General features: G+C 47.4%; 1 pseudogene; it reads right to left on the bottom strand.

The window, feature by feature from the left end:
- Window positions 1–20,698: 20,698 nt before the first annotated feature.
- On the bottom strand, window positions 20,699–28,541 carry LOC142072413 (up-regulator of cell proliferation-like; annotated as a pseudogene).
- Between the last annotated feature and the right edge of the window lie 43,548 nt (window positions 28,542–72,089).

Genomic DNA, 72,089 nt, shown 5'->3' on the forward strand with positions numbered 1-72,089 from the left:
CCAGATGAGGGATTTCAAAACGTTCTGAAGAGTGCGCAGAAATGGGTAGAGCAGCTTCACACTGAAGCTATTTCCCCACCCATTCAAGAATACAAGAGTCACCAAAGAAGACGACATTTTGTATATGAGGCATGGGATAATCTCATAAGAGACCCCAAACAACAATTCAAAGCTGAATTCTTTAACCGGGTGCTAGACTGTGCGATACAATCAGTTGCAGAATGTTTCATGCAGCTCAAGGATCACAGCAGCATATTTGGGATGTTGTAGGATGTTCCCAAACTCCTCACTGTACCCGAAGAAGACCTAAACCAGCAATGCAGGGCACTAGAGACCCTGTTGACACATGATGACATGTGCGATATTGATGCAAGTGATATAGGTGATGAACTGAAAGCCCTTTTCAGATACATTCAACAGGATCAACTCCAAAGGCTGTTCTGGAATATGCGTGCACAAATAAGATGACCACCATCTTTCCAAATTATTTTGTTTCTCTGTGCATACTTCTAACACTTCCTGTAACAGCTGCCAGTGGAGAACACAGCTTCTCCAAGCTGAAATTAGTAAAAACACATCTATGCTCCACAATGACCCAGGAGAGGCTAGTCGGCCTTGCAACCATCTCAATAGAGTATGAGTTGGCCCAGACTGTGGACCTTCAGGAAGCAGAAGCAGTTCAAATCTCTGCAACCAAGAAGGCACGGAAGCACCACTTTGATTATTCAAACATCAAAATGCCAGTGTTAACTTTCAAATGCCTGAACAGCAAATGTAACTTTTCTTGTCTGCATAATAAAGTGTACTGACAATTTTTGAACAAGGCATTTAAAGTTGTTAGTTCTCCTTTATTGGGGTAGGTAGCAGAGCAGTACCATGGGCGGAGTAGAACAGAAAGAAGGCAGAATTGAGACCTTTCAAAGTTTTGGCCCAAGCAAGGGGGCATGGGGGTGTCATTTGAGCTCCCCACCTGATAGGGTGACCAGACAGCAAATGTGAAAAATCAGGACAGGGGGTGGGGGGTAATAGGAACCCATATAAGAAAAAGACCCAAAAGTCGGCACTGGCCCTATAAAGTTGGGACATCTGGTCACCCTAATGCCTGAGGTGCCAAAATGTTGTGGGCCGGCCCTGGCGGCAGGTGCAGTGTATTGAATAAAACAAACACATACAAAACAGGATGTGATTGAAGAGAATTAGTCATTAAATAACTTATTTCTCTTCTGTTTATCTTGATGGAGGTATTAAATCAGGAATCACAGACTCTGCAAGCCCCAAAGCTGTGGGAGAAAGGTGGCATAAATCCCGAGTTGGAATTAGACTTTCAACAAACCAGAGAGCCGGAGGAGACAGACCTTCCCCAAGACAATGTCCTCTTATCGCCCTTTGTTCTGTAGTGGCAGTGAACATGGTTAGAAGAGATTGGCACTGCCAGGTGTGAATGGGGCTTGTGAGAGTGAAGTATTTTCATTGTATTCTGCAGATAATATTGCTCAGATTCAAAAGGAGATGCCGAGTTAACTCGAGCTACACCTTATGCATTGCCCTAACTCGACTCCTGTCCACACAGAAAAACCCTAAAGATGTGGTGCTGATAACTCAAGTGAGCTGGCCCCTCGAGGCACAGGCTAAAGACTAAGTTAGCACAACTCACCAGCTGACATGATCTTTCTGTAGTATGGATGCAAGCTAGCTGCACTTGAGTGCTTCTAATTCTCCAATGCCTTCCCACTCTCCCCCCTGTGTCCCAAGAAAGGACAGACAAGTTCTCCCACCATCCACTGGGGAAGAATCCATACAGTGGCTCAGCTCACTGCTGTGCAAAGAGCCTTAGGATGAGCTCCTAAAAGTCTCAGTGCCCCACCTGAGTGAGTGCAGTGCCAGTCTGGACACAGCAGGACCTTTGTTTATTCACAGTGCGGCTCTTCTCATGTGAGAGAGGCTGATTCAAGCCCAGTAATTGAGTGTAGAAAACTCAAGTTAACTCTGCAGTGAAGACAAAGCCTCAGCTCTTTCGGCTGACAGGGATCTATTCTACCACAGTGGTTCTCAACTGGGGGAGTCTGTGGCCCTGTGGGTGACGGGTGTCACAAGCAGGCTTGAGAGGATCTGCCCAAATAAACCAGAGAGCATGGCTGGCCTTAGACTCGGAGGCTTCTCTATCAAGCCTTAAAACCCACAGATTGTGTTAATCACTTCTATTGATGGACCTGGCGATTCCACAGGCTACTGCCCACTACCTCCAACTGTAACACAAACTTTAACTGTGACATCAGCAACATTAACATGAGCTTTCTAGAAACGTGAAGATACATGATCTATTCTTTTCGTGTGGGGGAAGTATGAATTCAGAGTTAAGGTTTTGTGGTGCAGTTCAATCTAAAGGCATTTTTTTGTGTGTACTGTATTTCTTTATAGGGTTGCCTCTCGGTCCAAGTGCTTAGCAGTATTTGGGGCCTCTCCAGGTTGTTTCCATTAAGAGGAGAAATTGATTATAAATGTCCCATATTTCTTGGTACAATCTTGTTTGCTTAAGAAGAAGGTGCACACAGTTCTGTTTCCCTGAACACAGTAGAAATGCAAACTTGCTTGTAGTCAGTCCTGTGCCCTAACAAAGGGCTTTTTCTTGGCTTCCTCCACAGCCACATTACCAAGGCTTCTCTGGGTTTCTGCTGGCTTCCTTATTCCTTTCGATAGTTATCTGCAACATAAATCCATTCCCCAGCCCCTGCATTTTTGCAATCAGTCCTAGGGTTCTCCTCAGCCTGCTTGTCTCACCTACTACTCAGGCCTTGCCATGCTGGTCCATGCCTTGGGTGGTGGGTTCTGTTGTTTTTGCTCCCACTAAACCATGGGGTATTTAATTGCTCCCATATTTAGCCTAACTGAAAGGGTGCTTTGTCCACACCTGAACTTCAAAGGTGGCTATCAATGGACGGGATATATTTGACCTCCTCGTAGGAGGTGGAGAGAAGAAGAAACTGCAGTCGTAGGTGGGGAGGGAGAAAGAGCACAGATCCTAGCTCAGCTGCAAAGGCCTCCTTTGCCTTTCACAAAGATCATCAGTGACGGGGATCCCCAGTGATTGAACTAAGGATCTCTTGTACCATGGGCCAATCATCAGGGAGAGAACTCCTGACTAAGGATGCATGACATTAATGGGGGGGGCATTTACAGAGGTTATAGCTGCCCCCACCATTCCTTCTCTCCCATGTTCCTCCCAGATATTCCTGCTCCCCCAGTCCTTCCATAGCATAGGCCAGAAGGGCCTCTCCTTGCCCCCCCAGTAACCTCCCTTTGCAGCTGGGGAGGTGTCCCATCAGCACTGGCTCCTCAGAGCAGGACATCCCTGCCCGCAAGCTGCAGGAGAAGCTCTCGGAGAGCAGAACTGGCACCTGAGCTCTGGAAACCGCTTCAGGGACAAGTTTCCTCTCTCTCAATTTGACAAGGGGCAGGAAGAAGAGGCATAAATCCCTGGAGCTGTGTCGAGAGCTGGAGGAAAGGACTGTGTGTCCATTGCTGAAGGTGGGAGGGGAATGGATGGAGATGTGGTTCTCTGCTCTCTCACACGGAACGTGTCAGCCAGCACAGCTGAGCCATCGTGGGGTTCTGTTAATTTTCTGCTGTTAGATGCCTGCCCTAAATTACTGCCTCCCATCTGAATGAAGGCAAAGCAAGAGGGGCACTGTGCCCTCACCCTTGTCTGGAGTTAGGGGATGTCTTCACCACCAAGCGTGGCAACGCTTTAATGTGGCTGTGTAGTCGCAGCACCAGCGCTGGGAAAGAGCTCTCCCAGTGCCGCAAAAAACCCCACCCTGACCAGGGGAGTAGCTGCCAGTGCTGGGAGCATTTCCCCACCCCCGTGTCCCACCCAGCTACCAAGTGGCGGGAACTTTTACCAGCAGCGGAGGGTGGGGAACCCTGGTGGGCCAGCTTATATTCCATCTTAGTTCTGTTGAAGACTTGCCACTTTTAGGTCTGTAATCGAGTGACCAGAGAGATTGAAGTGTTCTCCAACCAGTTTTTGAATGTTATAATTCTTGACATCTGATTTGTGTCCATTTATTCTTTTACCTAGAGACTGTCCAGTTTGGCCAATGTACATGGCAGAGGGGCATTGCTGGCACATGATGGCACATATCACATTGGTAGATGTGCAGATAAACGAGCCTCTGATAGTGTGGCTGATGTGATTAGGCCCTATGATGGTGTCCCCTGAATAGATATGTGGACACAGTTGGCAACGGGCTTTGTTGCAAGGATAGGTTCCTGGGTTAGTGGTTCTGTGGTGTGGTGTGTGGTTGCTGGTAAGTATTTGCCTCAGGTTGGAGGGCTGTCTGTAGGCAAGGACTGGCCTGTCTCCCAAGATTTGTGAGAGTGATAGGTCGTCCCTCAGGATAGGTTGTAGATCCTTGCTGATGCGTTGGAGAGGTTTTAGTTGGGGGCTGAAGATGATGGCTAGTGGCGTTCTGTTATTTTCCTCATTGGGCCTGTCCTGTAGTAGGTGAATTCTGGGTACTCTTCTGTCTCTCTCAATTTGTTTCTTCGCTTCAGCAGGTGGGTACTGTAGTTGTAAGAATGCTTGATAGAGATCTTGTAGGTGTTTGTCCCTGTCTGAGGGGTTGGAGCAAATGCAGTTGTATCGTAGAGCTTGGCTATAGACAATGGATCGTGTGGTATGGTCTGGGTGAAAGCTGGAGGCATGTAGGTAGGAGCGGGCAGTAGGTTTCCGGTATAGGGTGGTGTTTATGTGACCATCGCTTATTAGCACCGTAGTGTCCAGGAAGTGGATCTCTTGTGTGGACTGGTCCAGGCTGAGGTTGATGGTGGGATGGAAATTGTTGAAATCATGGTGGAATTCCTCAAGGGCTACTTTTCCATGGGTCCAGATGATGAAGATGTCATCAATATAGCGCAAGTAGAGTAGGGGCAATAGGGGACGAGAGCTGAGGAAGCGTTGTTCTAAGTCAGCCATAAAAATGTTTGCATACTGAGGGGCCATGCGGGTACCCATAGCAGTGCCGCTGATCTGAAGGTATACATTGTCCCCAAATGTGAAATAGTTATGGGTGAGGACAAAGTCACAAAGTTCAGCCACCAGGTTGGCCATGACATTATTGGGGATAATGTTCCTGACGGCTTGTAGTCCATCTTTGTGTGGAATGTTGGTGTAGAGGGCTTCTACATCCATAGTGGCCAGGATGGTGCTTTCAGCAAGATCACCGATGGATTGTAGTTTCCTCAGGAAGTCAGTGGTGTCTCGAAGATAGCTGGGAGAGCTGGTAGCGTAGGGCCTGAGGAGGGAGTCTACATAGCCAGACAATCCTGCTGTCAGGGTGCCAATGCCTCAGATGATGGGGCATCCAGGATTTCCAGGTTTATGGATCTTGGGTAGCAAATAGAATAGCCCTGGTCACGGTTCCAGGGGTGTGTCTGTGCGGATTTGTTCTTGTGCTTTTTCAGGGAGTTTCTTGAGCAAATGGTGTAGTTTCTTTTGGTAACTCTCAGTGGGATCAGAGGATAATGGCTCGTAGAAAGTGGTGTTAGAGGGCTGCCGGGCAGCCTCTTGTTCATATTCTGACCTATTCATGATGACAACAGCACCTCCTTTGTCAGCCTTTTTGACTATGCTGTCAGAGTTGTTTCTGAGGCTGTGGATGGCATTGTGTTCTGCACAGCTGAGGTTATGGGGCAAGTGATGCTGCTTTTCAACAATTTCAGCCCATGCATGTCAGCGGAAGCACTCTATGTAGAAGTCCAGTATGTTGTTTCGACCTTCAGGAGGAGTCCACCTAGAATCCTTCTTTTTGTAGTGTTGGTAGGAAGGTCTCTGTGGATTAGTATGTTGTTCAGAGGTGTGTTGGATATATTCCTTGAGTCGGAGACATTGAAAATAGGATTCTAGGTCACCGCAGAACTGTATCATGTTCGTGGGGGTGGAGGGGCAGAAGGAGAGGCCCCGAGATAGGACAGATTCTTCTGCTGGGCTAAGAGTATAATTGGATAGATTAACAATATTGCTGGGTGGGTTAAGGGAACCATTGCTGTGGCCCCTTGTGGCATGTAGTAGTTTAGATAGTTTAGTGTCTTTTTTCTTTTGTAGAGAAGCAAAGTGTGTGTTGTAAATGGCTTGTCTAGTTTTTGTAAATTCCAGCCACGAGGAAGTTTGTGTGGAGGGTTGTTTTTTTATGAGAGTATCCAGTTCTGAGAGCTCATTCTTAATCTTTCCCTGTTTGCTGTAGACGATGTTGATCAGGTGCTTCCGCAGTTTCTTTGAGAGCGTGTGGCACAAGCTGTCAGCATAGTCTCTGTGGTATGTAGATTGTAATGGATTTTTTACCTTCAGTCGTTTTGGTATGATGTCCATCTGTCTGCATTTGGAAAGGAAGACGATGTCTGTCTGTATCTGTACAAGTTTTTTCATGAATTTCCGATCTTCCAGTTTTGGACAGTTAAGATATCGACCTTCATGTCTGTGATTGCGTGACCACAGAGATTGAAGTGTTCTCCGACTGGTTTATGAATGTTATAATTCTTGACATCTGATTTGTGTCCATTTATTCTTTTACGTAGAGACTGTCCAGTTTGACCAATGTACATGGCAGAGGGGCATTGCTGGCACATGATGGCATATATCACATTGGTGGATGTGCAGGTGAACGAGCCTCTGATAGTGTGGCTGATGTTATTAGGCCCTTTGATGGTGTTCCCTGAATAGATATGTGGTAGATTGCGTGACCAGAGATCAGATATCACCATCGGCCCTTTACATGCTCCTCCTCCCACTGTCCTCTCCCTGCTTTGCCCCTTCACCCCCACAAGTCCTGCTGCTCCTCCATATCACCCCCCCACACACACACACACACAGCAGGACATATCCCACTCCCAGCGCTGTGCGGAGAACCAGCTCCTGTTCGGAGCACTGCACTTATTAACAGTATGGCCGACAGACTCCTTCCTTCCCCCACTGCCTCTGGCTGGGCCAGCACCCTGGGAAAGCCCAAGACCCTCCGGCCCGGGCCACTGGCCAGGAGGAGGTGAGCCCTGCGTGTGTCAAAGCCCTGGGCAATGCATGCATGGGGAAGCCGCTAAGCTCTGGACTGGGGTGGGAAACAATTTCCAGCCTGTTCCCAACCTGACCCTGCAGGTTTCACAGCAGCCCCCGGACAGGGGTTTAGTGCCCTCTTTGCCCTGCGGTCCAGCCCCCAAGGAGCGTGGGGCTGCTCTGTCCCCTAGGCACCCTCCCCTGCTGAGCTACCTCTCTGGCCGGGTTCTCTGAAGCCTCTGCAATCAGGTTACCTGGGCCCTGGTGCACAGTGCATTCTTAAGGCTTAACCCCTTCCTTCCCACGCTGTAGCCGGGGGGGACAGAAGGCATCTAGGTTATGTTGGTGGCCAGCAGCAGCATGGAGGTCTTAGCTGCTTTATGATACTGTGTGGGCAGGAAGGGACAAGCTGCTTCCAGCCACGGTGGGGGGAACAAGATGAGATGAGCTCTGCAAAGACAAGGACCAGGTCATCACTTCCCCTCTACTCCTCCTCTGTGGCTGGAAGCAGCTCCTAGCCCTTCCCTCCTGCACAGTGCCAAAAGGCTGCTGGTGGCCACATGCCACATTTTGGTATAAGCCCTTGCAGAAATGGGGGGAGGCATGTGAGCCTGCGTGCCCCCATCCATGTGTTGCCTTGGTAAGATGTGGCACCAGGTACCAGGAGCGGCAGGTCTGACCCGGGGGCCCAGCAAGGCATGGAGGGCAAAGAGCACCAGGCAGGGAAAGGGCCAAGTCTGTCAGTCACACACACATACACCCGTGTGAGAGAGGTGTATGGGCGTGTGTGTGTGTCACCTCACCCTGCAGGTGTGGGAAGGTGTGTGGGGGGGTGTCACACACCCCTAAATGTGAACCCTAAAGCCTTAAAGATAAGAAGGTAAATAAAAAGAATCCAACTAGGCAGTATTTCTTTTTAATGGAGGCTCAGTCAACTTGATGCTAATTTGAATGTTTGTACTGCATAGTTCTGACTGATTGCCAGTGAACTCACGAGTAATTTCACGAGGTGTTCATATCCAGCATAGGGAAATATGGTCACCCTAATTATAAAACACACCACCATGTTGGGCTCTCTGCCCTATTTTCTGACAGTCTGCCCTGAGATTGGCACTCACAGTTGTGAGCCACTCCAGACAGCATGAAATTAGGAGAACCTGGTATAGGGGGAAGGGGGCACATAGCACCCCTAGCATGGAGGGAAGTTGGGAATGGGGAGCAGACAGAGCTGGCCTGAGAGTGAAGGGGGGCCCTGGTTTAGAGGGAGGGAGTAATGGGGGGCACACAGAGCTCCTGGTGGGGGGAAGATTAGGGAAGTCTGGTATGGAGGGGGTGAAGGAAAATGGGGCGGGGGTAGGGGAATGGGAGCACATTCAGAACCCCTGCTATTGGGGGAGGAATGGGGGGAGTGAGGAATGGGGTACACAAAGCCCCTGGTATGGGGGGAATGGGAGTCACACAGAGCTGCTGTCATTGGAGGGGAAAACGGGGGGGGGTGTAGTATGGGAGGAGGAGGGACTTTGGGGGGCACACAGAGCCCCTGAAATAGAGGGGCATGGGAGCGTGGCGTGCAGGAAGCTTGTGGGTGGGAATGGAGGGATGTGAGGATCCTCTGGGGTGTGAAATAAGTTCACCCGACAGTAGCAACCTAGTGTGTGACCCCCTTCGACACATACACTAAACCCAGAACATAAAGTTTGCAACATCAGCCTTATCCACAGGCCTGTGTCGGGGTACTGATATGGCAGGATGTACGAGGCTGCACAGGGGGACTGTTGAAAAAAAAATGAGAAAAGTGAATGAGGTGATGGGGCTGGCTGCCTAGACAGGGAAAGGTACTTGGACAGAGCAATGCTGGGGAAGGTCAGGGGGAGCTAGGGTAGCTCTGGCCTGACCAACTCCCAGGCTGAGGGCCTGATACAGGGCCTTGAGGAGGTATTAGGGCTGCGGAGGGGCAGCCGGGGAGGAAGAGGCAGCAGGTCCACCCCCCTTGCTGATGAGGAGTGGCCAGTTCAGACTGCAGTTTGCCCCTGAGGGAAGGGGCTAGGTGAAGAACGGCAGTGGGTCACTGAGGCGAGTGGTGGGATTAGGGGTAGCCAGTTTCCTGGAGGGGCAGCACCCAGAGAGTGGGGCACCGCCAGAGGGCAGTACCCCAGGAAAGTGCACCATGGTCTGGGAGGGATGCAGGGCCTAATGTGGTGGAGCTTGGAAAAGGGCAGGTAATTATGGGCAAGACACCACCTGCAGAGGGTGCTCCTGAGTGGCGAGAGCTAATTCCCTAGCCTGGCCAGCCTCGTATCTACCTCACAGTCTGTGTGAGAATCTAAAGAGATCCCATCCCCCAAGGAAGTGTCTGTGTTATGCAGTGGACGCTTATAGTAAGTCAGACATTTCAAGAAGTATTTTGGGGAGAGCCGCTGGCCGGTGTCCCTCTGGGTTTACAGGAAATTGGCAGAAGAGAAGAAGTCACATCCCTAAAGAGCGCACATCATCCCCCTCTCCTGTGACCCTTGGCACCATCACAGGCTCTATTTGTATCCAGTCGTGAACCAAGATGAAACTGAAAGGGTTTAAGCTCAGGTTCAGACTGTCCTTCATCAGAGAGTGTCACTGGCAGGGCAAGAGCAGCTGTTTCGGGACACTGATATCTTTCTGCTCTCCCCCTGCTCCCAGGGACGTGCTCCAAGCCAGGATGCTGGTATGGCAGGGCCAGGTCACTACTGAGCTGTGACTAAGTCTACAGAATTAACAGTTTTCAGAGTAACAGCCGTGTTAGTCTGTACTCGCAAAAAGAAAAGGAGTACTTGTGGCACCTTAGAGACTAACCAATTTATTTGAGCATGAGCTTTCGTGAGCTACAGCTCACTTCATCGGATGCATACCGTGGAAACTGCAGCAGACTTTATATATACACAGAGAATATGAAACAATACCTCCTCCCACCCCACTGTCCTCCTGGTAATAGCTTATCTAAAGTGATCATCAGGTGGGCCATTTCCAGCACAAATCCAGGTTTTCTCACCCTCCACCCCCCCACACAAATTCACTCTCCTGCTGGTGATAGCCCATCCAAAGTGACAACTCTTTACACAATGTGCATGATAAACAAGTTGGGCTATTTCCTGCACAAATCCAGGTTCTCTCACATCCCCCCCACCCCCATACACACACACAAACTCACTCTCCTGCTGGTAATTAACAGTGATGATCAGATTGTGTCTGGCAAAACTGAACTGAGTTGATCAGAGTGGGTTCAGTCCAGACCTAGGCCAATCACATAACTCCCTTTCCCCTCAGGCACAGCCCTGGATCAGTTATTAGCAATCAGGTTAGAGTTCCACTCTTGGGGAGGTGACTCATTTATTAGCCTAGTCAGTCACTAGGGTTGCCAATTTTAGTTAGATGTATTCCTGGAGGTAAACTCCTCATGTTACATATCTTTAATTCAAGATTAATCTTTAATTCCTGGAGACTCCAGGGCAACCCCAGAGGGTTGGCAACCCCAGAGGGTTGGCAACCCTACAGTCAATCTGTAATTATATGCTACTGACACACCTAAGAGATGTGGGGAGTGTTTGTTCCCCACATTTCTAGTCACATGCCATCATGCCATGCAGTAGAGAGTCCTCCTTAACTTGGGGTCTTGAAACAAATGACCTGTTCTTTTATCACTGAGATTAATAACAAAGGGGAAGAAGTTTCAGTCATGTGTGTTGCAGTCGTACCTAGTGACCAACCGAGATCGGGGCCCCATTGTACTGGAAACTATACAAATAGAGGATGGCAGACAGTGCTAGTCTGAGGAACAATTCTAAATAGACCAGACAAAGACAGGGTAGGGGGAAGCGATATAACTCACAGACAGAACCATCAATGGGATGGCAGCAGACCCCATGTTAGTGCCAGTGGGATGTGTGTTTTTTGGCAGTGGTGGTGCTGGGTTTAATTAGGAAGGGAGAAACTAAACAGAAAGACAAGAGAAGGGAGGATGCAGTGAGGAGGAAGGGAGGAAGGTCTGAGGGGCAGCAGTTTTGTGATATTACAGTCATTTTCTTTTTATCTCCATTATTATTTGAATCAGGTTCCGCACAGCCCGAGTGCCTCCCTCCCACATTCCCGGCTGCAGTGTACAGCCCAGTGAGCCTTAGCCCTGCTCTGGGGAGTGGGGTACACGAGTAGGACTTAGATTTGCTCTCTAGCTAACACCTATGCTATATATTTTTATTGGAGGTCGTTGGGCTTCTTCACAAGCAATATCACCACAAGCAGTAAGGTATAAACCCTTATAACTGTTACAAAATCTTCCTCTCCAGTCACCCACAAGGGAGAAAGCTTGGAAGCAAGTGCTGTGTTGGAGTTAAAATTTTGATCCCACCAGATCTTTTATACAAATATCCATCGTCAGAGAGTTACATATTAAATATAGACATTGCAGCTGTCACTTCTCTGTCTGCTGGGCTATGGGAGCCAAGAAACCCTTGGCAAACTTCCAGCCCTGTTAGACAGAAGAGAGCAGGACCAGCCGGTCAGATATAAACATTTATAAACAGCCTCAGAGTAACTGAGGATTAAGGTTCGTGTTGATGTGATTAGATCAGCCACTGACCTCGCTACTGTTGATCATGACATGCTGTGAACTCACCTGTGTATGTTATTAGTAGGTTTTCACACACTGTGGACCAAAGCAGGGGTGGTCAGGGCTGCTCGTGGGTGGCTCCATCCCTACCTTTGCTGAGAGAAAAGGAGTACTTGTGGCACCTTAGAGACTAACCAATTTATTTGAGCATAAGCTTTTGTGAGCTACAGCTCACTTCATCGGATGTGTACAGTGGAAAATACAGTGAGGATGTTTTTATACACACAGACCATGAGAAAATGGGTGTTTATCACTTCAAAAGGTTTTCTCTCCCCCCACCCCACTCTCCTGCTGGTAATAGCTTATCTAAAGTGATCACTCTCCTTACAATGTGTATGATAATCAAGGTGGGGCATTTCCAGCACAAATCCAGGGTTTAACAAGAACATCTGAGGAACGGGGGGCGGGGGGGGGGGAGGAGGAAGGAATAAACAAGGGGAAATAGGTTACTTTTTATGATGACTCAACCACTCCCAGTCTCTATTCAAGCCTAAGTTAATTGTATCCAATTTGCAAATTAATTCCAATTCAGCAGTCTCTCGTTGGAGTCTGTTTCTGAAGTTTTTCTGTTGTAATATCGCAACTTTCATGTCTGTAATCGCGTGACCAGAGAGATTGAAGTGTTCTCCGACTGGTTTATGAATGTTATAATTCTTGACATCTGATTTGTGTCCATTTATTCTTTTACGTAGAGACTGTCCAGTTTGACCAATGTACAGGACAAAGGGCCATTGCTGGCACATGATGGCATATATCACATTGGTGGATGTGCAGGTGAACGAGCCTCTGATAGTGTGGCTGATGTGATTAGGCCCTGTGATGGTGTCCCCTGAATAGATAGGTGGACACAGTTGGCAACGGGCTTTGTTGCAAGGATAGGTTCCCGGGTTAGTGGTTCTGTTGTGTGGTATGTGGTTGCTGGTGAGCATTCGCTTCAGGTTGGGAGGCTGTCTGTAGGCAAGGACTGGCCTGTCTCCCAAGATTTGTGAGAGTGATGGGTCGTCCCTCAGGATAGGTTGTAGATCCTTGATGATGCGTTGGAGAGGTTTTAGTAGGGGCTGAAGGTGACGGCTAGTTCAGCAGGTGGGTATTGTAGTTGTAAGAATGCTTGATAGTGAAGAAACAGATTGACAAGCCAGAAGAGTACCCAGAAGTCACCTACTACAGGACAGGCCTAACAAAGAAAATAACAGAACGCCACTAGCCATCACCTTCAGCCCCCAACTAAAACCTCTCCAACGCATTATCAAGGATCTACAACCTATCCTGAAGGAGCTCACAAAAGCTTATGCTCAAATTAATTGGTTAGTCTCTAAGGTGCCACAAGTACTCCTTTTCTTTTTGCAAATATAGACTAACACGGCTGCTACTCTGAAACATGCCTTAGAGTGATTTAGCTTAACAAAGAGAAGGTGAAGGGGTGACTTGATTACAGTCTATAAGTATCTAAATGGGGAACAAATATTTTCTCTAGCAGAGATGGTATAACTCGCTCCAATGGATGGAAGTTGAAGCTACACAAATTCAGACTGGGAATAAGTTGTACATTTTTGACAGTGAGGGTAATTAGCCACTGGAACAATTTACCAAGGGTCATGGTGGATTCTCTATCACTGATCATTTTTAATTCAAGTTTGGCCATTAAAAAAAAATCTGTTCTATGAATTATGGGGCAGTTCTCTGGCCTGTGTTATACAGAAGGTCAGACTAGACTAGACAATCACAATTGTCCCTTCTGGCCTTGGAATCAATGAATAAGCCCATCAGGAACTGATTAAATACTTAGGTTCCTGGGCAGGGTAAAGGGATGTACAGTAGGGAGAGGGCTGATGGGAGTTGTTGTGCCCTCATTAGCAAAGCCATCGTACTTGTAAAGTATCCTTTTCCCATGTCTATCTTTCACAGTTCTGTTAAAGTTCTCCACATCTCCTTGCTGATGAAGAATGTAAGCCATACTTACAGGATGGGGGACTCTATCCTGGGAAGGGTACCAATATCCCACCTTCATTAAATAAGTCATTATTGACTAGAGCCTAAGCTACTTACACAGTTTTACTTAGGGTACGTCTACACTTCAAGCTGGGGGTCTGATTCCCAGCTCAGGTAGAGATACACACACTAGCTCTGATCCAGGTTGGGCACTAAAAATAACATTGCTGCAGCAGTGTGAGTGGCAGGAGGGACTAGCTGCCAGAGGATGTGGCTAGCATCATGGATGGGTGTTTACACCTAGCCACTTGTGCCCCTACGACTACACTCTGGTTTTAGTGCACTAGAATGGGTTAGTGTCCTCGAGCTTGGAATCCTGAAAATGTAGCCAAGCCCCCACTAAAACTTACTGAGGCAACTGCCATTTGAAATCCTGAGTAAGGAGTTCAGGGTTTGAGCCATGTGTCTTTATTCTGTGCTCTGTCAGCATCTAGAGATCCCAACAAAGTGCCTGCTCTGCTTGATATACAGCAAGATCTCAGGCTGTCAGACATGTAAATCAATTTAAATTTAGTAAATGAGTCAGGAACAGGATATGGAGAGGAAGGTATTTTGGGCAGAGTGGACAAACAGCTTTTCCCAGGGTTTATGGGAAATCACTGCAAGAGAATCATAGAATATCAGAGTTGAAAGGAACCTCTGGAGGTCATCTAGTCCAACCCCCTGCCCAGAGCAGGACCAATCCCCAATTAAATCATCCCAGCCAGGGCTTTGTCAAGCCTGACCTTAAAAACTTCTAAGGAAGGAGATTCCACCACCTCCAAAGGGAACGCATTCCAGTGTTTCACCACCCTCCGAGTGAAAAAAGTTTTTCCTAATATCCAACCTAAACCTCCCCCACTGCAACTTGAGACCATTACTGCTTGTCCTGTCATCTGCTATCACTGAGAATAGTCTAGATCCATCCTCCTTGGATCCACCTTTCAGGTAGTTGAAAGCAGCTATCAAATCCCCCCTCATTCTTCTCTTCTGTAGACTAAACAATCCCAGATCCCTCAGCTTCTCCTCATAACTCATGTGTTCCAGACCCCTAATCATTTTTGTTGCCCTTCGCTGGACTCTCCAATTTTTCCACATCCTTCTTGTAGTGTGGGGCCCAAAACTGGACACAGTACTCCCGATGAGGCCTCACCAATGTCGAACAGAGGGGAACGATCATGTCCCTCGATCTGCTCGCTATGCCCCTACTTATACATCCCAAAATGCCATTGGCCTTCTTGGCAACAAGGGCACACTGTTGACTCATATCCAGCTTCTCGTACACTGTAACCCCTTGGCCCTTTTCCGTAGAACTGCTGCCTAGCCATTCGGTCCCTAGTCTGCAGTGGTGCATTGGATTCAGTCAGAAGGATGGGGGTCGATGCCAGCAGGAGGGGACGGCTCTCTTTCACTGGATGAGAATGTGGGAGGCTTGCAACCCATGAAACGAAAAGCTAAAAATAATGAGGTGTTTTATGAAAGGGCCCCCGCTGTTACCCCAGCATTATGACTGAGACTGGGGTATGAATGAAGCCCAGTTTGTCCTCCTTTACAGGGGGGATCCCAAGCGTGTGACAAATGCTCCAGACCTCTCCCCTGGAGCCCCACAGAGGGGGAGCTGCAGTGACTGGGGCCTCTTGTACCCAGCTCTTGCCCCACCCTGCGCAGCACCAGAGCCTCCCGCTTCCCCTGCCGGCTCTGGGGCTGGGCCCAGACCCCTCCCTGACCCTGCAGCCCAGGCTCCCAGCACAGCCACAGCCCTGCCCAGGGGTCTGCAAGCCCTGAGGAGCCCTTTATAGCCCCCCCCGGCACCCAGGCCAGCCCCTGATTGGCTGCTCCATTATCCTCTGTGCAAATTAGCTCCCACCCCTGAGGCTAATGAGGGCCCAGGTGGCTGTAAGGGGGGAGGGGAGCTTGGCATGTCCTGGGGTGACAGTTAAACCGACACAGCAGAGTCACCCTGTGGAGCTGGGGGTCACTAGGGAAGGGAGGGGGCAGTTCAGGGGGGCTGAGGTGCAGGAGGGGCTGCAGGGGTCAGGAGATGGGTTCAGGGGAACAGAGGGGGTTGGGGGTTCATACAGGGCTCATTAGGGGGACTGAGGAGGGGGCCAGGATGGGGGAGGGGCAGAGTCCAGGCATGGGGTAGATTTGGGGGGCAGAGTTGAGGGGATTGTTGAGGGGGGGGGAAGTTCAGGGGCAGTTTACAGGGGTCAGTGTTGGGGAGGGGGAGAAGTTCAGGCTGATCCCCTCCCTCCCCAAGGCAGGGCTATGGGGCACAAACTGGCTTTATTAGCAGGCAAGGACTTTCTCCTCCTCCCAGCCCCATGCGGTTTGGGGCTGGGGGCACAGAGGTTGGAGCAGGGGAGGGGTGTTATCAAGCCAAAGGGCGGGGGGTTGTTTGCTTCAGGGCAGGGAGCAGAATGGGGCGGGTGCCGTCCAAAGGGCAAGCGAAGGAGATGGAAGCAGGAGGCGGCAGGTGGCAGTTCAGGGGGCATGAGGGGGAAAAGGCTTTTTGGGGGTGACTGAAGGGCAGGAGGTGCAGGGCGAGGCAGGGTGTCAGGAGGCGGATTCAGGGGAGCAGAGAGGATTTGGGGGGGGTTAGTAGAAGACCCATGGGGAGATTTGTGGGGGGAGGGTGTGGGAAAGGTCAGATTACAGGAACTACTGCTGCTTCCCCCTGCCCCCCCCAATTAGCCCAGCTGGGCCCCTCTGCCCTGGGGTGGGGAACTCCCAGGGGCTGCTAGGGTGCCCAAATAGCAAGTTTGAAAAATCGGGACAGAGTGTGTGTGGGGTAATAGGCACCTATACAAGAAAAAGCCCTGAATATTGGGACATCTGGTCACCCAAGCCCCTGCAGCGTCCCTGCCCCAGGAGACCTGTTGCCCCATCGCCCCCAGGCCGAGCTGTGGGAAGGGAGACCTGAGCCACCAAAGGAGGGAGGCCGGAGAGCCTCAGTGCAGCAGCAGGAGGGGAGAAGGGCCCAGTGCTGGGAGCAGCGGAGAGACAGAGCCCATATGTGAGGTGTAAGAATTGGATAGGGAGAGGTGGGAATTAATGATCACCTGGAGAGTGGGAGGCCCTGAGTGGCAACACTAGGATTGGTCGCGTTCTGTGTGTTTATTATTGACTTGGAATAATGGTCTAAAAACTTGAGATAGGAAAACTTGCCCGGGACACCGAATTCTTTTGTTTGGGTGGATTGTGAGGAATTTCAAAAAGAGCTTGATAATGTCAGGCAACATTCAATGCGTCTGTGCAAGGTGCTGCCTTTCAAGAAGGCTGACTTAAGAAAATTCAGGGAGTTGGTAGGTAAGATCCCTGGGTAGCAAGTCTAAAGGGAAAAACAGTTCAAGAGTTGGCAGTTTTTCAGAGACATTATTACTTGCCTGTAGCAAGGCGAAGGCTCACCGGCATAGCGCCTCCTGCTGGTCATCTTGGAAGTCAGCTCTTCAGCACTGGGAGCCCCCTCTGCAGGCTGGTGTCTTGCCTGCCTTAGGGCCCCCATATCCCTCCTGGACCTCGGTGCCCCTTTACCTTGGGGTGCTGCCCCCTAGCTGTACCCCTACACTCTGGGTCTCCCATCCCAGGGGAACCCCCAACCCTCTAAACCCACCTTGCCTCAGTGGCTACTGCCAGTCATCATCTAGCCGCTGCTCACTGGAGCAGACTGCAGTCTGTAATGGCCACTCATCATTGGCAAGGGGGTAGGATCTGCTGCCTTTGCCTATCCCCAGGCTGCCCCTCTGCCTCCCCAGTACCTTTCTTAGGCCTTCAACGAGGCCTTAGCCTGGGGATTTACCAGGCTGCTGCTCCCCAGCTCCCTTTGCCCTTTCCCAGCACTACTCCACTTCAGGTACATTGCTCCCAGGCAGCTAGCCCTTCTCCCTCCAGGGCTAGAGTGATACTCCTCTCACTTCTGGCCCCAAGCCCTCTTATAAGGGCCAGCTGGACCCTGACTGAGCTGGCCACAGCTGTGGCTGCTTCCCGAATCAGCCTAGCCCAGCCACAGCCCTCTCTAGGGATGCTTTTAACCCCTGTTTTACTGGAGTGGGGCAGTTGCCCCACTACAAGGCCTAAAAGCAAACTATTCCACTGCATGGGAAAGATAGGAAGTATAGCCAGAGACCATGCTGGCTTAACCAGGAGATCCTCAATGATCTAAAAATCAAAAAATTGTTGTACGTAAAGTGGAAACTAGGTCAAATTATGACAAAGGATGAACATAAATAACACAAGTATGTAGGGACAAAACGAGAAAGGCCAAGGAACAAAACAGATCATAGCTAGAGACATAAAGGGTGACAAGAAAACATTCTACAAATACGTTAGAAGCAAGAGGAAGATCAAGGACAGGGTAGGCCCATTACTCAATGAAGAGGGAAAAAAACAATAACAGAAAATGTGGAAATGGCAGAGGTGCTTAATGACTTCTTTGTTTCAGTGTTCAAGAAGAGGGTTAGTGGTAATTGGACATCTAGCATACTGAATGCCAGTGAAAATGAGGTGGGATCTGAGGATAAAATAGGAAAAGAACAAGTAAAAAATTATTTAGACCAATTAGATGTCTTCAGGTCACCAGGGCCTGATGAAATGCATCCTAGAATACTCAAGAAGCTGACTGAGGAGACATCTGAGCCATTAGTGATTATCTTTGAAAAGTCATGGAAAATGGGAGAGATTCCAGAAGACTGGAAATGGGCATCTATAAAAAGGGAAATAAGGACAACCTGGGGAAATACAGACCAGTCAGCTTAACTTCTGTACCTGGAAAGATAATGGAGCAAATAATTAAGCTCTAAATTTGCAAACATCTGGAAGATAATCAGGTGATAAGTAATAGTCAGCATGGATTTGTCAAGAACAAATCGTGTCAAACCAACCTGATAGCTTTCTTTGACAGGGTAACGAGCCTTGTGGATGGGGAGAAGCAGGAGATGTGGTATATGTTGACGGTAGTAAGGCTTTTGATGCAGTCTCGCCTGACCTTCTCATAAACAAACTAGGGAAAGACAACTTAGATGGAGCTACTATAAGATGCGTGCAAAACTGGTGGAAAACCATTCCCAGAGAGTAGCTATCAATGGCTAACTTACTGTCAGGGTGGTTAAGCACTGAAATAAATTGCCTGAGGGGTTCTGGAATCTCCATCAATGGAGATTTTTAAGAGTAGGTTAGACAAACACCTGTCAGGGATGATCTAGATGATGCTTAGTCATGCCATGAGTGCAGGGGACTGGATTAGATCAGTGGTTCTCAGCTGGGGGTCAGTGAGCCCTTTCAAGGGGGCCGCGGAGCCCCACGGCTGAAACCTGGAGCCCCAGTGCTGAAGCCTGCCCCCCCCTTCCCCCTAAGCCAGGAGCGGTGCGGGTCTGAAGCCAGTGGGCCCCCTGCTGTAGTTAGGAGCGGCGCGGGGCTGAAGCCCGTGGTGCCCTCCCCATCCCCCCCAAGCCGGGAGTGGCGCAGCCAGAAGCTAGGTGGGGCTGAAGCCGGCAGGGTCCCCACATCCCCTCCTAGCTAGGAGCAACGCGGTGCTCGAGCCGGCAAGCCTACCCTCCCCCACAAGCCAGGAGCAGCAGGGAGGCTGAAGCCGGGAGTCCCAGTGCCTTGCCCCTGAAGCTGGGCATTGCACTGGAAGCCCCCCTGCCTGCATACAGCCCATAGCTACCCCCTGCCTGCACCCTGAGCTACCCCCTGCCCATACACAGCCCTTAGCTATCCCCTCCCTGCACCCTGAGCTACTCCCCTCATTTCACACAGCCCCTAACTAACCCCCTGCCCGCACCCTGAGCGGTTTTCAAACCTTTTGAACTGAGTCCCCCCTTTGAGATATATTTTTGGTTGCATCGCCCCAGAGCACAGACAAGCTGGGTGCCCTCCTGAGTGAGTCAGGGGGTGGAGATGGCACATCCTCCCTGGACCCTGCTCTGTGGAGATGGGATGAACCATGCCAGGCATTCCTCCCCCCGCCCCCCCCAAAAATAGAAGTAAAACTATGCCTATGCCCAAGTGTGTCCCCTTGGCCTGGAGCCCACGCTTCCCCCCTGCCGGGCCCTATTGTTTTTATAGGATGTTGAATGGGGTCTCAGCAAGAAAAAGGTTGAGAACCCCTGGATTTGATGATCTCTCAAGGTCCCTTCCAGTCCTATGATTCTATGTGGAAAGGAACAACTGAAACCGGGTGACATGGGCAAATCCACTGAGCAGCTGGGCTGACAGATAGAGTACGGCAACTGCGTGGCATGTGGCAATGAAGAGAAGAGATTCCTCCGTGGGACAGTAGACGGAGCCACTGCCCAATCCAGCTACACTCACAGCCCCACTGTCGAGAAGAGACTCAGAGAGGGAGTGTCATGGTTTGGGGTCACTGCAGAGAGTTTGGGCCATCAGTGTTGTTACTGGGGATTTCTAACCCTACATATTTCAGTCTGTTTGTGTGTGTGTGTGTGTATAGTTATCTAATTTCCCTTGTAACTGTGGAAACTCCAGTCTTTGGGTTGGGGTTTAACTGCTTCACCTGAGGGTTGCTCTGTTGACTCCAGAGCTGGCCCTGCCTATCCCACCACAGCGGTTACTAACTTGTGCCCCATTGGGTCTCCACCCCATCCCCCCCAGTGAGAGCTCAGGGCTCCGTGAAATTTTCTCACTGTTTAAGTGAGAAAACAAAGCCCGTTTTTCATGAGGTCAGTCATTCTTATCAGCATCAGGCCTCTCAGAAGGGCTAATTTAAATGTTAAGGGTTCCTGCATCACTTGGGATCTTGGGTTTGTTCTTTGGAAGTATCACATCTCCTGAAATGTTTGCTGACCTCACCCACTATCCTTCCTCTCAGGGCTAAATAAAACAAAAAGTTCCAAGGCAACATTTCAAAATAAATAAGCCAGCACAAAAAAGTCCGTTCCCAAGTTTATTTTGTTTAACTGTAAATGGTTTTCTGTTGCTTCTTATGCGTGATTACATTAAAACAAGAATACTAATTTCTTAATGCACAATAGGGAGAGTAAATGACAGTCATGCTCTAAATATAGCAGTTTAATTGTCTTCAACGGATTCTAATTGTCTTCAACTAAGCTATTGCTGGAAATGGCCAGGTCCTGCTGCAGCTCTTTGCAAAAGCTGTCTAAAAAGGCAGAAACTGTGTTATTGTTTTTATTTATGGAGTTTTTCAGAATTCCCTTGATTTTATTTATTATTCTGGATAGAATCCCTTTCTCCAAATCTCTCAAACTTGCCTTCCCTTCATAGTGGTCTATCAGACATCTCTGTATCCAGGATTTGACAAACTCTTCATAGTTACTTATCTATTTCACATAGTTGTCAAAGTTCATCTCTTCCAGCAGCTTCTTTAGCAAAAAGAACTGAAAGAAGCTTTGGCTGGCGTATTCAAGGGCCTGTTCACTGCTGAGAAAATTGTCAACTATTTCTAGTCCGAGCCTTTTGTTGACATAACCCACCAGGGCAGGTTTGAGACACTGATCGCAGAAATTCCTCACCCTTGTTTGGCTTTCCTTCTTTTCCAAATAGAGATCAGTAAATATGGAGAAATAATGAGGTTTCAGCTTCTCCAGACGTTGCTGAGGATCGTTTTCTTTGATAAAATCTTCATGCATCTTCTGAAATGCCAAGCTGCTTCCCCCAAAACGTGACGCTTCAGGTCAACTTCAAACAAAGGAGAAGTGTGAAGTTGCTCAATATCCTCCTCTTTTAACCTCTCATTAACCATATGCAGCAGTTCTCCACAATAGGTTTCATCATAGTCTGTTTTGGATTTAACTTTTTCTTCAATGTATTTCTTGCATTCAGTCATTAAAGATAGAGCAAACTCTTCAGTTTTACAGTAACATTCCTGTGAGAAGTATTCTGCAACTGCTCTGGTCCATTTTAAATTTAAGTACTCCTTCTTCATTGTGAAAGACTTCATTCTATAATCCAGCAGGCTTTTTGCATGTTGCAGTATCTGTCTGACAGCACCCCCTCTGTGCTTCAGATCCTTTCTCAACTGGAGATCCATATCTTGAACAACTTGACATTTCTGTAAAGTACAGAGCGTTAACTCTGACAAGGTTTCTCGCCACATCGTTTCAAATTCTTTTTTCAGTTTCTCATGGTCTAATTTATCTTCTCCGTTTCGGTATTCAGCCAAGAGTCTGTCAACTTCCCCTTCAATTTTCTGCTTGTACTCAGACTGGATATTGTCTATCTTGTGCTGTCCTCTTCGTATTCGAATTGCTTCCTTACAGTTACTGGTTGAAGAATTTTCAAGTTCTCTTTTGAGGCTATTTGTGCTCCTTTTGAAATCTTCTCTGTACTTTTCTATCAGGTTCAAATTTGGAGCTTCACTTTTAAAATACTGTTCTAAGTTATTCAAGAGCTTCTGTTCTCCCTGCTGTAGCTTCCCTTGTGCTTCCATTTTTAAGCTGTGAAAGAGATCACCCTCTAGTGTCTCTGGCAGCTGATTCGGGATAAAAGTTTCTTTTTCAGATATCCAGAGATACATCTCCTTGCGGAAACCCCATTCCCATTCAGAATACTTCATAGACAGCTGGTGATAGGCTTAAGCTACAAGGCTATTTCTAAAGCTAAAGATGAAGTTCTCATGTTTCACTGACTTCCACAGGCTCTTCAACCATACAATAAAATCAGGAATATCCTTTCCAGCTCTTTTCCGTGAACGGTTCTCTATGAATTCAAACAGGTATTTCTTTAGCTCACACACACTCTCACTGTATCCAGTGTTTACGGGAGCCATGGGAGGGACTCCATGCCGCAAGCCAGGCATGTACCAATTGTGTTTTTCTGGGTCATACTCCACAATATCAGAAAATGCCATTTCCCTGCTTTGCTTTTCCATCCTTGCTGCAGCTTTGGTCATTTCATTCAGCTGCTCCAGGAGGTGTTTCCTGTCCCTCATGTTTTGATCATGAGCAGACACATCACTGACATTCTGGTGCACGAACTGGCAGTTTGGCTGTTGTCCTATTTCCTCCATACTGAGAAATGCATGGACCACAATTTGCAGAACATCCTTCATTTCTGTGGCATTCTCCATGGTCATGTTAACGATGGTGATGTCACTCAGTCCAATCACCAGGGTGGCCAGCTCATTGTCATGTTGATAACTGTCTTCCAGTGCTGTTAGTTCAGGGGCCTTCAGACCTTCAGTGTCTATCACCAGGATGAAATCACAGCCAAGCAGCTCCTGAACAGCTTCTGTAACTTTAATGAGTGTCATGAACACTCCTCGCGTACATCGATCGCTACATTGATCAACTGCAGGCCGAACATGGTGTTGAGAAGAGTCGATTTCCCAGTGCTCTGCACTCCCAGCACTGTTATAACCACCATTCTGGATCTACCCCCTAGTCTGATATGGAGATGAGTTAGAACATCTACTACCCAGTTCATGGGGATGTTGGAGGCATCTCCATCGATCAGCTCCACAGGAAACCCTTCCAGCATCAGGTCAGCTGCTGTGCATGGGAGATGGGAGAATGGTCTTTGGCTTTCTTCCATTTTCCCTTCTTTAACCATTGAGCATTCAGCGTCATAGAACTGTCCCAACTCACGCATGAAATGCTCCACCCCCAAGGAACTATCGATATTAATTTATCTAATTCCTCCATCTGTTTTCGGTCCACTCCTGGAGTTTCACATTTCTCTTTATAGTCTGCCCACATTTCAGAAAGATTCCCCCTAGCAATATTATCCAGGCTAAATTTCATCCATTTCAGAAAGTAATGTTTCTCCACTGGATTCAACTGTACTATTCCATTGATAAACTTAGTCAAACCATTAGTACGGTCACACTGATTCCGCTGTCTACGTATCTCTAACCATTTCTGTTTCAGCACAGATTTATAGTCTTCAATGGCCACGTCCCCTTGCCTTTTCATTTGGCACATCTCTTTTTCCAATTGAGCCAAGTTTTTCCATGGGTCTCCTTGCAGGCTCAGCATTTCCCTTTTGTATTTTGCCCCATCTCTTATTTCTGCAGTGATTTCTTCAGTATATTTCCTCGCACACTGACATGCCTGACACTCCTCATCCACCTGGATTCCTAGGTCACGTGCCGTCACAGCCATGGCTTCCAAACTCACTGTCTTCGGAGATGAATTCACTATGGTTCCTATGGTGGACTTCACCTTTTTCCACAAATCCTGCATTATTCATGGTACTATCTTTCACCAGTATTAGTGATTTGCTCAGTTTCAACACTGAGGACAGCTTATTAAGAAATCCCAGAGTTTCTTTGGGTTTCTTATTCTTGCAGTTGAGGATGAAGTAATATTTAGAGCTGGATTTTTTCAGAGATGATAACAGCTCGTATTCTCTCTCACTGATGCTCTCGGTAACTATGAACACTGCGGAGGAGACCGCTGTTAAAAAGCTAAACTGTAGCCAGTGGGACTCAATGTCTCCGTGCAGATTTGTAACTGCAATGGGTTCTGGGAAAAGATCAGAAATTTCCATTCCCCCAGGGAAATACCAGGAAATCTCAACCAGCCCATCTGCGATTTTCTGAAGGAAGTTCCCAGACTCCATGTCCCAATGGATAAAGAAATCGTGGTGCTGCTGGGAGGGGCTGAGAACCTCATTGAGGAGTTGGGACTTGGAGAAGCTGCAGCTCCCCATCCACAGAAAAGAAATCATTGGCATTTCTGTGAGCACCAGGCTCTCCTCTCTGAACCCTCTGCTCTGTGCCAGGGAGTGCGGCCTCCACTTCCTCACAATGTCCCTCATGACCCACAGTAGTAGGGTGCCCTTGGGGGTGTTGAGGGCGGGTAGCAGCAGAGGGAGGGCAAACTGGCACATGGACATTTTGGACAGGATCTCCTGCTGTAGGAAACTGAGCAAAGCAGAACAGCACAAAGAACATCAAGAGATTGCAGAGAAACTTTCATCTCAGTGTCACTAAAACAGAAAGTGCCATCAGTATGCAGTTTCTCCTCATAATCATCCATTTCTTCTTCAGGAGCCTTGTGCCCAATGCTTGTATTTCTGGCCGTCCCATTCAGAGCCATGACCTTCCTCAGGAAATGCCAAGGTAAATCACCTAATGCCTCTGGAATTCTGTTCTTGATGCTTTCTGGGCAGATCTCCAAAACATCCCTCAGCCTGATCTTGATGCTTCTGTGCTTCTCCAGGTTTAATCTGGACAGGACATCTTGAAATGCTTTACTTCTTTCTGCAGAAGGAAGTTAAAACAAACCAAAATTTCAGAGTAGAAAATGGTGACTTTATATACAGTTTACTTATTCCATAGACAGCCTGATGTTTGTAATTTAAAGAAAAGCAGTACCCAGTAACAGATGACTTATACATCCTGGGTTCAATTCTTCTCTTACTTATATTGGTATAACAAAAATGAAGCCAATGGGATTACTTCCATGCAAATAAAACATAGTTCTGGCCCACTTTGAACTCCACTAGGTTGGTTTGCATTGTTTGATCCCAATCCTTATCCTCAGCACAGTGCAGAGTCCACTTGAAAATGGCTTAAGTGGCCAACTGAGAATTTCCTAGAAAATCTTCCAGTATAACCAGCTCTATGACATCCCAGCTCACAGCTACTGGAGGAGGGGGCATAGACTCAGGACCCTGTCTCTGTGGTGATCCCAGAAGCTGGAATGATCCCTTGTCTGCTCTAAGCTGCTGCTCAGGATCAGACTGGTGCCTGGCAGTCTGAGGATCAGGTGGCTGTGATGGTAGCCTACACCCGTCACCCTGAGCTGTGCTGGGCATCAATGGCTCATCCGGAGGATCTGACCCTTTATTTCCCTTTCAGCAGTCAGTGCAGATTACACCTTCTGGGAAGACTTATTTTTGATTTTCTTCATATCTTCCTCCATCTCTTTGCTGGGACATGTCTTTTACAGGTGTAGCTAACAGCACTGTGGCTTTGCTTACCTCCCAGCGACCAAATAAGTCCCTTCACTCACGCTACTTCCTCTGTCCTTTTGGGGAGCTGTGAGTACTGTCATTACTTACAAAGCAAATTTACCCACACTGCAACATGGGGAGCTAATGCTAAGACACCTCCAGGCCAGTCCTGGTACGGTAATGTCTCCAGTGCAGTGTTAGGGTATTTGGACCTGATAAACGATTAACCCATTTATTATGTGTTATAGAGACATTATTAAGGTCACAAGAGCAAACTATTCCACTGCACAGGAAAGATAGGAAGAGTGGCAAGAGACCACCCTGGCTTAACCAGGAGATCTTCCATGATCTAAAAATAAAAAAAAAGAATCCTACAAAAAGTGGAAACTAGGTCAGATGACAAAGGATGAATACAAACCAACAACACAAGTATGTAGGGGCAAAATTAGAAAGGCCAAGGCACAAAAGGAAATCAAACAAGCTAGAGACATAAAGGGTAACAAGAAAACATTCTACAAATACATTAGAAGCAAGAGGAAGACCAAGGACAGAGTAGGCCCATTACTCAATGAAGACAAAAAAGCAATAACAGAAAATGTGGAAATGGCAGACGTGCTTAATGACTTCTTTGTTTCGGTTTTCACTAAGAAGGTTGGTGGCAATTGGATGCCTAACATAGTGAACACCAGTGAAAATGGGGTAGGTTCAAAACAGGGAAAGAGCAAGTTGAAAATTACTTAGACAAGTGAGATGTCTTCAAGTCACTAGAGCCCAATGAAGTGCAACCTAGAATACACAAGGAGCTGACTGAGGAGAAATCTGAGCCATTAGCTATTATCTTTGAAAAGTCATGGAAGACGGGTGATATTCCAGAAGACTGGAAAAGGGCACATATAGTGCCTATCTATAAAAAGGGAAATAAGGACAACCCAGGGAATTACAGACCAGTAAGCTTAACTTCTGGACCCGGAAAGATAATGGAGCAAATAATGAAGGAATCAATTTGCAAACATCTAGAAGATAATAAGGCGATATGTAATAGTCAGCATGGATTTGTCAAGAACAAATCATATCAAACTGACCTGATAGTTTTCTTTGACAGGCTGACGACTGTGTGGATGGGGGGAAGCTGTAGATGTGGTATATCGAGACTTTAGTAAGGCATCTGATATAGTCTCAAATGACCTTCTCATTAAAAAACTAGGGAAATACAACCATGATGGAGCTATTATAAGGTTGGTGCATAACTGGTTGGATAACCATTCCCAGAGTAGTTATCAATGGCTCACAGTCATGCTGGAAGGGCATAACGAGTGGGCTTCTGCAAGGATCAGTTCTGGGTCTAGTTCTGTTCAATATAGTCATCAATGATTTAGATAATGGCATAGAGAGTACACTTATAAAATTTGCAGACGATACCAAGGTGGGAGGAGTTGCAAGTGCTTTGGAGGATAGGATTGTAATTGAAAATGAGCTGGACAAACTGGAGAAATGGTCTGAGGTAACTAGGACGAAATTCAATAAGAACAAATGCAAAATATTCCACTTAGGAAGGAACAATCAGTTGTACATGTACAAAATGGAAAATGACTGCCTGGGAAGGATTACTGCAAAAAAGGGATCAAGAGGTCAGAGTGGACCACAAGCTAAATATGAGTTAACAGTGTAAGACTGTTGCAAAAAAAAAAAAAAAAACTCATTCTGGGATGTATTAGCAGGAGTGTTGTAAGCAAGTCATGCAAAGTAATTCTTCTGCTCCAGTCCACGTTGATTATGCCTCAGCTGGAGTATTGTGTCCAGTTCTGGGTGCCACATTTCAGTAAAGATGTGGACAAACTGGAAAAAGTCCAGAGAAGAGCAACAAAAATGATTCAAGATCTAGAAAGCATGACCTATGAGGGAAGATTGAAAAAATTGGGTTTGTTTAGTCTGGAAAAGAGAAGACTGAGAAGGGACATGATAACAGTTTTCAAGTACCTAAAAGGTTGTTATAAGGAGGAGGAAGAAAAATTATTTTCCTATCCTCTGGTGATTGGACAAGAAGCAATTGGCTTAAATTGCAGCAAGGGAAGTTTTGATAGGAAATTTTTCCTAATGTCCGAACTGTCAGGGTGGTTAAGCACTGGAATAAATTGCCTAGGGAGGTTGTGGAATCTCCGTCATTGGAGATTTTTAAGAGCAGGTTAGACAAACACCTGTCAGGGGTGGTCTAGATGGTGCTTGGTCATGCCATGAGGGCAGGGGACTGGACTTGATGACCTCTCGAGGTCCCTTCCAGTCCTATGCTTCTATAATGAAGCACCAGCTCTACTTTAGTTTAGATTGAGAAGCCCTTTCTACTAAAATGTTAATTCTTCTAAGTGCTGTAAGATCTGTATGCTTACTTGGACTGTCTTGAAATTTGTTGTCTCATGGGGGAACAGGATAGGGTTAGTGACCCAAATTTCGGGGTCATTTGAGCAAGGAGTTCCCCAGACACAGCTCGTCAAAAACACAGCATTTTGCAAAATCAGCAGTCTTATAATGGAGGGGATTGTGCACCACAGAGCTCAACATCCCCTACTTGATCTCAGTCACTCAGCATTTATTTCAGCCAGTGTGTGGCACTCACTGCCCGTTTGAGGAAGCAATACTGAAAACATCTATTAAAGGAAACCTTTGGCTTTCTAGAACACTGCGTGCAAACACTCATGAGCCAAAGAGATTGAAACGTGCATGTGCTGTGAGCCTAGGCAAGAGTCTTTCCAGACAGTCCACTCTCACAGTAGCTGGATGGCTCAAGTACATTTGAGCCCTACTCTACTCCACAGTATTAACAACCTTCCTCAGAATACCATCCTTGCCACCATGGATGTCACTTTCCTATACACCAATATCCCTCACAATGATAGGATAGCTGCCTGCCCCAAATATTTAAAAGACAGTGGACAACCATCAATTATCCATCCCAAACACATAGCCAAACTCATCCAGTTCATCCTCGCCTGTCATAGATTTACCTTCAACAATAAACATTTTGTCCAAAGCATGAGAACAGCCAGGGGTACTAGGATGGCTCCCCAATATGCTAACCTCTTCATGGGTCATCCTGAAGAAGAATTTCTGGAGAAGTGCATCATGAAACCAGTGATATACCTGAGAAATTTTCATCCTATGGGAAGACAGCTTAAACTCCCTCAGACTTCCACCACAACTTCAACAACCACCACCCATCCATTAAACTCTCTGGAGCTTTCCCACAACTTCTGGACAACACAATCAGCTTCAACAATGGAACCCTACAGACAACCATCTACAAGAAACCCATGGATCACCACACCTACCTTCATAGATCTAGTAACCACCCCAACCATACCAAGAAATATGTTATTGACAGACAGGCACTCAGAGACCACAGAATGTGCTCTGAGGAGAAAGTAAGTGATATATACCTTAATGAAGGGATAGCCTATTTTTGTCAAGGTCCAAATTTCTTGGTCAAGGTATAGTCAAGGTCCAGACTCCAAGAAAAAAAAATTGAGAAACCCATAATGATAATAAACAAATAAAAACATTGTGGGGTCCATTCAAAAGCATCTCGTAGTCCGGATTTGGCCCATGGTCCGCCTATTGACTATCCCTGGCTTAACACACTTGTTGTCGATATTGTGAAGGCCAAAACTGTAACAGTGGTCAAAAAAGACCTAGATAAATTGATGGAAGATAGGTCCATCAATGGCTATTAGCCAGGATGGGCAGGGATGGTGTCCCTAGCCTCTCTTTGCCAGAAGTTGGGAATGGGTGACAGGGGATGGATCACTTGATGATTACCTTTTTGATTCATTCCTTCTGAAGCACCTGGCATTGGCCTCTGTCAGAAGACAGAATACTGAGCTAGATGGACTTTGGTCTGACCCAGTACGGCCGTTCTTATGTTCACTTAAAACCACCTTCACCAAACAAGGAAACTCCATCAGAGAAGTAGATTGCATCATGCAACAGGCCACCCAAATACCCCAGGAGAACCTGCTTCAATACAGAAATAAACCCCCTTCTGACTGCATACCCCTATTTGTCACCTACCACCCCACACTGGAACCCAGACAGTAAAGCTTGTGTAACCACCAATGGGTGTAAACAACTACACCCCATACTCGATGGGTACCCCATCATGAAAGAAATATTGCAAGAATCATCTCTTCTGGTCTTCGAACAATCTCTTGAAACTCATTGTTGCCCTGGTTTTAGGGATTTGTGTACCCCATTATGTGATCAAACTAATTGCAACCATATTATGTGCATTCTGCCAATAGGAATTAATGAAATAGAACACCACATAGTTAAGGGTTAAGTTGGAGAGAGGCTTTTAGAAGCGAGGTCATATCTAGCTGATAGTTTTTGCTAATCAGAATGGGAGGAGGGGACAGACAAGTAAACAACTGAGACTGAAAACCTTGGTGGTTGGAAAACTTTGAATCTAGGCACCTCTAATATGAAAAGTTGACTGAAAGTTAGAAAAGAGATGATCCAGTTGGGGTCATTATGACCTATGTGTTTTGTAGAAGTTAGTTATAAAAGATTAGCTAATAGAGTATATTGTGGAGCAGTCCTCGGAAGCCATCTTGAGACACTTTTTTCTGACACCCTTTCTCCCTGGTGAGTGAGCAACTGGCCACTCCAAACCTGCTGTTAATTACTCAATACCATTCCAGATGTTAGAATAAATATCTGGGATGTTCTAAACCTATTGCTTATGTCTCTGTATGCTTAAATCTAATAAACTGCAGTGTTAGATAAGAGCATACTTACTTGCATTTAATCCTTGATCAGACAGAACTGCTGTGTTCCTATTGATTGATTCCTGACACTGCATGGAGTGAAATAGTTAAGTTGCCCCTGTTGTGGGTTCTGAAAACCCCAGGTAACCCTCGTCATCAAGAGGAAGCTCCCCACAGACCAGGACACACCCACTCAAAGCAGCACCAGACTCTGCCAGAACAATAGATGCAAAACTTGCAGACATATCTCCATTACTATCATGATCAACACTCCACACAAAACACCTTTCAAGATTCCAGGATCTTATACATGCCTGTCACATGTAGCACACTTCATCCAGTGCACTAAATGCCCGAATAATGATTATATGGATGAAGCAGATAACCACTATACACTCAAATGAATATACACAGGAAAATGATAAAAGACAAAAACACCCTATCACCTGTGGGTGAACACTTTTCTTAAAGTAATCACTCTATATCTGACCTATCAGTCCCAATCCTCAAAGGAAACTTGCACAGCATTGTCAAAAGAAGAACCAGGGAGCTTACATTCATTACTCTGCTGGACACCAAATTGTGGATCATGGACATCATGGATTGAACAGAGACACTAGATTTATGGTTTATTAAAACAATCTGTAATCCACTAACCCCTTCTTTTTTTCCTATGTTTGCAGAGGTGCTAATGGCCCATTCTACTTTGAATGGTCCCTTACAATATGTGCTAACTACTTATGCTAAACAATCTGTTCCATCTTGCATTTTGCTCTGACATTGGGAGTAATGTTCCCAGACCTGAAGAAGAGCTCTTTGTGGCTCAAAAGCTTGTCACTCTCACCAACAGAAGTTGGACTAAGAAAAGATATTTCCTCACCCACATTGGCTTTCCAATATCCTGGGATCTACCCAGCTACAACTACGCTGCAGACAACCCTATGCTTGGCAGAAATCTGAGAATCATCTCTAGGAATATTGACAGGTTTCAGAGTAGCAGCCGGGTTAGTCTGTATTCGCAAAAAGAAAAGGAGTCCTTGTGCCACCTTAGAGACTAACCAATTTATTTGAGCGTAAGCTTTCGTGAGCTACAGCTCACTTCATTGGATGCATTCAGTGGAAAATACAGTGAGGAGATTTATGTACACACAGAACATGAAAAAATGGGTGTTATCACACACACTCACTTAAGATGAGCTATTACCAGCAGGAGAGTCAGGGCGGGGGGGGGGGGGGGGAGGGGAGAAAACCTTTCTTGATAACTGCTGGAAATGGCCCACCTTGCTTATCACTACAAAAGGTTTTCTCCCGTGCGCACCGCCCCCCCCCCCCGCGCACTGGTAATTATTATTTTCTGTGGGTATCTGCTGCTGTTCTTGTGACACAGTGCCCTCTGGTGGGCAAAAGGTGGAATGCAGCAACATTTTGGCAGAAGCTTTTTTTTCTACACAAAAAATTAAAGATCTGCATGGCTCATTAATTATGCATGCCTACAGTAGTACAGAATTCCTCCAGGAGTAATATTTGGAGAAAACCTGATTTCACAACAGCTGGTCCTTTGTAGAAGATTTTCTTCTTTGATGAAACACAAATGCCTCATGATTAAAAAAATCCCATTCCCTATGCACCAGGTGAACCCTCCAAGGTTGAAATGCAGTAGCATTCAAGTTCAAAATCTTGGTCTTTATTTTCATACCTAGTGTATCTAAAAAATCAACTAACGCTACAAGACAAAGACTGTGGTCAACATTTAGTCTTGTCTGCCACAATGAAATGGAATTCTTTACAAGGGTAAAGCTCATCTAGGTAGGAGACAGAGTTTCCTTGAAAAGGTGACCAATAATTTAAATCTGATTGAATATCAGATGAGGAGTGAGCAGAGGGATTCAAAGAGAAAAGTGATGGGTTCAAATCAACAGGTAGAGAACGTGCTTTTAGCAGCTCAACCTCAATACATTATTTCTTGAAAAAAATGCTTATGGATACACTGGACACAGAAATATTTTGGATTGCTTTTTCCCAAAAATGGCTTTTCTGAATTGTTTGGGATATATACTCAATGTGTGTCCACCTCAGATACCCATCCTACTTGACCTTAAATGAAATTGATGAGTTCAGCATTAAAAATTAAACATTGTTTTAAAATTAAGTATTTTAAATACTTGTGGCACCTTAGAGACTAACAAATTTATTTATATGCTCAAATAAATTGGTTAGTCTCCAAGGTGCCACAAGTCCTCCTTTTCTTTTTGCGAATACAGACTAACACGGTTGCTACTCTGAACCCTATTTTAAATACGTTATTCTTCCTCTATAATGTGGTCATGGCCTTTCCAGTGTGCAGTAAATCTGAAATTACTGAAATTGAAAATTTCTGAAGCTTACTTTTACCAGCTTAGGTTAAAACTTCCCCAATGTACAAAATTATTTTACCCTTGGATTTCCACTTGTCAAGGTTCCTTTCCCACTCTGAACTCTAGGGTACAGATGTGGGGACCTGCATGAAAACCTCCTAAGCTTACTTTTACCAGCTTAGGTGAAAACTTCCCCAAGGTACAAAATTATTTTACCCTTGGATTTCCACTGCCACCACCAAACTTTATCTGGGTTTCTGAAAAAATGGAGTTTGGACACGTCTTTCCCCCAAAAATCCTCTCAACCCTTGCACCCCACTTCCTGGGGAAGGTTTGGTAAAAATCCTCACCAATTTGCATAGGTGACCGCAGACCCAAACCCTTGGATCTTAGAAGAATGAAAAAACATTCATTTTCCTTACAAGAAGACTTTTAATAGAAGTAAAGGAATCACCTCTGTAAAATCAGGATGATAGAAACCTTGCAGGGTAATTAGATTCAAAACATAGAGAAAAATCCCTCCAGGCAAAACCTTAAGTTACAAAAAAGACACACAGACAGGAATAGTCATTCTATTCAGCACAGCTCTTTTCTCAGCCATTTCAAGAAATCATAATCTAACACATACCTAGCTAGATTACTTACTAAAAGTTCTAAGACTCCATTCCTGTTCTGTCCCCGGCAAAAGCATCATACAGACAGACACAGACCCTTTGTTGTTCTCCCACCTCCCAGCTTTTGAAAGTATCTTGTCTCCTCATTGGTCATTTTGGTCAGGTGCCAGCGAGGTTACCTTTAGCTTATTCACCCTTTACAGGTGAGAGGATTATTCCTCTGGCCAGGAGGGATTTTAAAGGGGTTTACCCTTCCCTTTATATTTGTGACAACTATTCATCGAAAGAAAGAAAGAAAGAAATTAGTAGTCCTTACATATCCTGCTTTCTTTCTATGTGTCCATCTTCTTTAGATCATAAAGTCTTTGTATTGTTAAGGAAAAGTTAGCACATGTGACTCCATTTTGGTTTGGGGCCCATCATTGTCTAAAAGCAAGCACATCATGCACCAGGAGAAGTCTTCCTTAGACACTGCATCCCTGTGAAAATCCTCCTCCTTGTCTCCAGCCTGCCTTGACTCCCAGTATCTGTTTTTTGTCAGTCTCTAACTCCCTATCTCCTGGCCTGTGATGTGAGGCCTCCCATCCTGATAATAAAAGTTCCTGATGCATGGCTTTCGGACCATGCTGTGTAATTAACATACTGGTTTAGCACGAGGAATGCACCAAGCAGGGATAGGTGGTAGATAAGAAAAGGGTTTGTTTATTGGCTAAGGTTTCCAATGCAGAAGGGCAATATGCTTTTCTAAAAAGTATATAACCTTTGTATAATCTGTATTCGAGGTCCCCTCCTGGCTAGCAGGGGGGCACCACGCTCGAGTGTAATAAACTTGGTGTTTTGTGGGAACTCTGCAGTTGTGGACTTTGTTTATGTGCCTCAGCCTAGATTCGAACTGTGCGTGACCTATCAGGTATAATTCATAACAGCATTTGTGTGCGTGTCCTACCAGGTATAATTCACAGCATTTGTGTGCATGTCCTACCAGGTATAATTCGCAGCATTTGTGTGCGTGTCCTACCAGGTGTAATTCGTAGCATTTGTGTGCGTGTCCTACCAGGTATAATTCGCAGCAGTTGTGTGCGTGTCCTATCAGGTATAATTCGTAACAGTTTTAGGGAGTGTCCTTACTTTTTCTGTTTTGTAAAGCACACACGATTGATACTGAAGAGATAAATAATGGATACATCACCAAAAAACAAACAAAAAACAAAAGAAAACCCACCTTTGTCATAAAGGTTGGTCTCCTCAGTAAAGTAAGCCATAACAATTAGGACAAAGGCTACGAAGTCAAGTACTCTCAAGTTAGGAAATACCAGAATGAGTGTTGCCCATGAAACATTAACTCTGCAATAAATGAGGCAGGGATCCTGCAGACAACAGACTCCTTCAATACACAGCCACAGAGCAAAGAATTCTGTGCACTGAATAAGGCAGGGGTCGCGAGGGAAAAAAATAACATGGGATCATGTAATTAACGTCTGCATCATCGGGCAAAGGCACAAAAGGACTGAATTAAGGGTACCACGGCAACACTTATTTGGACATTTGCTAACCTAAAAATGCTAAACTTTGTCACCTTTTAATCCTTTTTAAAACCTTCACTTTGTATTTCCTAATTATTTGATGGTTTAATTTATTGATGAAAGCTAAGCTAAGAAGCGTTAAATGAAGGGTTTTTGGTTTCTTAATTTCCTTTGTTTTTGAATAGAAAGAACATCTGTTATATATGTGCGGTTTAAGCAATAAAGCTCTTACTCATCTGTTGTTTTCAGTATATATTTTATTGACATTCTTATCTTTGTGAAGGTCCCTTTTCACCACTCAGTGCTGTGTTGATCAGAGTATAGCAAGTAATTAAATTAAACTGTATTAAAATAAATCTCATTTTATGCAACTTCAGTATCAGTGAAAGTTCTAAGCTCTAATCCTCAATTTGTAAGAAGCAGATAAACAATATCCAAGTAAAAGAGCAGGAATTTTGCATCTTATTTTCACTGCGCCTTTACTAAGGAAAGTAGCAAACAATTGCTCTTTGAAAAGAAACACTGTACAGTACCACAGTACAAACCCAAATGAGCCCAGCAGGAGACTGTCCTGCTTATCCAAATCTGGTCCTGTTTCATTACAAACTGCCTTTCTGTGATGATGTTCTGGTAAGAAGGGGGCAATCAGTTGTCAAAGGTAGTTGTTGCCATGGCAGCCAGGGGCTAGTCATTCTCCCCAGGTGTGACAAGGAGCTGGAGGCAGGGAGCGCTGGGTGGTGGATTATCTCTGATGTCACAATGCTACTGCTCAGGCAGCACCAGAGGGCAGCAAATGTGCACTGTGTGTGTGTGGGGGGGGGGGGGGGGAATAGGCTTTCCCAGTGCTCTCGTTTCCCCAAATTTCCTAAAGAAACCTACAACATAACACCGAATGCACACTAGTGATTGTTCCACACACATGCTAATTAGTAGCTGAAATTTGATTCAAATTCCCGATGGCATGTTTAGAAACCAGTGTTCCAAAACAAGGAGAGACCTTGTAAAACAGAAAATTTGGATGCTCTGGTGTATTTGTGGTTGTGTTAAAATTGAATACTGTGACTTTAAATTTTGGGCACAGTTCCTGGACCTACTTGCATGCTAAGCAGCTCAGTGGGGGTGTAGCAGCAGTCAGTCAGCAGGTACCCAGTGAATTGTGCCTCTCTGTGATAGGCAGAAGCTTACATTCTCTCCTTCTGATTTTGGGGTTCTTATGTGTTTTTGTTCTGGTCTTCAGAAACAAATTAGCGAGACATTGCAAACTTCCAGCAAGAATCATTTATGTTTTTCTCTAACTTCTCTACTTGTGTGCCAGAAAACCTAAAAGACACAATCTCATAAAAAAATGAGATAAAATTCTGCAGCCAAAAGTCCTAACTTCCCCCATACTAATTTCCCCCTATTCTTACTGACACCTTCTGGTCAACTGTTTGAAATGGGCCACCCTCATTGCCACGACAAAAGTGATTTTTCCTCCTCTGGTATCCTACTCTTAATTGAATTGTCTCGTTGGAACATGTCCATCTCAAGGATATTTCGTTTGCTGGGAGTCCCAACCAAAATGGGATAGTGGGGGAGTTCAGAGGTTGTTGTAGGGGGGTTACTGCATTGCCACGCTCACTTCCGTGCTGCCTTCAGACCTGGGCTCTGAGGGCACCTGCCAAGAATCTTTCTGAAGTGAGAGGAGGTTCTAAGATGTGCGGATGGGTCCCTGCTGCTGAGAGCACCTCAGCTGGGGGCTCCTACCTACTAGTCCCCTGGCAAATTTATGCAAGGACCAATTTGGGGACATCCTTAGAAATGGACCCCTGAGCCCCAGAAGGAACTGCAAGGGATGCCCTGAGCCCCAGCTGCAGATGCCGGGCAGACACCCAGAGTGCTGAGAGCAGTGGGGAGGGGCATGAAAGTCCTGAGCTCAGCACCCCAGCCTTGGCTGCAGCCACGGGGGTCAGAAGCCCCTAGCCCAGACACCCAGAGACGTGGCTGGAGCAGAAGTTGCCAAGGCCAAACCCCTGAGCCCAATGCCGGGCTGATGCAGTGCACTCACTTCTGCATGCCTCTGGTGCATCTGATATCCCCAGCCCAGCAGACAAACAGCTAGGAGGCCCCTACTGGGTTCTCCTGGCTGGAGGGATCCCAGCAGAATAGGGAGATCGGATTTCATGGGGCAGGGCTAATTCGATCTTGCCAAGAAAGGCACAACAAGAACCAACAGCTGTCAGTTGAAGCCAGAGAAATTCAGATGAGAAGTAAGGCACACATGTTTGACAGTGAGGGAGACTAACCACTGAAACAAACAGAAAAGGAGGACTTGTGGCACCTTAGAGACTAACACATTTAGTTGAGCATAAGCATTCGTGAACTACAGCTCACTTCATCAGATGCATGCAGTGGAAAATACATTGGGGAGATTATTATTATTATTATTTTCTTTGTTGGGCCTGTCCTGTAGTAGGTAACTTCTGGGTACTCTTCTGGCTCTGTCAATCTGTTTCTTCACTTCAGCAGGTTGGTATTGTAGTTGTAAGAATGCTTGATAGAGATCTTGTAGGTGTTTGTCTCTGTGTGAGGGGTTGGAGCAAATGCAGTTATATCGTAGAGCTTGGCTGTAGACAATGGATTGTGTGGTGTGGTCTGGATGAAAGCTGGAGGCATGTAGGTAGGAATAGCGGTCAGTAGGTTTCCGGTATAGGGTGGTGTTTATGTGACCATCCCTTCTTAGCACCGTAGTGTCCAGGAAGTAGATCCATTGTGCGGACTGGTCCAGCCTGAGGTTGATGGTGGGATGGAAATTGTTCCAATCATGGTGGAATTCCTCAAGGGCTTCTTTTCCATGGGTCCAGATGTTGAAGATGTCATCAATGTAGCGCAAGTAGAGTAGGGGCATTAGGGGATGAGAGCTGAGGAAGCGTTGTTCTAAGTCAGCCATAAAAATGTTGGCATACTGTCAGGTCATGCGGATACCCATGGCAGTGCCGCTGATTTGAAGGTATACATTGTCCCAAATGTGAAATAGTTATAGGTGAGGACAAAGTCACAAAGTTCAGCCACCAGGTTTGCCATGACATTATCGGTGATACTGTTCCTGATGGCTTGTAGTCCATCTTTGTGTGGAATGTTGGTGTAGAGGGCTTCTACATCCATGGTGGCCAGGATGGCCTTTTCTGGAAGATCACCGATGGATTGTAGTTTCCCCAGGATGTCGGTGGTGTCTCGAAGATAGCTGGGAGTGCTGGTAGCGTAGGGCCTGGGGAAGAGGTGGATTCTCTGTTTCCTGGTATCCTCCCATCACAACTGGTTATCATTCTGGAAGGTGCCATGGCACCTTTTTGTGAATGACAAGCAATTGGGCTTAATATGGTGGTAAGCGTGTGAAATGTCATAGCCAGTGAAATAGAGGCCGGATGAGGAGATCAAATAGTTTCACAACTGATGCCTCTATGAAAAACTCAGTGTGGGGTGAGGCATAGATTCTGCTGTTTTACTGGGTGGCCTGCTCGCTCCCCAGAATCAATAATGAGCAAGTGGGGTGATCCAGGGTGCAGCTGAAACATCCAGCCAGGCTGGCCAGGGGCAGACATCAGGCCTGCAAGGGAAAGGTGAGTGTGGCAGTGACTTCACAAAGGCCTTTGGCAGGAACTCAGCCTATTGGGCAAAGATGATGAGGCGGGTGTGACCCCACAGAGCTCCCTTGACAACAGCCCGGCAGGACAGGGGTGCGGGGCAGGGGGAACCTCGGAGACCCCTGTAGCCTTGCTGCAGCAAGCCTCCATCTCGCGGTCTCTCAGTGGGGACCAAGAGACGGTTGGTGTGGAGGAGATTCTCGGGATTATTTTTATGACTGTATTGATTGTGTGGAAAGAAATCGTCATCTGTGTAGAAGGTAAGAAAAAATATAGGCTCTAAGTAGAAGGTGGGGGACCCTATCCTAGCAGATTCAAAGGCATCCCCACCCTCCCTGGGAAAAAGTTTTTCCTAATATCCAAGCCTTCCACACTGCAACTTGAGATCATTGCTCCTTGTTCTGTCATCTGCCAGCTCTGTGAATTTCATGAGAATCAATCTTTCATTAGGAAAATAATTCAGAAATACAAAGACAAAAAATGTGAATTGAAATCTATCCATCCTGATCTTCAGTGTCTGGGGGGTGTGGGCCTCGGAGGCCAGACTGAGACCCTCATTGGCTAGGGACACCCAGGAAGCCAGTAAAAAAATTCCAGTCCTCTTTGCAACCAAGCCTCCATAATCCAAGGAACACCTGAGGGCTGCGGGAGATAGAGGAGTGCTGAGAATGTCTAACTCATGATTGAAAATACAGAGATGTGTTATTGGCTTTGGATGGGGGACAAGTATCAAATCCGTTGGGGTTCTTGCCCCAAACAACAATCACCCATTGTCCTTTAGAGCACAAGGGCTCTCACACGCCTGACGTGCTCAAATCTCTTGCCTGCTAGGACTTAGAGAATTTTTTCCATCTCCATGATAGAGAGGGAAAGAGAAAAGAAGTGACCTCTCTTTGGTCACAAACCACGGTCATGCTGGAGCTAGAAAGAGAAGCATAAGAAAAACGTTGTATGAAAATGTTTTGCATTTAAAACTGATTTCTTAAACAAAGGAAATTTGAAGTGTGGTTAGTGAACTAAAATGATACGTTCTGGTTTTCACGTGTTTCTAGATTTATGAACTAGTATATCCATCCCCTCACACCTAGTTTTTATCCATAGATTGAGGGAGGAAAAGAAGTTGCCTGTTTTGTGAACTCTCAATGGCTTTCTTGAATTTCAACGAACGAGTCATTGAACTGAACTCTTTGAATAAACTGAAAAGAAGACAATAGTTTCTGCACCTTCCAAGGAAGCTATTGCTGTCCAAAGCTGGCTTAGCATTTCAGCTAACTTTGCTTCCAGGGCTTTAGCTATCATGTCAGTGGTGTGACTCTCTCAAAAACTTGGCAGTGAACATGTTCGATTTCATGTTATTTTTTCCTCTTCTCTTTAAATTATTGAAGAGATTTTCATAAATTTTGCCCTTAATTTAAAATAGATGATTTTTTTGGTCAAGCTGGGCCTTACAAATCTCTAAGGATGAAGATTCCACCACCTCCATAGGTCACACTCAGGGCCAGGGAGACTGGGAATAGAAGAAAATCACCAGTGAAAGCCAGGAGTCCAGATTCCCACCCCCCTGCCTCAGTCACAACAACAAGTCACACTCAGAGCCAGGGAGACTGGGAATCGAGTCCCGCTGGCACTTCCCAGCTCTGGAAGGGACTGTTCCTCTAGTGGTTAGTGCGGGAGCCTGGACAAAGGCTCCACCCCGGCTCTATCCCTGACTCCCTCAACGACCCTGAGGCAGTGTCTTCTCCTGCCCAGGCCTCTGTTTCCCTCACTGGGGCTGGGGACACTCCCCTACAGCCCTTGGGTCATCATGCTTCAGGAATGTGCTTGAGGTATGAGGAGACCTGGAGATGGGAGGTGTGCTGCTGGCCATAGGTCAATGTTGTAAACCCCCGGTTGCTAGGCTGAGTTTATCCATCCCCTGACAATAAAACGTCATCTTGTTTTCACAGCCACTTTCGATCTGCAGGCTTCTACTCCCTGCTCTGCTGGCAGGGCATTGGGCAGCACCCTTTCCAGCCCACCTGGGTGCAGGAGATCAAGGAGGAGGGCAAGAGACTAGGCCTCGGTGAGTATCTGCCACCCAGCGCTTTCCCATCTAGAGCAAGTGAGTGGAGTTCTCCAGAGCCATCCCCAGTGTGGTGGGAATGGGCCAGCAAGAGGGCTCCCAGCCCTTCCCTTGCAGGAGATTGTTCCCCACGTCAAGAGTCTTTGGGGAGGGCAGAACCTGCCAGGTGCTGAACACCCACAACCGCAATCAGTGAAATCAGTGGGAACTGAGGGCGACTCCACCCTCCCAGCATTGGCACCTTGTGAACTTTCGCTGGGGACTGTCCGGGTGCTGCTCTTTCCCTGGTCTGGGAGGGAGCGGGACCTTCTGGGGTGGAGGGAGCTGCTTGTCCAAACTAACAGAGAGCCCCACTGCTCTGAAAGGACGAGACTCCCCTGGTGTCACAGGGCCCCAGGGCTGAGGGGGAACGTTGGGAGCAGCCTGTGCTGTGAGCTGCTGCCAGTGGGTGTGGACGGCAGCCCCCATGCCCTGGGGTGGGGTGTGTGGTGAGGAGAAATTGCCTCAGAGGAGGGGAGGTGGATGGAGGAACAGGCAGGCACATTAATGAGAGGCTGCCTTGAACCCAGACTCATGGCTGCTCCCCACTCATTCCCAGGATGCAGCGGCTGAGGCGGATGCTGAGGAGGAAGGCCGGGCTGGTGGCTCCGGAGCCGGTAGGGAGCAGCGGCCGGCTTTCCCAGGAGGAGAGCGGCCCCTCTGTCCCCGCGGACGGGGAAGAGGCCAGTGGCCAGGCGAGGAGGAGGAGCTCCCTGGCTTTCTGGAGGAGGAGGAAGACACCAGCTCCCTTAGCATGCCCTGAGGCCCCTTCTGGTCCCAAATGGAGGTGGCCCAGGGTGATGCTATGTAGGAGGGACCCAAGAGAGGGTGGGAGCCTGGGAAGCTGGCTCTGCAGCTTCCTTCACAGGAAGCGGAGGAGCCAGGAGCCGCACCCCAGTGCCCAACCGGAGCCATCCACCAGCCTGGCCACCGAGGAGCCCCCAGCCAGCCCAGAGCAGGAGCTGGGCGACTCTGGCACGGGGACCAGCAGCTCCTCCTTCTCCCGAGGGGCCAGCAGCCCCTCCGTGGGGTCTGAGAGCCCTGAGGCTGAAGGCTCCCTCTGTGCAGGTGAGGGGAGACCCACGGGACAGGGGGGAGGACAGGGGCAGCGGGGGACTAGTAACACCCTGTCAAGGTTTCTTCCCTACTCTGAACTTTACGGTACAGAGGTAGGGACCTGCATGAAAGACCCCTAAGCTTATTTTTACCAGCTTAGGTTAAAAAAACTTTCCCAAGGTATAAACTTTGCCTTGTCCTTGAACAGTCTGCTGCCACCACGAAGCATTTTAAACAAAGAACAGGGAAAGAGACCACTTGGAGACGTTTTCCCCCAAAATATTTCCCCCAGCCCTACACCCCCTTTCCTGGGGAAGGCTTCATAATAATTTTTACCAATTGGTAAAGGTGAACACAGACCCAAAGTCTTGGATTTTAAGAACAATGAAAAATTAATTAGGTGTTTAAAAGACGAATTTTAATTAAAGAAAAGAGAAAAGAATCACCTATATAAAGTTAGGATGGTAAATACCTTACAGGGTAATTAGATTTAAAACAGAGAATTTCTTGAGGCAAAACCTTAAGTTACAAAAAGACACAAAAACAGGAATATACATTTCCTTCAAAGTTAGTAACAGCCCGTTTGTTGAGCCATTTATGAAACAGATTTGTTATTTGGTTTACATAAGCCACATTAGTTCAGACCTTTTTTAAGGGTTTGAAATTTTACTTTGTAAGTTTTAGGTGTAACTTGAAATTGGTGATTTGGCTGTATTGCGCTACAAATGGCCTGTAATATCTGGCCAAGCCTAAGAAGAATTGGACCAGTTTTTTTTTGTTTGTTTGTTTTACTTTGGGACAGGCCACTTTTGTATAGCATTCACTTTGGCCTGTAGGGGGTTGATAGTTTCTTGACCCACCTGATGTTCAAGGTAAGCTACTCTGTTTAGGCCTATTTGACACTTTTTAGTCTTAACAGTTAGTTTTGCCTCCCTTATGTGCTTGAAGACTTTTTGTAGGTGTTTCAGGTGTTTTGCCCAGGATTCCAAAAATATGGCCACATCATCAAGGTCTGCGAGTGCACATTTTTCCAATTCCGCTAGGAGACCATCTACAAGTTTTTGGAAGGTGGTGGGTGCATTCTGCAGCCTGAAAGAGAGCACATTAAATTCATACAGCCCGACATGTGTGATGAAGGCGGACATTTTCTTGGCGGATTTATTTAGCGGTACCTGCCAGTACCCCTGGGTTAAGTCCAAGATAGGGATGAACTGGGCCCGTCCCAGTTTCTTCACTAGTTTATTTGTTGGTGGCATTGGATAGTTGTTTGGGAGCGTTACAGCATTCAGCTTATGGTAGTCCATGCAAAAACGTATTTCCCCATTTGGGTTGGGAACTAGAACCACTGGAGATGCCCATGCACTGCCAGAGGGGCAGATTACACCCATTTGTAGCATATCCTGGATCTTCCATTCTATAGCAGTTTTAGCTTGAGGAGACACCTGGTAAGGTCGGGCTCTAATTGGGTGAGCATTACCTGTGTCAATGGAGTGGTATGCCCGTTCAGTCAGTCCTGGGTGGCTGAGAACGTCGGCGTGTAGCTAGTGCACAGCTCCTTGATTTGCTGTTGCTGCATATGCCCAAGGGTCATGGAGAGGTTTACCTTTTCCACACCACCATCACTTTTTCCTTTGTAGTAGACACCTTTAGGCCACTCAGCGTTATCTCCTCCCTGGGCTGTAAATTGACAAATCTTTAATTCTTTGGAATAAAAGGGCTTTAGAGAATTAATATGGTACACCTTAGGCTTTCGGTTGGAGGTGGGGAATGCTATGAGAAAATTAACAGCTCCCAGGAGCTCTTGGACCATTAATGGCCCTTCCCACAACGCTTTTATTCTGTGGGCCTAGAGTGCCTTCAAGACCATGACCTGGTCCCCTACACTGAAGGAATGCTTTCTGGCATGTTTATCATACCAGGCTTTTGGCTCTTTTTGAGCATCCTGTAGGTTTTCTTTGGCAAGGGCTAAAGAGGTTTGGCAGGTGTTTTGCAGGTTAGTTACAAAGTTCAGAATGTTAGTTCCTGGAGAAGGTGTAAACCCCTCCCATTGTTGCTTTACCAACTGTAATGGCCCCTTAACCTTGTGGCCATATACAAGTTCAAATGGTGAAAACCCTAAACTGGGATGTGGTACAGCTTTGTAGTCAAAAAGCAACTGCTGCAACACTAGGTCCCAATTATTGGAGTGCTTATTTACAAATTTACGTATTATGGCCCCCAAAGTTTCATTAAACTTCTCCACCAGGCCATTTGTTTGATGGTGGTAAGGAGTGGCAACCAAGTGGTTCACCCCATGAGCTTCCCAAAGGCATTCCATAGTTCCTGCCAGGAAATTAGTTCCTGCATCTGTAAGGATGTCGGAGGGCCAACTTACACTGGCAAAAATGTCTGCTAGTGCCTGGCACTCACTTTTAGCCCTGGTGTTGCTTACAGCTACTGCTTCTGGCCATCGGGTGGCAAAATCCATGAAAGTCAGTTTGTACTGCTTTCCTCTGGCTGTCTTTTTTGGAAAAGGAGCCAGAATATTTACAGCTACTTGCTGAAATGGAACCTCAATGATGGGGAGTGGCTGGAGAGGGGCTTTGACCTGGTCTTGGGGTTTTCCCACTCTGTGGCACACCTCACAAGACCGGACATAGGTAGAAACATTCTTGCCCATTCCCTCCCAGTGGAACGACTTTCCCAAATGGTTTTTGGTTCTGTTCACCCCAGCATGGCCACTAGGATGATCATGGGCTAAGCTTAATAGCATTACCCGGTACTTAGTTGGAACTACCAACTGTCTCTGAGGATGCCAGTTTTCCTCGTATCCACCAGAAAGAGTTTGCTTGTATAAAAGTCCTTTTTTTACAACAAACCTGGATTGATTCGAAGAGCTGAGAGGTGGTGGGTTGTTCCGTCCAAGCTCTCTGGAGGCTTTGATCTGCTTTCTGTTCGGTCTGGAACTGTTCCCTTGATGCTGGAGACATCAATTCCTGATTGGATTGTGGACCTGGGCTTGGTCCCTCTGGAAGCGATGCAGGTGATGGGGCTGTTTTAGTTGACTGTGAACCGCTCTTGGCTCGTGCACTATGTTGGGGTTTAGGCTCTGGCTGAGCCTCTTGTGTAGGGTTATCTGCTGCTGCCAGTGCAGGTTGGGTGGGGCCCTCTGGTGTTGGGGTTGCAAGTACTGGATTCAGTGCTGGCAATGGGTCTGGTGCTGTTTTTTTTGCCGGTTCCAGTTCTGGGACTGGCTCTGTCTGGGTCTCTGTGACTGGATTCACTACTGCTGTTGCAGACGTTGGTATGGGGTCTGGTTCCAATATCTTTGATTGCGTCCTGGTAGAAGTCTCCAGAACAGAGCTAGGTGTGACAGCTTGCTTAGCCTGTCTGCGGGTGACCATTCCCAACTTCTTGGCTAGCTTCACATGATTGGCCAAGTCTTCCCTCAACAGCATGGGGATGGGATAATTATCATAGACTGCAAAAGTCCACGTTCCTGACAAGCCCTTGTAGCGAACAGACAACTTGTCTGTAGGCAAGTCAAAACAGTTGGCCTTGAAGGGTTGAATTGTCACTTGGACCTCTGGGTCAATTAAATTGGGGTCCACTAAGGAAGCCTGGATAGCCAATACTCCGGTGTCCCTCCATTTTGTGACCTTCTTCCTGCCCACACTCACAGTTTCCCTCCACTCTGAGGGTGTCTGGGAGGCATCTGGGCCTGAGGACCTCTGGTGTGATTTTGGTGCAATGAACTATAATTTCCAGGGGTTCTTGGGGCAGTTGGGCTTGACATGTCCCGGCTTGTTACATTTAAAACTTTGCCCAGCTGACTGGTCACTGGGGCGAGGTGGGTTGCTGGAGAACGGTGTGGTGGGACAACAAGGTGTCTGGAGTGTTCCTTGGGGTGTAGTTGGGGCCTTGGGCTGCCCCGGGTAGTAGGATGTGGTCTGAGGGTGTCCCTTCTGGTATCCGCTCCAACTGTGACCAGGGTTGTTCCTCTCTCCTTCCTCCACCCGTTTTGTTCCGGTTTGCCCCGCCTCTCTGGCAGTCTGGGACTGCTTGTATAGATCAGCATAAAAAGCAAGACTTCCTGCTGAGTCCATTTTTTTATCCCATAAACACTGCTTTCTATCATCCTTGGACATATTCAGGAATTGCTCCTGTATTATCAAATCCCATATTCCTCCAAAGCTAGTTACATCCTGTCCATTGAGCCATTTCTCAAACAGATCTGTTCTCTGGTTTACATAAGCCACATTACTTAGTCCAGGTCCTCTCTTAAGGGCTTTCACTTTTACTCTGTAAGTTTCAGGTGTAACTTGAAATTGTTTTAAAACCAAACCCTTGGATTTATTATAGTTCGAAGCCTCCTCAATCACCATCTTATTGAATATGTCCAGAGCTCTTCCAGGCAATCTTGCGGCCGATCTGGTCATCTTGTGAGCTTCAGGGATTTGATGGAGTGTGCAAAGTCTCTCAAAGGTGAGAAAATATTCAGCAATATCACTGGATTCATTATACTGTGGACATAGTGTAATGGATTGTTGGGGAAGGATTTGTGGATTGTTGGGGAAGGATTGTTAGGGTTATTTGGTATATTCTGCCGAGCCTTTGCCTTCTCCATCTCCACTGTATGCTTCCTCTCTTTTTCCTTCTTCTCCTCTGCATGCTTCTTTTCTTTTTTCCTCTCCTCCATTTCTTTTTCCTTTGCCTCCATTTCTTTTTTTGCCTTCATTTTCTCTACCTGAGTTCGACCCATCTTTTATGTTCCTTTTGTTTTTCCTCAGCCTCAAATCTGGCTAATTGCAGCTTCTGTTGAACATGGCATTCTGTCCTCCTAACCTCTCTGTTTTTAACTCACTTTACACCCAAGAGTTAGAAATAAAGCAAAAAACCCAAAAACCCTGACTTGTAAAATTTTGCTGTCCTGTAACCCGATACCTTTTTTCTTTGATAGCTGTTCTCAGCCTACAGAAAACTCCTTTTGTTATGCCTGCTGCTCTGTCCCCCAGACAGAGAGACAAAATCTACAGCTGCAATCACTTTTTACAAAACCTTTTAAAATCCTGCTGTGCTTCTGGTCCAAAATGATCCCACCACTGCCACCATGTCAAGGTTCCTTCCCCACTCTGAACTTTAGGGTACAGATGTGGGGACCTGCATGAAAGACCCGCTAAGCTTGTTTTTACCCGTTTAGGTTAGAAACTTCCCCAAGGTACAAACTTTGCCTTGTCCTTGAACAGTATGCTGCCACCACCAAGCATTTTAAACAAAGAACAGGGAAAGAGACCACTTGGAGACATCTTCCCTCAAAATATCCCCCAAGGCTCTACACCCCCTTTCCTGCAAAGGCTTAATAATAATCCTCACCAATTGGTACAGGTGAACCGAGACCCAAGCCCTTGGTTCTTAAGAACAATGAAAAATTAGTTAGTTTTTTAAAAGAAGAATTTTAATAAAAGTAAAGGTAAAAGAATTATCTCTGTAAAATCAGGATGGTAAATACCTTACAGGGTCATCAGATTTATAACACAGAGAATCCCTCTAGGCAAAACCTTAAGATACAAAAAGACACAAAAACAGGAATATACATTCCCTCCAACACAGCTTATTTTACCAGCCATTAAACAAAAGAAAATCTAACACATTTGCTAGTTAGATTACTTACTAACTTAACAGGAGTTGGAAGGCTTGCATTTCTGATTTGTCCCCAGCAAAAGCATTACACAGACAGACAAAACCCTTGATTAGTCCCCCGCCCCCCTCCAGATTTGAAAGTATTTTGTTCCCTCATTGGTCATTTTGGGTCAGGTGCCAGCGAGGTTATCTTAGCTTCTTAACCCTTTAGAGGTGAAAGGGTTTTGCCTCTGGCCAGGAGGGATTTTATAGCACTGTATACACAAAGGTGGTTACCCTTCCCTTGATCTTTATGACACACCCTGTGCCCATTGGCTCACCAAGGCGCCAGGACGGAGCCACGGGAGCCCCACTGACACCAGTGGGAGTGGCCCAGCCACATTCCATGGCAGGAGATGCTGGGCAGAGTTGGGGGAACTCCAGCCTCCCCTGATAATGTTGGGTGGGGGCTGATGGCCACGGGGCCCTGAGGCTGATGGGGCTGAGGTCATCTCTGGGAAGGGCAGGGTGGGGACCTTGATGCCATGGGGTTCCTTGTTGAGGATGGGGGACATTGAGCCATTTCTCTACCCTGCATTCTCACAGCAGGAGCATAAATGATGCTTTTCTCCTTCTCTCCCTGGTGCAGAGACCCTCAGTGCCCAGCTGGAGGAGGAGGAGGAGGAGGATGTGTCCCCTGAAGAAGACACCATCAGGGTCATCCAGCAGCACCTCCAGGGCAGAGTTGAGGTACAAGAATCTTCCAGCTGCACTGCCCCCAAGTCTGTCCTGCCCCTTGTTCCATCCCCACCCACATTCGGGGTCTTGTCCCAGAGAATCCATCACCCGCAATGGGGGGCACTTCTCCCCTGTTACCTGGCACCCCAAAGTGGGGGTGTTCATCTCATGCAGGCCAAGGTGTCCGCTCCCCGCAGACACTGCCCCAGTTACAACCCTAGTCTGTGCAGGGTGACACTGATTTTGGGAAGAGGGGCGACTTTCCCTGTCCAACTCCAGGGAAGTCCTGAGACCTGGAGCTTTTGTAGGTGGGGTGGGGAGGTCCCTACCTGACCATCTCTCTCTCTCTCTCTCTCTCTCTCTCCCACAACCCCACTCTTAGTGGGTGGAGGACAGGGCCAAACAGCTCCGCTTCCTCCACGCTGTCCCACGTCTGTGCTTGTCGGCACAGCAGCAGGGGTGGGACACTCTGGAGCCGCACTTCTCCAAAGCGGCCCTTGTGGAGAGCATTGCGGTGAGTGGGACCCCGTGCCCGGCTCCTGGGGTGAGGGAGCCCAACATGGGAGGAAGAGTTAGTGGGGCTGGAGGGGGAAGCAGAGGACAGGGCTTCCTGGGGATGAGGGCTGGGGAGCAGGGAAAGAGGAAATTCTGACACTGATGGGGAACTGGCAGTGGGGAAACTGTAAGGCCGGAGGGGCAGCTGAGGCTGAGGGGAGGGAAGAATTGGGTGGGAGAGGAGGAAGGAAAGAGTAAGTTTGATGGATGGGAGGAATGGGGAGGCCAGCTAGTTGGGGGTGGGGGTGACACTGACTGTTTCTGCAGAGCACTTTGGCCTCCTCCCTGGGAAGCGCCTGTGGGTCTACAGGGCCTGAATCTCACATGCAATTTTATCTCCTTGGGGTCTCTCAGGAGCTGATTGAAGATCTGCCCATGGTGTCTGAGCCGAGCTCCATCGTCTCCAGCTCCATGGCCGCGGTTTGCAGCCTCAGGTACCAGGACCCTCCCATCCAGCTGCTCTAACCCTGGTGCAGATCCTCTCGGGCCTAGATTAACCCCAGCCGTGGCTGTTTGCATCCCCCAGCAGAGGAGTTGGGAACATCCCCTCTTTCCTGGCTGGGGGTGATTTCACTCCCGTAACGTTACAGTGGCCATAGGGAGGGATCATTGCAGGGGAGGAGGGTCATGTGCATGACACTGCCAGCGCCACTCCGGTGCTGCCAAGCATAACACGGGCTCCTCTTTCCCTCCAGCAAACTGAAGCCACCACTTGCCCTGGAGCTGGAGTCACGCCTCCTGCGGGCTCTACAATACACCATTTTCACCATGGGCACGGGGCAGGACACCACCCACTTCCGGGTAGGTCATGATCCTACTTCTCTGTCCCAGGAGCAGGAGCGGCCTCTGGTCCCTGCCCCCTCGGTTTGATGGAGCTGCTGAGAATAGGGGAGGGGTGAGCAGAGCGGGGGGCAAGCCCGGGCAGGGCGTGTGGGGTGGGGGGGATGACACAAACTGCAAGGGAGGGCCCCTTCCGGCCAGTGAGGATTGCGTTACCCCTCTGTGGCTGATCCCAGCCTTCCCTCTTCTCCTCATTGTGTGCTCTGCTGCCTGGACTTTCACAGGGATCCTACCTCCCACCCATTGCGGTTTGGCTTTTCCATATTCTGCTGGGTACCAGGCCCTGCGCAGAGAACTGCTAAGGGCAAGGATTGAAGAGCCAGCAGGCATCCAGCCATGAACTCTTGCTAAGTGTCCCTGCAGTGATGTGAATGGCAGAGGCCAGGATGTACCTTTTGGGTCTGGCCAGGGCTCCCCAGAGAACCCTCCTGGTCCCCTGAGAGGGGTAGCCCCATGTCCCATGACTGACGGGTGCTCCCTCTTCTTGCAGGCTGTCAAGGTTCCTTCCCCACTCTGAACTGTAGGGTACAGTTGTGGGGACCTGCATGAAAACCTCCTAAGCTTACTTTTACCAGCTTAGGTTAAAACATCCCCAAGGTACAAAGTATTTTACCCTTTGCCCTTGGATTTCCACTACCACCACCAAACTTTATCTGGGTTTACTGGGAAAACAAAGTTTGGACACGCCTTTCCACCCAAAATCCTCCCAACCCTTGCACACCACTTCCTGGGGAAGGTTTGGTGAAAATCCTCACCAATGTGCATAGGTGACCACAGACCCAAGCCCTTGGATCTTAGAAGAATGAAAAAGTATTCAGTTTCCTTTCAAGAAGACTTTTAATAGAAGTAAAAAGAAAAGAATTACCTCTGTAAAATCAGGATGGTAAATACCTTACAGGGTAATTAGATTCAAAACATAGAGAATCCCTCTAGGTAAAACCTTAAGTTACAAAAAAGACACACAGACAGGAATATTCATTCTATTCAGCAAAGCTCTTTTCTCAGCCATTTCAAGAAATCATAATCTAACACCCACCTAGCTAGATTACTTACTAAGTTCTAAGACTCCATTCCTGTTCTGTCTCCGGCAAAAGCATCACACAGACAGACACAGACCCTTTGTTTTTCTCCCTCTTCCCAGCTTTTGAAAGTATCTTGTCTCCTCATTGGTCATTTTGGTCAGGTGCCAGAGAGGTTACCTTTAGCTTCTGAACCCTTTACAGGTGAGAGGATTTTTCCTCTGGCCAGGAGGGATTTTAAAGGGTTTTACCCTTGCCTTTATATTTATGACACAGGCTCTGCACAACACCTACTTAGAGAGCCTGGACACCATGCTCGGGGGCCTGCTGGCAGAGACCCCCACCACGGACAAGCTGCAGCACCTCTTGGAGGTGAGCAGAATGGGAGGGTCTGGGGGGAAATTTCCCATGAACCACGTGGGAGGTCTGCAAAGGAGAGACTAGAAGAACCATGTTTCCATTGTGTCCTCCCAGCTTGGTCCCAGATGGCCACGCTTTCCCAGAGCCATCAGTGCAGTTGAATGCTGGGACCCTTCCGCCATCCGGGGTAGTGGTGGCGGGGAAGGGGCGGGGGCAGAGGGAAGGAGCTGGGACTGTCAGCCAGAGCTCTGCATGGTTCCATTGAGCACTAACAGTGAGCACCAGGCCTGGCTGGGGACTGACAGACTGAAACCCCTGTGCGACCTGGGACACAGGCCTCTGAGAAAAGTTACTGGCTCCTTTCTAGGGAGACCCTGAGATACAGGAGAAGACTCAGGGAATCAGCTCTTCTGTCCTAGGGACACGGCATTTCCTGGAGTGATTGTCCCCACGGCCCCTCCATCCATCCTACCAAGGCCTCTGGAGCTGGGGTCTGGGGGCCCAGGGCATGTGCCTCGATCCTGATGGGCTGTTGATGGATCAGGGGTTCAGAGCAAATAGACCAGCCCCAAGGCTGAGCTTTGTCCCAGGCTGGAGAGACAGTGACAGCTTGTGCCCAGCAAGATGTGGGCAGTGTCATGAACCCCCACATGAGGAGTCAGATATTCCACCCTGAGCACAAGTTCTCTGCTCCATGTGGAGTGGGAGAGGCTCGTTTGTAGAGCATGTAAGCCTGCCGGCTGACCCTCCCCTGCCTTCTTCTCCCGCAGCACCTCCATTTCTGGCTTGACTCCAGAAACACCCAGGAGAGAGCTAGGGCCATACGGAGCAGCGCTGCCCTGCTCCGATTTGCCACCTCCCTCTCCGGATTTGACGTAAGTGACCTTTGACCCCAGCATCCTGCAGAGCCAGGGCTTGAGTCAAATTCCTCATCCCCTGGTTAAGTGGTCCCCCCTGGCTCCGTAAGGGACTGCGACATTCCATAGGCCACTGGCTGGCAGGGTCGTGCCTGGCCTCAGTGCCCTTGTTACTCTGGAGAAGCCTGGCAGCTAGTGCTCATAGAGGGCCCAGGCCGTGGGTCCCTTTGCTCCAAGCTCCCTTGGGGGCAGAGAGAAAGAGGGCTCTAGTTCCTCTCCCCCAGTGCCTCCTACAGATGGATGGGAGCAGATCTCTAGCCCAGGAGAGCTGGGGAGCTGAAGGCAGAATGTTGATGGATTCCCCCCTTCTCCTCCTCCACCAGACCTCCTCCGATTTCCCCAAGGCGGGCAACTTTGTGCTGCGGCTGGGTCTCTACATCTCTGACCCAGCCGATGACATCAGCCGGCAAGCCAGGGCTGGGATCTATTGGCTGCAGAGGCTCCTGCTGCAGAGGAGGGGTAAGAAACCCAGCTGGGCAATGGGTCCCCATAGAAATGAGTCCCTTGGAGTTGGAGACTATCTCCAGCTGGCCATTGGGACACCAATAGAACTAAGGCCTCTGCTCTTAGACCAACTGCAGCAGGGCAGAGGGACCCCAATGGAAAGAAGGCCCCTGTTTTGGGCCCCCCACTTACTGGCCAAGGGTCCCTACAGAAAGAAGCTCCCTCCTCTGAGACTGACCCCAGCTTAGATGATGACTCACACTCATCTCCCTAATTCAGGGAGAGAGGAAGGGGACGAAGATGCCAGGGAAATTGGCTGCTTTACCTCATAGCCTGTCTCTGTCCCCCAGTCCAGAGAAATCAGCCCCCCCAGGGGGCTGCCAGCTGGTGAGGGGACAGGAACGGACCTATTGAGACACATGGAGGGAAAGAGCCCATCATGAAGGCAGGGGCAGGGACCACAGGGGATGGACACAAAGCTTGTAGAATGTCACCAGTTGGGTAGCTAGGGCCAGATCCTGAAGTCAGTGGCTGTGGGGCGTTTTCAGCATTAGCAGCCACCATTAACAGACACCCATGCCCAGAGCACAATGACCGTAAGGGTCACCTGATTACTGTGATGAATGAGACAAATCGCCCTTCAGGTACTAAAGCACCTGGTGGGGACCCTGCCAGTCCATTGGGCCGTGGATGCCATGAGGACCCCAGCCAGTGTTCACCCAGCAAAGGGAAGAGAAGGAAACAGGCATTAAAGCCAGATGCCAAACCTCCCCAATGGGTGTGTCTTTCTCCCCCAGGGCTGAACATCAGAGAGGAGAGCGATCTGTGGTGTTGGGACGGGCTCCAAGACACCGAGCGCCTGGCGTACAGGAACATGGCCAGGGTGGGGGAGGTAAGGACTCTCCGCCAGGGCATTGCAGTAGATCAGGTGTGGAGCTGTCTCCCCCTGCAGTGAGTGTGTTCTGTAAGGGGAGGGATAGCTCAGTAGTTTGAGCATTGGCCTGCTAAACCTAGAGTTATGAGTTCAATCCTTGAGGGGGCCATTTAGGGACCTGGGACAAAAATCTGTTGGATGATTTAGTTGGGGATTGGTCCTGCTTTGAGCAGGGGGTTGGACTAGATGAACTCCTGAGGTCCCATCCAAACCTGATATTCTATGATACTTATTTCCAGCAGACAGTGTTTGGCTGCAAGAGGCCGAGGAGCCTGGGCTGGACCCTTGCTAACGGTCCAGGCTTGTGTGTGTTGCATGGATCCATGGTTACATGGCATAAAAGGGATCCTCTGGTGGGTTGAGTTAATGAAGGATTGTATCTCCAGGAATCTGGCTCTGCTCACTGTCTCCCTGGCTGACACCCTGGTGTCTGAGAGGGGAGCCCCTGGGTCAGTGAGTTGGGAAGCTCACACCAGCAATTGCTGGACCAGATCCTTGTTGGATTCCCTGCACCTCTGGAAGCACAGGCAGGGTGTGGGGTTTGCCGAGCACCAGGGCGAGTCAGGAAGCAGAACCTGCCCCTGTCCTGGGCGTTGTGTGAGGGACACTGAGCTCCTTTCCTGGGCTGAGTCACTGCAGCATATGTGACGCTCGTGGGATTGTCGGTGGGATGGGGAGCAGGAACAGAAGCAGATTGAAAAGGCCCCTAACCTCTAGCGGGTGAGCTGCAGGAAATAGCGCTGCTGGGAGCAGTAGCGGGTCCTTTGTTGTCTTTGTGAGCTGGGTTCCAGAGCGCGCAGACACGTTCCCAGCATGTCATGGCACCTGTGGTGACTCCCGCTCCAGAAAGAGCTATTCCTCAGTGCCTGCAACCTCTTCCTGAAGGGGGTTCCTTGGTCCATGGGACCCCAAAAGTTGGCTGCACAAGGAGGACTCTTGTCCACCTTGTGAGATACTAGAGGGATTTGGAGCCTGGTTCTGGACAATTGACAAGGGCTCTGGTGCTGTTGGTTTTAGGTCTTTGGAGAGATCTTCACGGAAGGCCAGAAAAGATCTTTCCTCCAGGCATCGCTTCTGGCCATACATGACCCCCAGCTCCGTGTCAGCCAGGCTGGGCTTGTGCTGACATATTCTATCCTGGGGGAAGCCGGCCAGCTGATCGGGAATGAGGTAACCAAAGAAGGATCAATTGGGGAGTGACACCCAGGGCCTTTCACCTCCAGGCCATTGACAGTCACTCCCATCCCATCCCCTTGCACTGACCTGGGAGCAAGGAGAGGATGAACCCGGGCAGGTGCCATTGGTAGGTGTCAGCTTCTCCCCTGAGCAGCTCAAAGCAGAGCAGACCCAGCTTGGCTATTTCCTAACAGGTGTCACATCAACATGACACGCTGCTATTGCTCATGCTAGGGGCTGCCAACTCCCCCTGTGAGAGTTTCATACCCCTCCCGGCCTCAGGCTGGTTCCTAGGGCCCTAGTATCATGTTATCCCAGCCACCACCTGCTCTGGGAGAACTGGAGGAGTCAGTCAGCAGAGGCTGCTGAAGTGCCCCATTCCCCAGAGCTACTGTCCATGGCATCATCTTAATAACGGGGGGGGGGGGGTCCCCTTGGGAAAGGTTTCCACCTCCTCTCACCCCACAGCACTGCTGCCCAGAGCCTTCCAGCCCCTCAGCTGGAGGGGGAGAGGGTGGATAAGGGGATTGTGGGGAGTGGAGCTTAATCCCTGGCTGGGTTGGGAGGTAGAATAGCTCTCACAGGGGGACTGAGAGGAAGGGGACAGGAGTTCATTCCACAGTGGTGGGAGTGGGGTTGGAGCTCACTCGAGAGGAGACAAGATTTCGTCTCGGAGGGTTGGGTGCGGGAATCTGTCCCTTGGATGTCGGGAAGGTTGGGGTGGAAATTTTGCTGGCTCCCAGTGCCGTTCATGCCCTTCATTGCCATGGGTGTCGGAGGCTCTGACCGATCCTTGTTCCCTTGCAGCAGGAGGACGTGACAGCGGCGATCATGGCGCACCTGTTCTACATCCGGTGCTTGCGCCAGGTGCCCAAAGCGCTGCAGGGGCTGTGCTCCATGGGACAGCCTTGAAGGGCCCCCCCCTTCCCATGCCCAGAAGCTCCCACTCCCTGCTGCAGGTACTGCTCTTTCCTGCTGGGCCTGGGGGAGAAGGGCTAGGGGGAGGGGCCATAAACCCCACAGCACTGAGAGAAACCCAGGCTGAGCATCTCGCTCTCACCACCCTGCCCCACCCTGACCCCTGGAGCTGGGGCCAGGCCAGATACGGTCCCTGCCCCCATGCCCAGAGGCCAGTTTCAGAAGCATCAGGCTTTCAGGGCCATGGGACTGGCCCAGAAATGGGAGCATCCGCAGAGCCAGGGTTTATCCTCAGTAATCATTGCATTCTGGGAGGGGTGGCCCGATGTGGAGCCCTCCCCTGTCGTCACTGCTCAGACCTCCCCATGGCCCATGTTACCCCGTCGCAGTGAATGTCTGACCATCCCCCACCTGGAGCCCAAGCCACACACATGGTATCTGAACCCTTCCCAGACAGGAATGAAACTCCCCCCTAACACCTTAGGGCAAGGAAGGATCCTCCCCATCTGGCAGGTGGGGACTGAGACACAGAAGAAGGGTTGCGATCCTGGTCACACACTCCTGGGGGTAGATCTGGGAACTGGAGTGGATCCCAGGCTAGTCCCTTTCCCCGAGAGGCAACTTCACTTTCTGCCCTTTATTCTCCCCTCCTGCTGGGGGGGCGGGTCTCTGAGTGTGAAATGAACCAGGAGGGGGATGGGGTCCTGGCACAATGCTTGGGTGGGAGCTCCCCTTGGCTTGGACCCCAGGGTCAGAGACATCTTTGTCATCTTGCTCTCCTTCTTTTATTCCTAGGAAGGGAGTCCCCCGATTAGGGGTCGCTAGGGATCCAGCTGGGCAGTGCCTAGGAGAACCTGTAAGTCATCCTGGTTCCCGCCTGCATGCACCACCCTGTCCTGCCCTGCCCTCCGGTTCTTCATTGTTGACTCTGGTTTGACCCTTGGCTCCGGTCTCTGATTATGACTTTGGCGTGACCCTTCTTGGCTCCAGATGTTGCCTACCCACCTTGATTCCATATCTCCTTGCCCTTCTTTAGCCCCGCTCCAGGCCCTCCACTGACCCGCTCCAGCATTGCCTTCTCCTCCTGATCTTCCCCAACCACTCGGACGTTGACTACCCGGCTTTGACCCTCGGCCTGTATCTGGACTCTGGCTTGACACTGACTTGGCTGATCTTTGCTCTCTGACTACCGGGCTATGACCTTTGGCATGGATTTAGACTCTGGCCCTGGTTCTGCTTCTGCTTTGTCGATGGACTCTGATCTCGGTTTTGATCCTGCTGTGTCCCTGGACCTTGATTCTAGTACCACTCTTAGCCTCGGCACAATCCTGCACCTTGCTGCGACCTGTGCTCCCACCCCTGGGCATCATTATCAGATGCAATACATGACATTAGGTGGTGCAACTTTTTGGAGAAAAGCAGGATCTCCGCAAGTCAGTGGCCTGTATGCAACAGGGACACACCACACCAGGTCTGAACCACGGCCTCACTACATGAGCCTGGCCCGATGATGTCCCTGCTGGAGCTGCACAATGGAAATGATTGAAAATGTCGGGGTTCCTTGAACCAGCCTCTGCCTCTGGACCTACTCCACCTTCTTGACTCGGACACCCGGCATTCCTGATCAATACCCGGATTACATGGATACCTTTGAAAGAAATGGGGACTGGTTGCCTCTGCACCAGGACTATGACTGCCCCCTTGACCTGCAACCTTGGTTGAAAGTTGCCTTCACCAGTATTTACACATTGGTGGAACCAGAATTAGTGGCTCTCCCTGCGTACAGGCTTGAAAACCGGTCCTAAGAGTTTATGAGCAAATTAGCGTTTCCCATGGGTGCCCAGGCCCTTTTGGGGAAGAAGAAATGTGGGACTCAACTATGTCTCTCTTTAGACAATCAGCCCCTGAAAAAAAGGATCATTTGGAACCATAACCCCCAGTTAGGAATCCCACAATTGTTTGCTCGCAGGAAATCTGCAAAGTTGTTCATCAAACTTCATCTGTAAGGATTTCCAATCTAACACTCATTTGGGCAGGGAACAAATAGAAGGCAGATTTCAATGCACACTATGGACATTTTAACTGTCAGACATGCCATTTGAGCTAACTAACGGTCCCCTGCCCTTGCAACACTTCATCAGTGATGTATTTGGGACCATTGTGGATCTGCACAGTGTCATCTATTCAGGTGACAGACTTCTTTTTTTTGGAGAACCAAGAGCAGCATGCGCACCATACCTGAACCTGGAGAGGTTTCGGCAGCATGGTCTCAGCACAGAATTGGAAAAGCGTACCTCCGGCCAACTCTCCACAGAGTTTTTGGGCTACATCCTCTCCCCGGAAAATGTTACGATTGATCCAAATAAGGTGGAAGCCATTCATAGATGGGACAAAGTTTGAAGTCCTCAAGAAGACCAGTGCTTCCTAGACTTCACCCGCTTTACTGCTACTTCGGCCCAGGGTTCTCAGAGCCAATAACCCCCACGAGTGCTCTCCTCCACATAATGGCCACGTTTGTTTGGTCACCCAAGTTCCAAAAAGCCCACAAACAGCTCACAACTGCCTTCACTACTGCACCTATTCGGAGGCTCAGTGCTCATCCTGGAAGTAGATGCATCTACTATGACCACCAGGGCCTGATTCATTAGCTGGTGCCAGATGTGGGCTGAAATTCAGACTTAGCTTGACTGATGTGACTTCTGCGCTTTCAGCAAGGCACCACGCACCAAACTCCTTGGCATTTCAGGCCTCTGGAGACCCTGCCCTGGCCATGGGCAGTCATTGCCAGGAATTTTACCGAATCAAATGGCCACATGATGGAACTGACTCTCATAGATCACCTGACCACGATGGCGTGCTTCATCCTCTTCTGAACATGTACCGTCGATTGATAGGACAGATCAGTTCCAAATTTGCAAAGGCCAATGAAACCTTTATTTTGCTAAATGTAGATTTCCCACTGATTTCATGTCATGCTACAAATGACCTCTCCGAAATTCCCAGCTATCGACCTGGGTCAACGAATCCATCATCTGCAAGAAGAATGAAGGGAGCCCCTTCAGGACACTTGGAAGGAGTTCAGATACTGTATGGACTGCTGATGACAAGAGGGAAGCCATTTGCTGAAGGGAGGTACAAAGTCCCTGGCACTGACCAAATCCCTAAGCTCTGTCCATGACAGCAGTTCCTGGCCCATCCCCTTTGCTGACCTTCTGATAACATCTTCCTCCCCTGGGTCTAGGGAGCAAACTCTGGGTCCCTTCCCTCACTCTGGCACAATCTGTGCCCAGAGTGTCTGAGTCCCTCACCGAAAATGGGTCTCTCCTCCCTTCTCCTCCCTGTGGGGCGGGGGAGACTTGTACCCCCATTTTAAGGACAGGGAATGAAGGTGAGGAAGTGACCTCTCCAAGGTCACACCGAGCAATGTGGGGGAGAGCTGGGAACTGACTGGGTTCTACAGGAGTGCCCTCCCCAGAGGGGCAGCTTCACTTTCTGCCCTTCCTCCTCTCCTTCCCTCTTGACCCGTCTTTGAAGGGGGCTCTGAAAGGGAAATGAGCAAGGGTTTCCTCCCTGCTCTGTCTTCCAGGTTCTGGGATCTGTCCATGTCGCCAACAGCAATGCAGCCTGCAGCTGGCCCGGCTTGGGGAGCCATGGCCTCATCCTGTGAAATCGAGAAGTACTGGCTCTCAGGGATGCTTAGATGGAAAACCATACACCCCACCCGGAGGTAGGAGACACCCATTCCCAGGTTGTCCTGAGGAGCCGCAATTCCTCCAGGAGCTGGGGAAGGGCACAGTGATCAGTTTATCAAAAGGTAGGGAAGGATCGTGTAAGAAGAAGGTCTAAGAGAGAAGGAGCATGAGCTACTCTCTGTATTTGGGCATGGCAGGGATCAAGAGAAGGGACAGGGGCTGTTAGAGGGCAATGGTGAGGTACAAGGGGTGTCAGAGGTGGGGGCAAGGCCTGAAAAGTTCAGATACATTAGAACAATTGTGCCAGAGACTCACCGGTTGAGGTGCTGAAAGCTCTGAACTAGGGTTGGCCAAAATCATCCTCCTCAGATGGGAACATCCCAAAAGTCTGTAGAAGCTTAGCCTCTGAGGTGAACGTTGTGGCCCCAATCTCTCTGCTCTGTACCTCACAGGATTCCCACTGGCTGTTCCAATCCAGGATGAAAACTATGCCACCGAAGTCTCACAGCACCTGGGCAGTGAAGTGCCACTTAAACCCGCTGTGATGCACTGACTGTCTGCACAGGGCTGAATTTCACCCATTCAGAGTGTAAGGAAATAATTGGCTGAAGGCCTTTTTCTGGTCGGATGTGGTTCTAGGGGGAAAGAACCATGGAGATTTTTAACCTGTATTGCTCCCGGGACTGGTGCTGCAGTGATGCAGAGAAGTGCTGATGCACTGGATTTTTTTGGATTCCCCCCCCCACTATTAATCCACTCTCTTCCTCTCTTTTAACTGGTATTCTAAGGGCACCCCATGCTTCATGTGGGTATTCTTGGGTGGGCAGATTGCATCAGACCTGCACCACAATAAATACGAGTGAATGACATATGCAGACACTAAAGTTCTGCAGCCTAATTCTCAGAAACTTTTCTCTTCAATGTAGAATCAGGATTTTGTTTTTAATTTATTTTTTGAAGGTGCTAAGCAGATGCTATCCTGTAATAAGAGGAAACAGAAGCAAAAACTGAAAGAATGTTACTTAAACCAATGAACAGATGCAGAGAGTGGAAACACAGCAAAGCAAACGAATGAATCCTGTGAGTAAATAACCTGGAAGCAAATGGGGGAGAAAACCTCATCTGGGTAATTGTGGTTCTTGGGATAAAGATCAGGTTCCTGGTGCGTAGCCTGGCTGAGATTCTGCCTTTTCCCTGGATCCCAGACCTGGGCTTCACATGTCATTCTCCTTATTTTATTCTTAGGGAAAAAGGATCCCCAAAGGAGGTGTGAGGATCTTCGACTAATGTCTGCAAGAAGCTTCAGCCACCTTCACAGGTAGAAGTCACTGTCTTTCCTACAACACCACTAGTGCCCTTTCTGCTCTCCAGACCTGCTCCCTGCAGCAGGACAGAGACACCCCTTAACTCCCCGAGTCCTGATTTCCTGCCATTCAAGGGGCTGGGGGCTTGCATTGCCCCCACCCCCACCATCAGATACTTTTCCAATGGGAATCTCCCTAGAGCAGGGGAGAAATCTGTTCTTCCCTTAGAACCAGTCTGCTCAGTAAATCAACCCACACTGGCCTCATCTTGGCTGCTTTGTTTATCCATGATTAGTGGTGTTGCCGGCACCCAGCGCCGAGAGGCTGAACAACAGCTTGAGTTGGTTCGTTACCCGGTGTGCTGCACCCAATAATCACAACGGGGTGGAGAAACAGAAAAGTTTATTTGCAGCTGCAAAAAGGTACAGGGAGAATAAAATCTCAAATCCTGCACACAGAGCAGGAAGTTACACAGGCTTTTATACATTCTTTTTTCCAGCATACTTATCCAATAGCAAGCTGCCCCAAGTATCCATATAGCCAGCCAATCCAGTTCCCAGCTAGTTCCCTGATTTTCTGTATCATTTGTTAAACTATACATAAAGCTGCTTTATTTAGCATTGTTCTTCCATCTTTCCCCTGTTTGGCCTTGCTTAGTTGCAGGCAGTCTGACTCTGCAACATATTGTTGCAGATTCTTAGCATAACTGCTGTGTGTGCCTCCAGGCTCGGGGGGGGGGGGCAAGGACACGCAGGCCTAGTACGCAGAGCTGCTGCGAGTGCCTCCAGGCAGGAGGGGGGGGGCCAAGGACACCTGGGCCTAGTGCGAGGGGGCTTTATCGACACTCGTGGTCTTCCATCCCCTCGAGTTACCTAGTGGCCATGCCCCAGTGTCCCCAACAGTGGTATCTTCGGAAATTCCTTCGCGTGCGGGGGAGAGAGGTGGAGCGGGGGATACGGGAGCTCCAGCAGATTCCCCTGAAGAACACCACCCTGTCTTTCTCTGGTCAGGGTCGGACTAGCCGTCCATTGCAGAGGTGAAGACCAGATGGGAGCTGCTGGATTGACCTTGATATGCCATGTCCTTGTGTGGATGAAGGACCTACATCTCAGGGATGGCCAGCAGCAGATGTACCATGTGTCCAGGAATGGTCTGAACAACCTACACTGACAGGTAAGTAAAGTCATGGCCACATGCAGTGGTGAGCTGGAGCCAGTTCGCGCCAACCGGTTCTTACATTTTGAAGCCATTTTAGAACCAGTTGTTAACCCGCTTCCCTGCAGGGGGCGCTGAGGCTTTGAAGGGCTCCGGCCGGGAAGTGATGTAATTCCTCCTCCGGCCACCGGGGGCGCTGCGCTGTGGGAGCCACGTGGGCTGCCGCCTGGCCCTGGGCACGAGCCCTGGGGCTGCTGCTGCTCCCCTGGCCCTGGGGCTCCCACTACTGCCTGCTGGGTCCCCGGCTGCTCTGCTGGGCCTGGGCTGCGTCCTGCTGCTCTCCCCGTGAGCACCCACCACCCTGCCTGCAGCCAGGCCCTGCCTGCAGACACCCCCTGCCGCATCCCCTACCCGCAGCCACCCCCTGCTGCACCCCCTGCCTGCAGCCAGCCCCTGCCGCTCCCCCTGCCTGCAGCCACCCCCTGCCTCACCCCCTGCCCACAGCCACCCCCTGCCGCACCCCCTCCCTGCCTGCAGCCACCCCCTGCCTCACCCCCTGCCCGCAGCCAGCCCCTGCCTGCAGCCACCCCCTGCCGCACCCCCTACCCGCAGCCACCCCCTGCTGCTCCCACCCCCACATCCACTCGTGCCCTGCACACCTGCTTCAATGAGGGGGGGGAGGGAGCAGCTGGGACCTACACATGTGCACACCCTAGGGTGACCAGACAGCAAGTGTGAAAAATCAGGACATGGGGTGGGGGGTAATAGGAGCCGGGGGTAATAGGAGCCTATATAAGAAAAAGACCCCAAAATCAGGACTGTCCCTATAAAATCAGGACATCTGGTCACCCTAGCACACCCCCAGGGAGTGGCAGGGACCCACACATGTGAAACGGAGCTCATTTCTAGTACAGGCCCATCTTTTTAAAAAAGAACTTTAGGCAGGATTAATATACATCCATATTTTCCCAGACAGGTCAGGCTTTTTGGTTCTTAAATCGCCGTCCAGGAATACAGACGTATGCTGACCCTGTTTGTAAAAAAAATACATACTGGGGCACATCCCTTAAATCAGAACTTTTTATAGGGAGCCGGTTGTTAAGATTTTGGCAGCTCATCACTGGCCACATGTAGACACCACAGGAATTGGGGGGATTGAACCAGGGTCCTTCAGCACAAGCTCCGCTCACTCATTGTCAACCAATCCAGCTCCACCCACTCGACCTCACCCCCTTTCACAGTCACAGAATCCAGGAGCCCTAAGTCTCAGATCCATGCCTCACATCACAAGGCCAAACCTCCTCCCAAAATGGGTGCTGTAGAAGGGACCATCTGCAGAGACCCCTCTACATTCCCCCCATCAGAGACTGCAGCCACTGGTGACCAGTGAATGAGCAGAGATCTCCCCTGTGGGAATCAGAGGGGCTGCACATTTGGGGTTTCACAGGGAAGGCGTCTGGCAGCCATTAACAGAGTGACCCTGTGAAGAGATTTTCCATCTCTAACAAAGGGTTTCTGTTCCCTCAGATCTCAGTCGCTCAGCAGAATGCAAGAGAGCCGAGTGCTGATGGGCTAGAGGGGTCACAGGAGTCACCGTGCAGCAGCTGTGGTGTCTGCAGTCAGCATGGGCCAAACCCTGTGCTCCAGGCTGTTTCTCTGGATTGCGAAGGGGAGTTGGCTTGGGGAATCGGTTGCTGGTGCCTGTGTCCACAACTGGGATGTTTTCAGGAGGCTACTCAATGGCCCATGAAGCGCCATCCAAGCAAGTGGAGAATGGACATTAAAGAGCGAGGCTGGGACCTCCGCAGAGCTGCTGCAGTCCAGCATCCACAGCCAGAAGAGAGACAATGGGAAAGGTACGGAGATGGCTGGCCACAGCAGCAGCCGCCATCTCATAAACCTCTGCTCATGCTCTACACAACAGAGGCAGGACAAAAAGCCACACAGTGAGAGCTTGGGTTGCAATGAGCAATACACGTTTTTTCAGTAGATTATGCTGCCCTGACAGTCTACTGCCTGTAATGTGCACATCCAGCCTCCCAGGCTGACCTCAGTGGGAGTTAGGTGCTCTGTACCCACAGGAGGTGGCCTTACTAGGAGGTGAACTGAGGTGGCCGCCTCAGGTGCCAGACTGTGGGGGGCGCCACTAGGACCCAGAGTGTAGAAAACTGTGTCTGCTGCTGGTGCATGTGGATTCTCTCTGCTCGAGATGCACAGAGAGGGTGGAGTGTTGTGCTGGAGGCAGGAGGGCACAAGAGACATAACAGGCAGGCAGGAGAAAAGATGAGAGAGAATGACAGAAAGCAGCAGGAGCTGCAGGGAGAGAGAGGAGGAGGAGCCTCTTATGTACCTCTCTAGCATCCCCAGGAGCCTGGACTGATTAACCCCAGCTTCTCAGGGAGCTTCCTGTTTCCTGCTGCTTCCCTGAACCCACCTGAGGAGAACAGGAAGTCAGCTGAGGTAGTAGGAGCCAGTTAGGCCCTTAAGACGCTGATTTTTTCCCTCACTCAGGCCCTGCTACCAGCCTGCTTATTAGTCCCCTTCAACTGAGTGTTGAGAGCCACTATAGCTGGCACAGAACAGCAGTCATGAGTGACAGAAGAAAACGTCCCTCTGAGGCAGCATTCAGAAAAAGAGAAATGCTTCTTTTGCTTTCTTTATCTAAGCAGGAAGGAGCTCTCCTGAGATACGTAGACACAAATGTTCACGGTGAGCCTTCCAGTCCCAGTGAGTGTGTGAGTGGTGAGGAGATGCCTGATCTTCCAGTTAGTCAGAGTGCAGGTGACCTGGCAGCTACTGCAGCATCCATATCTGCATCTCCAATGGATGTAACCATGCACGTTCCTGAAGAAAAGTGTAGCTCAGAGAAGAGTGTGGTGGAGGCGCAAGAAACTGCTGCTGCTGAGTTGAATTCCTTGAGTCTAGATGATCCAGGACTGTGGACCCACTTGAGCAGTAGCCTGAGGGACTTCCTTGTACTGCACGGGCCACAGCAAGTGAAAAACTTCATATTCCCCAAAGACAATGAAAAGAGTAGTTCCCATCCAACACATTACTGGCATGAAATCCCCAATGGTGACAAAGTGGAGAGGCCACGGCTTATGTATTCAAAAATCGAGAATACTGCATTCTAATGTTCCAGCCTCTTGGGGCTCTACAGAAACAAAGGACTGGAAAAATCTGGCTAGAAATCTGGCATGCCATGAGAAGGCAGCAAATCACCAGAGAGCATTCCATAGGTGGAAAGAGCTTGAGATGAGACTAAGGTTAAAGGCCTCCATAGATGATCAGCATCAAGAGAAGATTGCATCAGAGTCTCTTTCCTGGCAAAATGTTTGGAAAAGGCTCCTTGCCATTGTGAGAATGCTTGCTACCCAAAACCTAGCACTGCGTGGCATTTCAGATCAGCTGTATGTGCCAAACAATGGAAACTTCCTTAAAATTGTGGAGCTGATGGCTGAGTTTGGTGCTGTACTCCAGGAGCTTCTAAGAAGTGTCATCACCCAAGAAATGTACACACACTACTACCTTGGAAAACCATTCAAAATGAGATCATTCAGTTACTGGCAACAAAAGTCAAACGGAAGATTGTGGGAGATCTTAAGTCAGCAAGATATTACCCTGTTATTCTGGACTGCACACCTGACATCAGCCATACGGAACACACGCCTTTAATGGCGAGTGTTGTGTGCAGGCCACAGAATCTCACCCACCCACTCCTGCAATAAACCTCTCACCTGCGTCTGAGCTATTGAAGTCCTCAAATCATGGTTTAAAGACTTCAAGGTGCAGAGAATCCTCCAGCAAGTGATCCGTGCCCTATGCTGCAGAGGAAGGCAAAAGAACCCCAGGGCTTCTGCCAGTCTGCCCTGGGAGAAAATTCCTTCCTGACCCCAAATATGGCAATCAGCTGAACCCTGAGCATGTGGGCAAGATTCACCAGCCAGATACTACAGAGAATTCTTTTCTGGGTAACTCACATCCCATCCCATCCAACATCCCGTCCCAGGCCACTAGGCCCCATCTACCACAAATAGTCAAAGATCAATTAATTGCCAAAATCATGTTAACCCATCATACTATCTCCTCCACAGATTTATCAAGTTTAATCTTGAAACCAGCTAGGTCTTTTGCCCCCACTGCTTCCCTTGGAAGGCTGTTCCAGAACTTCACTCCTCTGATGGTTAGAAACCTTCATCTAATTTCAAGTCTAAACTTCCTGTGGAAGTAACAAAAAGGGATTTAAGTGCAGCCATCTTAGTTCTGTTGAAAAGAAAGCAAAAGTCAGGCTAACTCTAATGCAAAACTTGTAAAGACAAAACTGTAAGCGTATAAAAATTGCAAAGCAAAGCTGGTTTTAACCTTGCCTTACAATAACAATAAAATGTAATTGTTTAACATTTTTTGCTACAAATAAAATATAAAAAAGTATAAACAAAACAAAGCTTTATTATTACATAAATAATAAAAAGCTATAAATACTTGCTTTACATTTTTTATACTTTAAAAATTTGCGTAAGGACACTCTGTCCAAACGGACGTCTTCCTTCTTGCAATTGCCTAAAAATAAAACTGTCTCTAACTTGTTGCATCCAAACTAAAAGTAAGAACTTGTTTTCTTCCACAATTTGGTGCCGTGACTCGGATAACGATGCCCGGCTAAAACAGGAGCAACTACTACAAACCTTTCCCCTTCAAAGCCCAAAGCACCAAACAAAAGGTAAAAAAAAACCTATAAAAATCGATACTGGGGTATCAAAAAATTATTATGCAACAAGCCCAAATGCAAAGTGGTGCTGAAAAACTTTTTTCCGCACCCCCAATATGAGGTTGAGGTCAAACCTAATCAAAGCTAAAAATTTTTGCTGCCTCAATAAGGGTGTATTACGTCCAAACATAAAACATTAAGGATATAGATTAAAAAAATGCATCTAAAGATCAAAGTAAATAAAATAAAAGTAAATAATAAGTGTGTAAAAAGTAAATGCCGCTATCGAGGTCTGGGACTTAAGCTAACTTCAGGCACACCAGGGCCCTCACTCTCTAAGTAAAAAAGTTCTAAACATAAGGGAGGAGGGGTCAGCCAAACCTCATGACCCAGCAAACAGTGCAAAAAAGTAAAAGCCTTTCCTACTTATAAGCTGCTACCCCTCAAACCCTTTCCCTAAAGTATGTAAAAATCTTTTTAGCTTTTAAGCAGCTAACACAGCAAACAAAATAAACTGGGGAAACTATTTTATAAGCCGCTAAGTGAACAAAATACTCCCTTGTGTAATTAAATTTTTTACATAATAATCCCTCTAAACAATTCCCACTAAAAGGTACCTTCAATTTAAATAAAATCATACACGTCAAAAAAAAAACTACAAAAACCTCCATAAGTCTCAAGTGCAAAAGCCAAAAAACTCCCCCCCCAAATTAAAAACTCAAGTACAAAATTTAAAAACTAAATGTAATGCAACCAAATGCCTCCCTACCCAAACTATATTGTTAACCCTCTCAGCTCTTTCATATCCCCAATTAGTTAAAGCTAAATGAAAAAAAAAAAAGGGGGGGGAGGGTTAATTTAAAAGTCAGTTTGGCCTAAAAATAAAAAAAGCTGCCCTGCATTCAAAAATAAAAAAACAGAGACCAAGCCAAGTAGAAAAAAAAACTGCTTTCACACCCAGCTGGCTGTAAAAAAAATATAAACACACATAAAACAAAAAGCAAATAAGTTGCAAAACTAAAATTACATTTGCAAAGATTGGCTGCCCGGTAAAACCCAACAGTCTGCCTTTGCAACCCTAAAGCCAGAATGGTTTGAAAACGCTAAAAAGGCCACAAACAGCCGGCCTAAACTAAAATACCAAGCAAAGATCCCTAAAAGGAACGCCCCAAAAAACCCAGGGCATAAAAATCCCTCACAAAAGGCAAAGCAAGTTACAAAGTTTTGCAGCGGGAAAATTGCAGTGGGAAAATTGCAAAGGGAAAAAGCCCTGAACAGTGCACACCATCTATCTGTTTTATCCTTGTTATTTTACGTTTGCTTTGTTTGGCACTGTTGGTATTATAGGTTAAAAATTGCATAATTAAAAATAAGCCCCACTCTCCATTATATTATGCCTAAAAACCAAAAAAAAAAACCAAAAAAAAACGGTTTAGCATTCCGCTCTCCACCCCGGGCTGCAAACAAAGGGTGCAGGTGGGTCTACCCCAAGTCATAGCAAAACTAAGCAATAGAAAAAAATTAAAAAAACATGTGTACCCAACAGCTCAAAAAAATGAAGCAACTAAAAGCATAAATCACTATCCAAGCAGCAACTCAAACCTCCGCCCAAAACAAGTTGCAAGCCTTAAAACAAAACTTCCAGGCAAAAAAAGCGGAACGCACACGCCTGAAGCCCTGGCTAAGCAAGTACCAGCCCTTCAGGAACATGTGAAAATGTAACCATGTGTGCTCAGCATATGCCGCAGTGGCCGTGTGTCTGCCGTAAAAAACATGAAACAGTGACAACGCCAATTGGCCATGCATTCTGCCCAGGTGGCCAGCCTCACATGCCACCACCTGGGTAGCCCTTGGAAATAAAAATGTTTCCAAAAAAATAACCCAAAGGGGTGGGGGCTAGTTAAAAAGCCCACCCTCCTTGCTAAAGTGGTAATAAAACAAGGCTTGTACCCATAAAAAGGAACGGTTCACCAAAAATAGCAAAATTGGGCCCAAGCAAGCAACACATTTTTTTTAAAGTTAAAAACTTTAAAAGCATAGCTAATTACAAGCATCAAAAATTTAAATCCCTAAAACAATTAATTAACTTAGATTTTACTATTTTAAGTGTCATTTTAAAAAATAAGTAATTTAAAAAAACTAAAGTTAACTCTATAATTGCTAAAAAAATTAGGTAGTTAAATTTTACAAAATGCTGGGAAAAAAAAGAAATTCTTGGTTTCTTTGCAGCCAGTCGAAAAAAAAAAAGGGGGGGCCCTTTTCCAAAAAAAGGTCTGCAAATAAATCCAGGCAAAAAAATGATTTCATTAAAATCATTTGGCCATAAACATTTTAGTCAAATGAGCTAAAAATACATAAGGGGTTTTATTAAAACCTAACTGCCCCAAGAAAAAAACGGGGGCTTAAAATGGGTCCAAGCAGCCGTAAAATCTGCAGAACACTGCCAGGCATTAATAAAATGTGTTAGGTCTCTGTATTCACAGGTAAGACAAGTCCTGCTCCAAGAAACCTCAACCAGCCTGCCATTGGTTAAAAAACAGGTAACTGGGTCTACGTACAGGTCCGTCAACACAAAACTGCTCTGGCTCCACGCTAAAAAGGCCCTTAGCAAGTCCTGCTAACTACCAACACTGCTGTAAAGTACCAAGAGCTCACTGCCTGAACCCATGCTTCTTTCTGCAAAATAGCCCCTCGGCCTCAAAATAACTCCACTTCAACTACTAATCAGCCGCTCCCTCCTTCTGGTATTGCTTTTCCTCCTTCTGGACAGCAAAACTAACAAACAAACAAACAAACTGAAGTGCTTGTAACCGCTCACTTGTCCAGTCATGAAATTACCACACAGCGAGCATTTGCCAAAAAACCCAGACCACTGCAGGGTAACGTGCTGGTCACTTCTCCCCTACATGGTACTAAACCACACCTGCTTCAAACAAAAAAACCCGCTCTCTCTGCTAAAACTGCCAACGTCCAAAAATTCCTAACTACAAAAAATATTAAAAACTAACCCTGGTAAAAAAACAAAAAATTATACACTAGCCAAAAAAGCCTTGTAAAACCCATGCTTAACAAAGTGGTATTAATTAAATGTGGGGCTTTATTCCACAGGCTGCGCCCTGTGTTTTTAAATAAGTATCTTCAGCATGTATTGTCCTTTCTGATTGGCTGTTAAATAACAAATACCAGAAAGGCCTTGTTGCCACAGCCCCCACCATTTTCTCCACTATACTATCCCCCGTAACACATCCAAGTACAGACAATACCATATAGTCTAATAACACCCAATAGCCAAGGCCTTCCCACTTTAGTAATTTATTTAAATATTGTTTAAAAATATTTTTAACGTTCAAAATATCCCATATAAGCAAACAATTAAGTAATACAAACCGGTCAGTAAAAGTAAAGGTATATCACATGACTACAAATAAGCCTAAAAAATTTAAAATGTAAATTAGTGGGTTTTATAATGGGGTTAATATAATGGCCATTCCAGTGGTCTGTAGTATATATATATAAAAAAAATGGGTCCTTATTGTTTTTGGTGACCCAATTAGAAAATAATTAAATTCATATTTAAAAAAGGTGTGTTCTGCCACCAAAAAATTACCTGTACTAAAATAGTCCCAGTAATTAATAACCTAATCTGTACCATATTGCAATATACCCCTTCCTATGCTATTCATGTCAATGCTTCTTAAAGGTACATAAAAAAATTTAAACAAATGTGGTACCGTATTTATTGAAAAAAAAGTTTTAAAATACTAATTTACAGTAATATATGTTACATTAAAAATTGTCAAATTTGTTTGGTCCTATCTCGTTTCAGGTCAATTTTATATATCCAAACTGCTCCAAGGGGGCTGCTGTTCTGTTGGCACAACAAAGGCCCTGGGTCTCCTCTAGAAAAAGGAAATCTGGTAAAACACCTGTAAAATGGTGCCAGGAGTGCAGCAGCAATTTAAAACATTTCAAGGCCAACAGCATAATAACAAATTAAAACAGCTAAAAAAGGCCACTGGTCTTATTACTAAAGGACAGTCAACCCAGGTACAGGCTAAAGTTGGTAAATTACATGTTATCTCCACCCTTAGTTCAAGGACCCAAAAGCTGTTAATAAAAATGGTATTAAATATCACTAAGGCAAAAAAAAAAATGCAGTAAAATCTGGCATGTTCAAACATTCAGAATTTCCCAGATAACCAGCTAACGGCCATTCAAAGTGACCTTAAGCATCAGGCTTGGTCCATTACCCTTACTAGTGCTTCAAAAGTGCCATCTGATCTGTGGCCGTAAAAACAAACTTAAATGTTTTCAGGGTAAAGTTTCAGGCACTCTCAGTGCTCCTTCCAAGCCTACGGGCCGGTTAAAGGGGTGTGGGCTCCCACATACCAAATCCTGCCAGGTCCATAAAAAAAATGCAGGTAAAGTTAAATAATTCACCGTAATATTTAAAAAATTAAACCACCTTGTATGCCTAGCCAATTTGTTGTCAGTGCTCCTAAAATAACACCTAATGTTTACATAAAAATAAAAAATTAATAAACACTTTGGCCTTTAAAGCCCCCACAGCTTCAGTGCGTACAAAAGCTAAAGCCAAAAAAAGTCGTCACTGTTTATAACAATGGTTGTTAAAAAGGTAGCAAACAGAAAACGACCCGAACAAAACACCGAATTTCCCAGTTAGTAACAGCCGTGTAAATGTTGAGGCCACCACTTTGTAAAATATACATTTTAATCTCATCACTGCTGCCAACAATTCCATTATTGGCCTGCAAATAAAGTCCTACAATTAAATCTTAGGTTTCAAATATCTTTGAATTAAACTACCTTCATACCAAACCAATTCCAAAACCTACACTCACTCCTACCAAAGGTTCAAAAAATTTCTAAATTACAAGGTCAAATTTATGTACTTCAAGTTATATTGTATTTATGTACTTCATTGATGTACATATATATTTATGTACTTCAAAGTATATTATATTATACTTCGAATTATATATTCAATTAAAAACCATGCATTCCACAGTTTATAAAGTGTCTATCATAATGTAGTGTGTTATGTAACTAAGGCTATAAATCAACCCCAGCAGATTGTTACAATAAAAACAGTAATGTTTATACTGTTTTCATGTAGTTTAAAAATATGTTGTTGTAAAAAATGTAATAACAAAAATACCTTTCATGTTCAAACAGTATGCTTTGTTGTTATATCCAGTCACAGTTGATAAGGCTAACCATTTAATCTAAAATCAAAAATACAAAATCTAATAAAAATAAAAAATTAAAATGGTAGTTGTGCTAAAAAATGCACAAAAGGCGGGGGGAGAGTGTAAAAACAAAATTAAAAAACATTAAATGTCGGCCTCTCAGTTGATTTAAAAACAAAGCAACAGTCAGGCTAATGCAGAACCATAATAACGCAAAATTTGTAAAGGCAGACCTGCTTAAGCGTATAAAAAACTGCAAACAAAGCTGTTTAACCTTGCCTTAAAATAAAAATAAAATGTAATTGTTAGCAAAAAATTTTAAAAACAAATAAAATATCAAAAAAGTATAAACAAAGACACCATCTTATATAATCAAAGGGTATAAATACCACTTTATATTGTTTATACTTTAAAAAACTACTAAGGCAAAGGTATTCTTCATCCATTGCATTTCATCCCTTGCAATTGCTTAAAAATAAACTCTTTTTGGCTTGTTGCATTCAAACTAAAATATATATATATATATATATATATATATATATATATTTCCTTCCACAGTACTAAACCACAATTGCTCCAAAACAAACAAACAAAGCCGCTCACTGTGCTAAAACCGCCAAAGTCCAAAAATTCCTAACTACAGAGAACATTAAAAACTTGCCCTGGTAAACAAGGCGTAGCGTTATACACTGGCAAAAAAAAAAAAAAACCCTTGTAAAATCCATGCTTAATAGTGTGGTATTAATTGGGTTTGGGGGTTTATTCCAAGGCTGCGCCCTGTGTTTTTCAATAAGTACCTTCAGCATGTATTGCCCTCCCTACTTCGCTTTCAAATAACAAATACCAAAGGTGCCTTGTTGCCACTGCCCCCGCCATTCCCTCCATGATACTTCTACCCCCGTAACACATCCAAATACAAACAACATCAGATATTCTAATAAAACCCAATGGCCAAGGCCTTCACTTT

The sequence above is a fragment of the Caretta caretta genome, chromosome 6, assembly GCF_965140235.1.
Source record: "Caretta caretta isolate rCarCar2 chromosome 6, rCarCar1.hap1, whole genome shotgun sequence".
Classification (NCBI taxonomy): domain Eukaryota; kingdom Metazoa; phylum Chordata; order Testudines; family Cheloniidae; genus Caretta; species Caretta caretta.